This window comes from Solea senegalensis, linkage group LG19 (assembly GCF_019176455.1).
Source record: "Solea senegalensis isolate Sse05_10M linkage group LG19, IFAPA_SoseM_1, whole genome shotgun sequence".
In the NCBI taxonomy this organism is placed as follows: domain Eukaryota; kingdom Metazoa; phylum Chordata; class Actinopteri; order Pleuronectiformes; family Soleidae; genus Solea; species Solea senegalensis.
In genome coordinates, this window is record NC_058038.1 from 7200712 (window position 1) to 7271401 (window position 70690).

The following is a 70690-nucleotide window of genomic DNA, read 5'->3' on the forward strand; positions in this document are numbered from 1 at the left end:
TGCTAACACACTGATGTCCCATAAACCCACTTCTTAATCCCAAAGCCTTATTTTATTTTGTGGTCAGTGTGCCATTCACTACAACAAATCCTCCACTGCCTCACTTTCGTCCTGCCTCCACACACCCACCCCTGTGTGTAATACTCATGTTGTGGGGACCTAAATCTGTTTACACACAGTACATTATGGGGACTTGTATGCCTTCCCATGATTAAATTTTTAAGAAGAGGACATGTTAGGGTAGGGTTAGGGTCACTTTAAGGTCAATGTAATGTCCTCTGAAGTCATGGGAATCAGCTGGTGTGTGTGTGTGTTTGTGTGTGTGTGTGTGTAGACTCAGCTTGCTTCTCCTCTGGGCATAAATGAGAGTGCACTGGCATGAAGTGAGTACCTGGACAAGGTCAAACAGGGAAGCAGTCAGAGCTGCACCGCCTGCTGGTCTGTCGCCACCATTGTGACCTGCAGTTCTGCAGCTGATACAAGATATTGAAGGACTTTCATCCTATTTCTGGGACAAGTTCAGATCTGTGTTCTTGGAGGAAAAAAGACAAACTGGTTAACAATCCCATCTTATTGCAGCTGCAACCTTGGCCAGTTGGCAAAGTGGACCACAGGAGGATATAGGACATACCGGAGGAGAGGACAAGAAGAGGAATATCCTAAATATTTTTGGGGCACTGTTTTTGACCAAAATAACTGTTTTGGTTTTTTTTTATTTATCCTGTAGTTGTCTACAACCAAACACCATCTACAGTGGACGTGAAAGTTTTTTTTTCCCCTCATCTGCATCTAAAAAATCCCAGACTCCTGCAGATTGAAGCAACGCAACAAAAATCCTGATCTCAGCTAAAAGAACCTGCAGCCGCCACAACACGCTGCATGATAAGCCACAGCATCGCATGACAGACATGTAATTAAACTCTACATGAAAGAATAATCATAATTATATAGAGAGGAATTGCGCGTTCTCGGGGCGCAGCATCAGCACCAGCAGCATCCGATGCGCGTCCCCGCCCCGGTAGAGGCTGCCCGCCATCCCGGGAAGAGGAGTTAAAGTTGGGCTTGAAGGAGGGTGTGAGGAGAGGATGCTGCAGAACCATCTACCGTCTCATTAACATAGCCTATGCGGAGAAACGCGTCCTGAGAGAAGGATGACTTGCAAAATATTGAGCCTATGCCTCTTGTTTTTGGGTTTCCAACACTGCTCATCACGTAAGTCCTCGCCAAACAGCATTTAATAATTTGTTATATCTGCGAGACTGTGGTTAAAATTCTGCCAATGTGTTTTGAACATTCAGATTGTTAGAGAAAAGGAGAAAAGTTGGTTATAAGTGGTTGTGGTGGTGGGGGGATGTATCCCATAAACCATAGGTTGGGATATTTGAAGGGCAAGCATGTTTAATCAGACATAATCTTTATTTGTCACTGTTTCTTTAAATGTCTTAAATGTCACTGTTTGTAGTTTTTAATAATGCACTGTTGTGAGGGAACACGCCAAAAAAAAGTGCAGCATCAAACTGCGTCGGTCCCGCAGAAGGTGCGCACGATGCTCCACATTGCCCTGCACTGTCTGCATTGCAGTGCTTTCTCTGTCTCAGCCTGGATACAAGTTTCTGCAGCGCGCGCTCTCTGCAAAGCACGAGCCGCCGCTGTCGTGTTCTCTCCTCTATGTCATCATCTCAGTGTCCCTGTGATTTGTGCATGTTGTTAATGTCGCTGACAAAAAGAAAAGAGACATTTTGCAAAGTGACCACAGAGGCGAACATGCAGCAGAGCTCAGCAGAGCTCAGCGTCCTGACCGGGACCAGCCCACACTGCAGTACCTTTTTTTTTTTGGGAAGCCTGCTGTGTGATCGCATCACCTGTGTCCAAAATGCCCTGCGTCATGCCCACGACAGGCGTGGATTAAGCTGAACAATCATTACGCACTCCATCATCATGAGGCAGTGATGATGCGGTGGATTTAGTTCAGGACACACAGAGGTGGGGCTTTTTTTTCTGAAGTGCAAAGATGCCGTTTAGCCATGAAAATGTATTACTATGCATTCATGCATATTCATAAGCTTCATATAGATGATGTCAGTGTTGGGTTGACCTCAGGAGATCTTCACTGTTGATTAAACCCCTGACATAGCATTTCATGACTCATGGGTTTTTGACCGTCATCATGTGACAAAAACATCTTTTAAAGACAAAAATATCATCCGATAAGATCTGTAAACCTTAAATATGACTTAGATGTTTCAAAAACTGGCTCAAAAAGGGATGTCCGGCACCACTGTTGTGTTTTTGGAATGGTTGGTTATAGCTTACTTAGTATCAGCACTGATGTAAGTTTTTTAAGAGTTTAACGACTATATTTGACCGATATTGATGTTGGTAGATACTCGGTATCATGACTGGTTTGTGTAAGATCTTTGCCACATAGACATGCTGATAAGTGATCTGTATTCTGCTGTAATAGAAGTGGCTGCTCTCAAGTAGAAGTTTGATATTGGATCCCACCACTGAGTTCAAGCTTGTGGGTTTTTGTTCTGCTGTATTCCCGACACTTTTATTGCAGGCCCTGGCCAATTATACACTATATACAGTATCTGCTGTATGGATGTGCATGATGGAGCCGTGCCAAACTAAAATGGAGCCTCCCATCTCTGTCACCCAGTCTGGGGTGGGGCTGCGATTCCCTTGTGTGTGTGTGTGAGTTATGAAATAGCAGGGTGTGATGCATGGGCATATACAGTAAATCTCAAGTTTTCGGCTTTGTGAATTCTGTCATGGTCGAGCAGCGGGGGAGACAGTCTGAAATGATTTTCTTTTTCCCACAAGGAGAGGTGTTGTGTTGCTCTGTGCATCCGCTACAGGAGGCTGCTGTTGTTTGAGATCCAAATTTAAACCTGAATGAGATTCTGCTGTGCCGTATGGTTTAGATTTTCATCCCCTGACATGTATCCAAACAACACCTACAACGTCTGCCTGCTCGGGTATTAATAATTCAGTAAAATTCCTTTAATAGAGAATGTTGCCTCGTCCTAGCCATATGTCCTGCTGCAGTATTTTGTATATATACATATATATATATATATATATATGTATATGTTGATAGTGATAGTGATGTGCACATATGCTGAGTGTCAGAGTCAGGATGAAGTGACAGCCTGAGGAGGACCCACTCTGCGTCACCTGCAGTAATAGAGTGTCAGCCCAGACAGGCCAGCCGCATCAGACTGATGATTCAGCAGAAATCATGCAAGTGCCCCACACACAGCCACACACAGTTCCCCCACAGCTCTTTAAATGATACATGGAGAGGAAAATGTCTGTGTGTGCTGCAGAGAGGGGAGGGCTTACAGTATATGCTGGATCCAGAAGTAGAGAGAGGTTTTACAAAGGAGGCTGTGCATGCACTTTGGGCACACTTTAGCTACTGCAGCATGATAATGCCCTCTCTTGGAGAGCGAGGAAGACGGATGATGATGATGATGATGAGAGAGTATATGAGGTAACGGGAAGAGTTGGCTTCACTGAGTCGGGATGGAGATAAAAAGGGAGAGGCGTCAGAGTGAGGGAATAGGAGGTTGAAGACGCTGAGTAATTGTGGGTGCAGAGTGCGTGACATTTTTTTACCATGAGGAGGAGCTGCGGAGCTGAAAAGCCTGGGTTAATCTGCTGCATTCTAATCTAATCCTCGCATTTATGGTTAAAGTCTTCTGCCTGTAATGAAGGAATGAAAACAAATCGATTTGTTTTAAGCCATGAGCGGGGAGGGGGGAGAAAAGAGCTTTGGGCATTAAACTGCAGCACCGAGCCTGCACATGTTTTTGTGTGTATGCAGTGGACTAACATGTGAACCGGCTCCACTGTGCACTCCTGGAATGACACAGCAGAGATCTGTCGTTATTGATCATCTGGCTGCAACACATTTCTCTGTAGAAATTGGGAGACCGAGGTACAACGCCAAGGTCAAATTTCCTTTGCTCAGCACGTTTCTTCCACCTGAGTGTGCAGTGTGTCCTTGCGTCAAAGCTGACAGAACTCATGGTCATATGAATCATGGTGTATTTGTGGTGTATAATGCCTGGCAGAGAGTGTGTTTCACAGGGCATTTAAGGTACAGTGAGGGGATGGATGATAGATTTCTACTTCCTTAGTCATATTTCTTCACTGTAGGGCCCAGTCCTCTTTTCTATTATTTCTCATTTTGCTCCATCGGGACCTGGGAAGAAAAGGTGATCCAAACCTCCATGAGCGCCTGACACTGTCATTTAGTTTGAGGAAGGGTAGAAGATGAGTCTGACTGGAGGCGACAGGCAGATCAGATGGGAAGAGGCGATGTAGAGGAAAGGTATCCAGTGTCGGGACAGGATCCAACAAAGTGGAGACAAATGTTGGCAGACCTGGCTGTTTCCATTTGAGTTTGGCTGCAAGGGTATGCTCACATCTCTTGGAGGAGAAAAGCAAGGACGGAAGGAGAGGAAAGATGCTAATGCAGGGGTTTGGAAATATAGAGGAAAGAGCCTCTTGTTGGTTTTGGATCAGATAAGAGTTGTGCTATAGATGCTGTCATCGCTGCCGAATCACCAACTGGACCATATTGTGATTCAGGGTCTAATTGTCTCAGGAAAATAGGGCACCTGACATCTCACAGACAAAAGTAAAAGTCATCCTGTGGCCTGTGACCAATTTCTGCAACTGTCTTTTGCATTTTCATCTTTCTGTGATTTTAAGAACAAACTGAAACACCAGAACACCTGTTAAGGTCAGACTTACAGCTCTATTCAATGATTTTTGAAACCTTTTCCTTCAAATAAAACCCAATTTATCCATATTTTTAGCCTGTTTATGTTTGAAACTCTGGTGTTATTAAGCGCTTACTAAAAAGGAGACAGCGTTTATCGCGCAGCTCAACGTAAGGGCATCACACGTTTACCCTCTGCGTTGACACAAGCAAGATTAGGCCAAAAAATATCGTCAGATTTAATAGCCCGGGAGCTGAAGAACGACACCCAGCAGATGGGCGATGGTCCTATCAGTTTAATAACCCCAATTCAGAATAACAACTCACACTAGAGTGACACCACAGCCATGGTGTGACTTTGACAGAAACACAGAAATATGAAGCAATGAAGGGCAGATACATGCGTGCAGGTATGAAGGCACACAAAAATATGATTGTGACACATTTTACGAGATGGTCCTCTACTTATAGTACCTTTAGTGAACTGCTGTTCCCATCCAATCAGTGAAGAAATGAGACTTGTAAAGAGGCTATGCTGTAATCACAATGTGGAATATGGAACATCTATTTGTTTTAACTGGTAAAAAACACAAAAGATAATTCTACTGTGATTTGAATTAATTGGATTCTTCTAAGTGAAACTGTATTTTTTTCTTTTTGTCTCATTGATGGTGAAACCTCTAATGAAACTCAGGTTACAATGCCAAGAACTGCCTCATTTGCAGGATCATTTGTGAATGCTGCATCAATTAATAACTCCTGTTTTTTTTCCCCCCTCTCTCGCTCTTTTTCTTTTGTTTTTAACTGCAGAAGAATGTGTGGATCCCCTGTTGTCGGGGCTTTATGCCTCCTCTTTCCTCGCTTCCTCCAGATATAACTTTCTGTACTCGGCCAATTTTGCCAAATTGTACGGTAAGTACGTACTTGTCGTACCGAGTTCATCCATAATTTTATGCTCTTCACCTTGGACGCCTTCCTTTTTGGGGATATGTGAAGTTGCTTTACAATAATAAGCACCCCAAAAGCAGCACACCAGGGCTAAAACACCCAAACTGCCACAATATGAAGTGGCAGTTGAGGTGCATTGTAGGTAATACGGGTACCAGAGACAATAGTCGATATTTTATTCTATTCGACACTACAGTGGTGTTGTGTGGTCTACAGCTTTAAGTACAATGTGAATATTCAGTCTCACCATTGGATGTCACTAGTTCTTACATGCTGGACCATTCGACTTCATTTCAAAATGGCTGCCATATATACTGTTAATAATCACGTTTAGTCCTGATCTCATTGCCATCAAAATGAATCTTTCATCCTCAAATCAAACCCCCCCATTTCTCCACTTTAGGCAGCAGCGGCTGGTCACCAACCCCTACGGACAAGCAGCCGTGGCTGCAGATTGACCTGCGCAGGAAGTACCGCCTGCGGGCCATTGCCACTCAGGGCACCTTTAACTCATATGACTGGGTCACGAAGTACGCGCTGCTGTACGGAGACAGACCGGATTCCTGGACCCCGTACATCATGAGAGGAGGAAACTCTGTAGGTTGAGAGGTTGGGGGGGAGGGGGGGTGATGAGTCGAGGATTCACAAGTCAAACATACTCTTTACAGTGGATTCTGCATTCACTGGGTGTCCTGTTGCATTGATTGTCACTTAAAACAAAGAGTGCAGCTCGTTATCTTCAACATGGACAGAGCTAATCTGATCATCAGTTCATTTTGAGTGTATTAATTAAGTGTTAACATCATTGCAGCGTCTCAGTAGTTCTCTCTCTTTGTCCAATCCATTCACAGACTATGCCTGGCAACTGGAATTATTATCAGGTGAAGAGGAATGTCTTCCATTACGAATTTACCGCTAAACACATCCGTCTGCTCCCTCTGGCATGGAACACAGAGAACGGAGGGAAGATTGGTGTGAGGCTGGAGCTGTTTGGCTGCCCATATGGTAAAAAAAAAAAAAATGGTGATGTATTGGCTCTGATTTAGATCTGGAGGACATTCTACAATTCCACTGCTTAATTGTAATATGACACTACATCTGTGTGCCAATTATACTTCAGACTAAACAAGATCAGTATCGCCTGATTCATCGCTCCACAGCTAAAAGGCAACACATGTGAGATACTCCACATGCCTGTGAGATGCTCCATAAGGCATTTCCTAAACCTTAAATTCATTATTATTATTATTGTTACTATCAAATCAAAAATCAGACTCAGACAGATAAAGACGAAACAGTCTCCTGTGGAAAATGAATCCCCAAAATAGGAAATAATTAATGACGACTGAAAAATACAAAGCAGGTGACAGATTTTTTCTCCATGTTTCAGATTCCCACGTGCTCCAGTACAACGGGGACGATTCGGTGTTCTACTTGTATCCAGAAAAGAGGTCCCGCACTTTGCACGACCACATCACCATCAACTTCAAGACTCTGGAGCAGGACGGGCTGCTGTTGCACAGCGAGGGGATTCAGGGAGACATTTTCACCCTGGAGCTGAAGAGAGGCCGTCTCCACCTGCATATCAGTCTTGGTACGGGATGAGTAGCTCTCCGATAAATTGAAAAACGCTTTGTAGTTTTTGGCTAGTCTTCTGTTACACAGGTAGTGGACGACTGGCAGGAAATGAAAGAGACAAATGGCAGCACCTAATGTGCTAAGCCACACAGGGATATGATAGAATTTATGGAAAGGGTTTTGTTGTGGAGTTGCGGATAAAGAATATTATTGACCTTTTTGACAGTCACATTCATCTCAGAAAGAAGCAGGCTTCTCATAATCCTGAAATCATTACCACTGTTTGTTTGACTTCAACAATTCGTCTTTTTTCATTTTTTTTTTTTTTTAGGAAGCAGTGTTTTGCACAAAGTAAATGGTCGGACTACTCTCATAGCCGGCAGCCTCCTTGATAATCTACACTGGCACTATGTCACCATCAAGCGCTATGGGAGACAGGTGAACTTCACGGTGGACAGTCAGAGAGTAACAGCCATCTGTAACGGAGAGTTTACGCACATGGATTTAAACACGAAGGTAAGTCAGCACTAGGATTAAAGGTCCAGTGTAAGACATTTTATTTTTATTGTGTTTCAAAGGGAAGAGTGAGCGGATGAGTCCTTTCTTTGCTGCATTCTGCAGTCTCACCATTAAATTATTACACACTGGACCTTTAATTACCCTTTATGATTGAATTTGGGTTGTAACTGCTATTACTTCTTAGCTGTATGTGGGAGGAGTAATAGAGGAAAACCTCCCGCACCTCCCTACCACACCAAATTTCCGCGGTTGCCTGGAGAACGTCTTCTTCAACGGCATCAACATCATCGACAAGGCCAAGAGAGAAGACACTGATGTCCACATACCAGGAAAGGTAGGACTTGATTACAAACCCCCGTCACAACATAATCCCAATCACTGGAAATGTTTTCCTTATTTTTCTTTTTTTACGTGCAGAAAAAGATGCACTTTGCCTGCCGTGACATTCTCCTGCGCCCCATGACCTTCGCTGGGCCCAACAACTTCTTGCAAGTGCCAGGCTTCTTCAGAAGGTCTCGTTTGGCTGTCAAGTTCAAATTCCGTTCGTGGGACTACACGGGGCTGCTTATGTTCACACGCTTCGCCGATGACCTCGGCGCCCTTGAGCTGGGTCTGAGTGAGGGACAGATCAACGTGACAATATTCCAGCCGGGAAAGAAGAAAATCCAGTTTGCTGCAGGTAGTCATATACACGTTCTGGGCCTCGTAATATGCAGTGTTCCAATTACTCCGTGACGTATGCAAACATGGAACTGTGTGGCAGTGCGATCATGGCAGTACTAGGAAAGAAATGTGTGTGTGTGTCTCTCACACACCATCACATCATTAAAGTGCAAGCAGACACCTCTGTGTCCATCAGTGCAGCCTACACACAAGAAGTTCAAGAGGGAACGTAACATTAGAATGGAGGTGATTTGAGTGCAGCGCCACCACACATGGGTGGCAACAGCAGGAACTGCGTTAGGTTTAGTATTTACAAATGTTCAGAAATTGGTACATAATGAGTGAATAAGCACATGTTGATATATTTCACTATATTTTTTTAAAAATGTGTCCCCCTCAATGTCTCAAACTAGGTTTTCTGGGAAGCTTATGTCCTATTCAGGGGGAGCCAAACTCACCCTTTAACCCCATAATTCGGTAATCAGACATTTATACTGAATAATCGGTTTGCGATTTTTGCAAAATACTAGAATAGCTCAAAAAAGGCCTCTGAGACAAAAACACAGGTTAGGGTCAAAACAGAAGTTGGTTAAAAACCACCAGAGGTGAGCACATGGAAAAGCAGCTCAAATTCCAAAACCCAAAACAACAAAATGAAGTCATACACCAGAAACCGAACAAGAGCTAAAACAGTTGAAACCCTCCCTGAAAACAGACAAGACACTCTGGAAGCTTAAATACACATGGATTAACGAGACACAGGTGTGGCTAATTAGGGCGGGGCAGGCAATCACACACAGGGTGGAATCACAGCAGAATGACAGGCACAAAATGCACAGACAAACATGAACTCAAGCATGAGCTGTAACAGCAAACATTGTCCTTGGTTTCACTATAAGTCTCACTATTTAATGAATTCCTACTTATGAGACTGTCTGAAACTCTTTGGCCACTCAGTCTTGCTTCTACCTCCATTTAAGATGTGCACAAACCGAAGCTCAATAGATGTTCTCTGCTTACTTTAAGCTTCAGTGTGTAAGTGGCAGATATTAAATATGCTACCCAGAATATTAGTATTAAAAGTGTATCACTGGTTTGTACAGCAGTGGAAACTTGCCAAACAAAGAATTGCTCTGCCACATAAACCAACACATTTGGAGAGTAGAAGAGTGGAACTAGCTGTGAGAGAGTCTTTTCATCCTATATTATGGTATGTAAAGGCCAATTTACTTCCCTGAAACATTTAGGAAAGGAAGGGGGTGAGCGAAAGGAGTCCTCTATGTGCTGCAATCTGAGTCCCACCATTAGATGTCACTATTTCTTACACACTGGACCTGGACATTCAACCAGTGATTTAGCCAATGTCCATCTTTGATATAGTCATTAATGTCATTTCTCTGTTCTCTAGGATACCGGCTAAATAATGGGTATTGGCATACAGTGGATCTGGCAGCCAGAGACAACCTTCTGACCCTCACAATTGACGAAGAGGAGGGCTCTCCACTGAAGATCACCAACCCCTTCACAGTTAGAACAGGGGACCGCTACTTTTTTGGAGGTATAGTGATGACATTTGCACATTTGCAAAAAAAACACCCTCCATAATTCATTCTCTTAATGTCATACATATTTGCTTACCTTCAATCAGGTTGTCCGAAAACAAATAACACAATAAGGAAGTGCGAGACTAAGCTGAATCGCTTTCACGGTTGCATACAGCACATCTTCATAGACGACGAGCAGCTTGACATTGATATAATTCTGGAACGAAAGTGGGGGCGCTATGCTGAGCTGCTCTTTGGAACCTGTGGCATCACCGACAGGTAAGAAACATCACTTTATCTGTCACTTGTCCTGGAGACATCCACGTACACAGAATTCAAAGACTCACATTCAGCGTGTGTTTTCTTCGCAGGTGTACTCCAAATCCATGTGAACACGAAGGCCGGTGCATCCAATCGTGGGATGATTTTATTTGCCTCTGTGAGAACACGGGATATAAAGGAGAAGTGTGTCACATGTGTACGTGCTGGCTGATGATCCGATTGAAATACATGTTTCTTTCCCGGTTAATTACCCCTGATTCATGCAGCGTGTTTTTCTCGACAACGATAATAAACGAGGAATCTCTCTTTCTCTCTCTCTCGTTAAACAGCGGTTTACAAAGAGTCGTGCGAAGCCTACAGACTCAGCGGCAAGTATTGGTCTGGAAACTACACCATTGATCCTGATCTCAGTGGACCCCTGAAGCCATTTGAGGTGTACTGCAAAATGAAGTGTAAGCAAGCACAGTCACTAATAAAATACAGCTGCAGTGTTTGTGCAATCCTCTGTAGGGTTGTTAATTAAACTTGGGACCGCAAGATGTCGGGTTATCACGCTCCTGTAATGAGAAATGTGGACTGAAGTTTCCTGGGAAATCAAAAGGATTAGATCATAAATTGCTTTTGATTCTTTTTTATTTCTCTTTTTACTTCTCTCGTTCGTCCCCCCCACCTCTGGACAGCTTATAAAGCTTGGACGGTGATTATGCACGACCGAGTGGATGGCACCAAGGTGACAGGGAGTTCAATAGACCGGCCGTATATCGGCGATGTCAAATACTGGAATGCCTCCTGGGATGAAGTCACCGCTCTGGCTAACACTTCCATGTACTGCGAGCAGTGGATTGACTACTCCTGCTACAAGTCCCGTCTTCTCAACACCCCGAGTGAGTTCGTAGTTTGTGACTTTTAAAGTGGTTGAACTTAGACATGAATATTTATCTGCTGCCTCAACAATGTAAGTTGCTGTCTCAAAATGTGCAATTAGTCAAGACAATGGATAATCGTCAGTATAACTGGGGTTTATTGTCCAGAACTTAACTTAACCTAACTTAAGTTGGGTGTCCTATTATCCACTAAAACACCATTTCTTGTTTCAAAATAGATGGAAGGCCGTTTGGTTACTGGATCGGTCGCAACAACGAGACTCACTATTACTGGGGTGGGACATTCAGAGAGGTCCACAAGTGTGGATGTTCTGTCAACCAAACCTGCGTCGACCCCAAGTTTCAGTGCAACTGTGATGCTGACTATAGACAATGGTGAGAGAAAAAGAGAGAGAGAGAGGGAGAGAGAGAGAGAGAGAAAGAGAGAGAGAGAGATACTTGATGGAGGTTTAGCTATGAATCTGCAACATTGATGTTTTAAGCTCATCCCTCTGTGAACTTTCAGGTACTCAGATAAAGGTTACCTGGACTTTCGAGACCATCTGCCTGTGAGGAGAGTGGTGGTCGGGGACACCAACAGGACCGGCTCTGAAGCACAGTTTACTGTTGGGCCCCTCCGCTGCCATGGAGACAGTGAGTTTTATTGCAATGGGGTTCTGTTCACACACAGTGATTTGTATCAATGAAGGGCCAGAAGTTGTTCTTCTTTACGTATATTTCAAACTTATCCCACAGGAAACATCTGGAATACAATAGCCTTCACCAAACCCGCCTACATCGCCTTCCCCACTTTCAGGCCGGGGTCCAGCGCCGACATCTCCTTCCACTTCAAAACATACCGTGGTAACTGTGTCTTCTTGGAGAATTCGGACGAACACCTACGAAACTTTATACGGATAGAGCTCAACAGTGAGTTGGAATGGGACCTTATACTGTTGAGAGATTTGTTAAAAGATCATTATGTTTTTCTAACCAGATCCTCCTTCCTTCTCCAGGTACCCATGAACTTGTATTTGTATTTATGGTCGGTGATGGCATCCTTAATGTGACCCTACACTCTCCTGTGGGGCTCAATGACAATGAGTGGCACTTTGTCCAGGTTGAGATTAACGTGAAGTTGGCCAGGATTAAGGTCGATTATCAGCCTTGGGCTGTGAAACGTTTCCCTGGTCAGACCTTTATCACCATGAACTTTACTCATCCTCTCCTAGTAGGTAGGTTGTCCTCAAGTGACTTTGGTAGCGTAAAACTGGCAAGATTTATGAAGTCCTTATAACTTTGATTTAGCCACTAACAAACGTATTCTTTATATTAGGTTCAGCGAATCGCACGCTGAGACCGTTCTTGGGGTGTATGCGAGGGTTACGGATGAATGGTGTTCCTCTGGATCTAGAGGGTAGAGTAAACGAAGAACAGGGTATACGGAGGAATTGTACAGGAGAGTGCCTCAATGCTACCATACCTTGTCGAAACAGTGGGCAGTGTATTGAGGGTTATGCGTCCTACACGTGTGACTGTAACAACACAGCCTTTGATGGTTTCTACTGCCATAAAGGTGAGTTCCTGGCAGGACGTGAATCCATACTTTGAAACAAACTTAGGTTACCCAAAGAACAATAACCTTTTTTTTTCTCAGACATTGGGGCCTACTTTGAAATCGGTTCCTGGTTGAGGTACAACATACGGAAGAAGCCTACATCGGATGAAGCGGTGTGGGCCAACTGGATTGACCCACACTACGACAATTTCAGCCTCGGTTACAACGACACAGCGGATGACATAGAGTTCAGTTTCAGCACTGTCCACACGCCGGCTGTGTTGCTCTACATCAGCTCCTTCGTCCAGGACTACATCGCCGTCATCCTGAAGAAGGACGGTAGGAGAAGCTCAGAGAACATTACATTTGTGGGGCTGTGGACTTCTGAGTCTCAAAAACTACCTCCAACGATTGACGCAATGCTTTGTTGCATGTACCTCCTTTACAGGAAGTGTTGACCTGAGGTACAAGCTGGGACTTAGGACACAGACGTACCAGTTGACTCACCGAAACCTGGCAGATGGATACCCGCACTATGTCAACATAACCAGACACAACAGAACCATCAAAACACAGGTTTATGCTCTCACTGCTGCTACTGTGCAAACCATCCAAGACTAGGGGTGTTGTATTTTCAGGTTGTCCATCCCTTTCTTGTTAACATGATCTGTGAAGAACGTCACAAGGTCATTTTGTACAAATGTGGATGCGGTTTAACTGAAGAGATTAGAATTTGGTGTTTAAAGGTCACTTCAGAAGATGATTAAATATGACGTTATGGAAGAGGAGGCCACAAGGTAACCAGTATTTCAGATGCAAACTTCTGTGAAACACCAATGAATAAGATGTAAGACAGTTTCATTGCATTTACTTGATTTTAAGGATGACCTGATTAGGACAGATTAGGCCCCTGTGACCTCAAATACCCCCCCCTGCCTTGTGAATGCATTATCGATTATAAGATGGTCTCAAGAGAATCCTTTCAAATTTGGCTCAGATGTTCCACAAGACTCACGGATTTCGTATTTCGATAAGGATGGCCAGAATCAACAAGCCTATTTTTGGTGATACTAGACAAAAACAGCATTGGTCAGCGGAGGCCTACATCTGCTGGGTTGGAATTCTATTTTGTGATGTGAAAGATGAAGTGTATGAATTATTATTCTGCCTACAGGTGGATTATATGGAACCCATAGTGGATAAAATAACCTTAGTGGAGGATGCTAGGTTTGACTCTCCAAAGACCATGTTCCTCGGCAGAGTTATGGGTAAATCTTGACACTTGACTTATTTGTGTATTCATCTTGCTGCCAGTGTTACTGAAAGAGCTTATGCTCAATGTTTGCGCCTGTCCCTTCAGAGGTTGGTGACATTGACTACGAGATTCAGAGGCTTAATGCTCCAGGCTTCATTGGCTGCATATCCGGGGTGAGGTACAACGTCTATGCCCCTTTAAAGGCCTTCTTCCGTCCAAATGAAACAGATCCTCCGGTAACGACACAAGGCTACGTCTCTGAGTCCAACTGTGGCGCCTTCCCTCCCGTCTTGGGTTATGTACCTTGGGAGGTAGACCCTTGGTTTACGGGCATAGGTGAGTTTTCTTAAATTCATGGCCCAGAATTAAAAAAATCATTTTTTTTTTTTCCCATTTATCCACTTTACTTTGTATCTCTGTCTTTCAGAATATATTTATATCCATGATGATCTTGGCCTGTTTTGGATAACAGGTAAGATTTCAGCACTTATCTACTTTGTTCATGAATTTGCTGCATGAAAAGTAAAAGCGGTTTTAATTTTTTTGACACTTCTCACTCTCCTCATTGCTGTTTCACTCACTCTCCCCCATTCCCAGGCAAAATAAATCAGAAACTCTCTGTCATTTTTCTCCTCCCATAAAATCCCATAATCCTAAATCCAAGCAGGATTGTCTAGTTCCACTGTGAGCTTTTAGGTGTTTACTGAAGCATTTCACTGCAGACTCAAATGTATTACATATGGCACAAAACAGAACAGAAGAAAACTAAAATAATTTTCTTATTTACGAGTGTATTTGCTTTCTTAATCTAGTATTGAATAGTACTACTAGTATGGTAGTGTAATGGTGATAATAATAATAATAAGTAATAGTGTTTTGTTTTTTGTCACACTTAAATGTCTCAGGTTATCAAACAAATTTAAATGCTAGACAAAGATAACCCAAGTAAACACAAAATGCAGTTTTAAGTGATGATGTAAAAACAACAAAAAAGAAGAAAAGAAAAAAGTAATTGCTCCCTAAACCTAATAACTGGTTGTGCCACCGTTAGCAGCAACAACTGCAATTAAGCATTTGTGGTAACTGGCAAGGAGTCTTTCACATGGCTGTGGAGGGATTTTACTAGGTAGGCAATTACTATTTCACATAGAAGGTTTGGATATTTTTTTTTTTGCTGCTTAAAAACTGCATATTCCATTTACTTGGGTTATCATTGTCTAATATTTAAATTTGTTTGATAATCAACTCTAACCTGTATGTTTGTGGACGGAAAGCCACACAAGAGCTTTGATAGTGGAGTCACGCTACAGTTAGGAACAAACAACCACTCCACAAATCAAATCTAGGACATTTGGAAAACATGAGGGCTCGTCGTCCTGTACCAGACTCCTTGGTGAATGACAAAGTCTTACTGACCAGGCTCCACATGTCGTGTTTATCAGATTTTCAAAGCCAGCAGACCTTTTAGGTCACACCGCACCAATTCCTTTCATTTCCTGAAAGCCGACTCTATATCTGAGATTACATTCACGGACTAAAAACACGGACCCAAGTGTGACAAACACTTATATTCGGTGTCATTAAGTCTGTATAGGCGATGATATGGCACTCTAATGTCATAAATCTCCTCGGTATGATACAACTGTCATTAAAAACAGGAATGTGTTTTATTATTTCTGCACTATATATCAGTTCTGGAAAACATCATTAATTACTACACAACATTTCCTCAAGCTTTTAATTCCCATGATAACGTCACACCTTATTACACGAGGGTATGTTGAGTCCTGAGATGTTATGAGCACACAGTGATGCAAATAGATGACGGAGAATCTTAAAAAAAATGAGAGCAGGAGTCTCAGGATTAAAGAGCAGCACAGACTCTGTCCCTGTCTGAGACCTTTACCGGATCAGACTATATTTAGTCTGCATGGGCTCAGGCTTTAGTCTTCATCATTGATGCCTCAGCTTAATAGATTTTTCAGCTTTGGGGATATTATGCTAATGCAGTGTGTCATCAAAGATTAGTTCACCATTCGGGCATCGCAACAATGTTCCCCCCGCTGGTTATTATAAATTATATGGACCTTTTTTCCTCTCTGATTGCCAGTTTTGCCTTCATTTGGGTCAAAACAATAACACCTGCAGCTGTGAAAACTCTGTTAGCAGCAGAACAAAGCTTTTCTGGGAAAAGAAAAATAACACACTGGATGTTATGTCTTGCCAGCAGCAGCATCAGCAGCAGCAGCAGCATTGACCCAATCTCTCTGTCCGTTTATTGAGTGTATGAACCTGAGGGGCAGAGGCCTTTCGCCAGCATGTATTGGCACATCGGCGCGGAAACACTGGGGATATTTTGCCGGTCTGTTACACACTGACAATCAAACATTGACACACCTGTAGGCAATACAGCTATAACCTGTATGTTTGTGGACTGTGTCCAAAATGTCCACATTTTGGACATTTGGAAAACATGACAAGGGAGTTGTTTACCAGGTGAAAAACACACGCAGCTCAAACATCAGGGCTTGTCGTCCTGTACCAGACTCCTTGGTGAGTGAAAAAGTCTTACTGACCAGGCTCCACATGTCGTGTTTATCAGATAATCATTTCCATTTACAAAGCCAGCAGACCTTTTAGGTCACACCGCACCAATTCCTTTCATTTCCTGAAAGCCGACTCCATATCTGAGATTATATTTACGGACTAACAACATGGGCCCAGAAGCCGCTGATGATAATCTCTTTTACCCTAATTTGAAACTGGGATTTTCCAGGCGTGAGTATAAATATAAATACAAATGACATAGACTGGGCTTCACAACACAACAATAAAGAACAGTTTTAACTTAAAAGTAGGTAGGTAACATGGTCATTGGTACCATGTCACACCAACATGACCTGACTGTGATTAACACCAAAGAAAAAGACCAGTGCTGCTTCAACTATTCAATATGCAGACTTGCTTAATATGAATCCTGACTTTGATATTGCAGAATAAAAAATATATACCAAGTGATTCATTATTCCTGAACCTACATACATTAAAATGTTATAACTTAGTGGACCTGTGCACTTTAAGATTTATGCATAAAATAAGAACTGAGCTCCTGCCAAATACAAGACAGAATCCTTTCACAACCAGAGAGAGTCCACACATGTGTAAGTCTCAGTGTGAAGAAAAAAAATACACCTTTGACTGGTTACAAACAAAAACAGGTTTCCAAAGAGCACAAGGCAACAAAATATACAACATTACAAAAGGATACTAGTAACTAATCTTTAGATAAAGGCAAGGACACTTACTGGTCAGCAGACACAGGAAACACGCAGGTTAAATACACAGGTGGAGAGATAACGATACACAGGTGAACCACATCAGGGCGGGGCAGGTAATCACAGAGGAGGGAAACTGAGTCTGAAACGAGAGGCAATGCTAATTATTACCAAATAAAACAGAACACAGAAGACTACAATGTGTCAACACAAATGTACCTGCATTTATTTGTGAATGACCTGTGACCGAAATAAACTTAACTAAATAAAAATAAAATAATAGACATTATGGTTAACCCATACAGAACACAAAGCATTTTGGCTGCTTTTTTCCCCCATTATTATGTTTAAACATACAGTATATACAGAGGGTTTAAGAATGTTCTTTCATTTTCACCAACTTTATCAAAAAGTACTCAACATAAGTCACAGTTCAACTATCACTTGGCTTTGAAAAACAGTCTGTTTTGTGATTTCTGCATAATTATTGCCAGTTTACATCACTTCTAAAAAGGCGATATAAAATGAATCATAACATAACACATTTTTTTAAAGCCTGAATATGTGACCTATAAACACCCCGCCCCTCCAGGATGTCCATATAAGGAGTTGTGGCATATTACCATGGGTGCGCTTGCAACATAGATCCGTGCCGCATGAGCACTAAGGGTTAATGAAGCCACTCTTGTCAGTTTGGCTGCTATAGCAACAACATAGAAATAAAAGAACATCAGTAGTTTCCACAATGACTCTGCTATGACTTTCCTCTTTCAGTCATTGCGATCCTGGCGCTGCTGCTGCTCTTCGCGGGCCTGTACAGCATCTATGTGTACGCGTATCAGCAGAAAGGCAGCTACCGCACCAACGAACCCAAGAACCTGGAGTCTCCGAGCAGCGCCCGCCCTCTGACCGAATCCCTGAGAAGAGAAAAAAAGAACCTCCCACAAATCGACGAGGACTTCAGGAGTGACTAGCATCACAGGACCTGTGGGACAGCGTGGGTGGGGTTTGACCAGGGGTCGGGCAAGAGGGAAATAGCATTTACAACAACCACAGATACCTGTATTAATTTTCTAATCCCTTTTTATTTTTGACATTTCAGTTTGTTTTCCTTGCCCCATGTTGAGTGGGATCTGATGCCTGGTGCTCTATTGTATATGTATATTTGGTAAGTTCAAGTTTTGTTGGGTTCGGAGTTCAAATCAAGCCCCGTGCTGCGTGACACGTCTCACACTGTGTTGCAGGTTGAAATAATGAAGTGCCTCATCTGAGCAAGCTGGATCTGAAGCGGCCACAAGCGCTTGTTCAGATCAGGGTCGTGGATCAAAAGGATATTGAGGTGGTGTCAGAGTACAACATCGGTTCGGAGTATTCACGCATTTTATCGGTCGTTTTTTTTTTTTTCTGAGCTGTTTTTGAGAGCAACTAATGCCACCAATACATATATCACTGCATAGATTTACCTTTTGATGACAATCTCTCATTCTTCTGTAGCTCTGAGCACACCTGAGAGCTGCTTTACCAAACCAGCTCTTTAAAAACAAACGGAAATTAACCGGTGTTCCTAAGTAAAAACAACAACCAACCGACGAGACAGCAAGCTGACAAGCATGGAGCTTTTGAGATGATACATATTAAGATCGTAAAAAAGGTTATATGCTTATATTTGTTGTATTCCAGCCTATAGCGGTGCATTATCTATACACAATGGCACTCGTTGAAATTGCTCAGAATTGCCATGTAATGTAGTGTCAGTAGATAGCAGCTTTGCCAATTGCAATGCGCTCACATTCTCAGATGCTTCGGGAAATGAGAGTGTGATGAGTTGTTGGATACTGTACCTCTGGGTGTGAAAGTTAGCAGACTGCTGGTGTACTGCAGAGTCAGAACAGACAAGAAATGAAGACAGGAGGTGTCATAAGAGGTCGCCAGGGACCGAGTGACCCACATATGACCCACATATCCAAGGTCTCGTTTCCCTTCTCTCGTCTTACTTATATCAAGAATCAAGCTGCCAATAGCTTGGTGCTACAGAGTGTTTGACTCAGCAGATGTTTTGCTGAGAAGAATCAAAAATCCTTTTTGCGTGACCCGATAATTAAGGAAAAAGAAAAATCCGACAGGAAACAGCTGCTCCCTGTTGCCATGTGGAGACACACGCACACACACAATAACATTATGTACAGAGGACCACACATGTGTAAATGCTAGTCTTCTACTTCAAACTCACAGTGCTTGAATGTTTTAATATATCGCTGTAGGGACAGTCGCTGACCATGCTGTCTTTGCTGCTGCTGCTGCTGCTTGTTTAGCTGCTACCAGTGGAAAAGTCTAGATATCGTTTTATTTTGTTGGCAAGACGACATTTAATTTGACGTGTGCGGTGCAACCAAAAGCGTACTGTAGGCCCATCATCGCTCACCACCACTAATACACTGTTTGTGAAAAATACAAAAATAAAATCCTACATTTGCAGCATACGTAGAGCATGAACGCACTTTGCAGAAACACACAATAATATGAATACTTTTTTTCAGCATTTTAATTGCACATGCAAAATAGCACATAGGATGTGACGCGTGTATATGTGAACATTGTGCAAAGCAAATTTTCTTTCATTTCTACAGTTTATACAGAAAAAAGGGGAAAGAGTTCAACTATGAGAAGAAGGTGGAGGTGATTGAATGTAAACTCTTTGACTCTGCATTGTATGAACAGTTTTGCTGTTTTCACTGACGAGCTCCTTTTTGGCGCAAACTACTCATGTTAGCTTTTAAGAGAACGCTCAGGATACAGAAAGTGCAGTACTTTGTCCTTGGTAGCACGAATATACCTCCATAATCCAACATGGTGGTTGGGTGTTGCAAACAGGGACAGGATTGTTCAAAATGTACAGTAGATGTAAAAAAACAAAACAAAAACCAACCTGCAATGACTGTAAAGGCACGACTTGCTGATAATGTATGTAAATGTACACATTTAGCCTCCGCTGGCAATTAACAGACTATATTTTTAAGAATGTGCTGTGAGGAGATGAATGGAAGTGAAAAAACTGAGCATATGCAGTGAAACTGTTGTTGGCAACACTTTACATTACAGTACAGTAACAACATTGTGAGAATAATATTGTAATATGGAAATATTCAATGTCTTATTGCAATTTCCACCTTGTTATGGCCAGATAATAGCTAACTAATAGCTAGCTAATAACTAGCTAATTACTGTAGGTTTCCGTCAGAGTAATGTTAATAAAAAAGGTAATTACTATATTTTTTAGTTGTAATTCATTCTCCTATATGACCCACACACATTTTTCGTCGTTATTACTAAATTAATCCAAATTTATTTCTATTGCACATTTAAAAACAACAATTGCTAAAGCTGTACATAGCATAAATACATAAAACGTTACAGAATGTAAACAATGTAAATGACGATATAAAAACAATAGAACCAAATAAACCAGAAACAAGGTCAATAAATAAATATATACAATATATATATATATATATATATATATATATATATATATATATATATATATATATATATATAAAAAACTCTTATACATGGTCACTAAGCTATGACTACAACTATAGTTATGTTATCATAATATCCCTTCCCTTTACCAAATTATTACTATACTATTATGCCATAGTGTCATTATAGTATATTGTAATGTAAACTGTTGCCCTGTTTGGGTTCTGGTGGATACAAAGTGTCGCGTGTGTTTTATGTTAACCGGACAATCATCAACCAAATGTCACACTGGGAGAAACCAACAACGTTGGGGTCAAATTTGCTTCGTTGCCTATTAGGAAGAGTTCCTTGCATAGGATACACAATAAATGTATGCATCTATTCAATATGGATTATAAACATTCAGCCTAGCAGTGTTTGTCATATGTGGTCCCTGACGCGCGCGTGCGTGTGTATGTGTATGTGTGAGTGACTGGCTGTTTTAACTGTTTTGTGTTCTGTGCTCACCAAATCACATCATATTTATTTATTTTATTTTTAAGTGCACCGATACCAACTTTCTAGTTCACGAACTGTCGTGCACCAATAGTACCAGAGGAGGACAGAGACAAGGCCTGGTAATAAAGCTCAGTGTGCTCCAGTGTGTCCAACCTGCTTCCTTCCTTACAATAGAGGCATGGATGGACGTGGGCAAAAATGGATTAGGATACAATTGGCCAGTAGAGGGAGCACACCAGCAGGATTTAAAATAAACAATAATTAAATGAGATTTAAGTGTTTTCAAAGTGGCACAAACTTGAATTTTGGCCCTAAAAAAAGGTCACAACTTGCATGTAATCCTGTTCTACTCTGTACTAACACCACACAGTTCCAGTACTTAGTAAAATCCTTTAGAGTTTTGTGAAATAAATCAGCTGTTCACAGTGATATCATGTGTGGAATGAAAATGATAAAAACACCAGAGGGATGAAGTCGGCAGGTTAGACTTCAAACTGCACCATCTAAACTCAATCCTTCTACTATCAACAGTTGTTCGTAACCACACTCGAGTATTTTTCTTTCTGTTTTGTATTAACTTTCACTGTAAATGACCATTACTGTGTAAATTAAGGTAAAGCCAAACTGTCACATCAATAAAAGAAGCTTGAAGGAAAAACATGGTGAACGTGTTTTATGTCAGGTAGGTTGTGGTTCGTAGTTTACACACACATGAAGACAAAGGGCGGCGTGTTTTAATGTACAAAGTTAAAGTTTTATTTTATAGGCATATGCTGTACACATCAGTAAACTCCATTATGTTCATCGCTATTGAGAAGGATCTCATTTCAACATGGGACAGAATCTTTTATGAATGAAAAACAGTGGATAACAAATTTTGACACAGATAAAAAATAATAATAATGATAAATGATAATTTACATTCACACACGGGGGACTTTAATATTTGGTCAAATGCTGACAATTTTGCTTTTTTTACCCCATTGTTATAACAACCTTTACATGAAAACTGTGTCAGCCTGTATCTGTGTGGAAATATTTGGCACTTTTAAAGATTTATCTCGAAGGAAGACAATTTATACTGTGACTCATTCCTTTTGTTCATCGCATAAACACGGTGTTTAATGTTCAACGTTAATGTAAAGAACTGTACGTTGCTCATAGGACCCAACGGGGAACGGTTTGACGAGTAAAAAAAATAAAAAATAAACGAGGGATGAGATCTCTTCACCATCTTCTACAGGTTACATTCAGTCAGTCGGTTTCTCGTCTGGTTGCCTATTTCCTTTTTTTGTTTTGCAGAACAATGATATAGTAAATGCACAGTAACCTACTTTTTTACCATAGAGATGTGACGGTGACGCCAGAGCCGCTGACAGAGTTCACAGAGGAACGCGTTCCTACTGAAGAACAAACAGAGGGTTAACATCACACTACAATACTGAGTGACTGCGCGGAGCAGCAGCTGACTGAAGCTAACGCTGTGGCTAACATGTTTTAATTTTTTATTTTAACGGTTACTTATTAAAGAGAGACGGCACATGCATTCCACTGATCATCATTAGGTACGAAGTAAAAGCTTGCATTATATACGTATTGAGACGCCAAAAACGAAAGCCGGTAACAAAAAAAAAAGGTGGAGTAACACGCTGTACTGTATGGGGGGGGAAGGGGGGGTAATTGGAGCCTTTGATGAGATGGAACAGAAAGAAAATGTGCGATGAGCGGCGTGGAGTAATAGCGTTTCCACTTTAAATAGTTTCGTTTCATAAGCTCGGCGTATGCAGTCTTGTAGAGATGAGGAGGGGGGAACGAGGGAGGACCGAGGGGAATTTCTATTTGTGGAGGGATCATATGAGCTGGATGTGACACTGCAGAGAGGGAGAGAAGCGTTAGTGAGCGGCCGAGGTGCTATGGACGGGTTGCGGAGGTAGGCAGCAGGATGCGGCTAAGTCGCGTCCACCTCCCTCTCTATCCCCACGTATTTCAGGGCATCGGCTTGGCTGTATCTGTGGAGGGAATGTGAAGTAAAGACTCTTACTGAACGGCAGTGACAGGAAAGGTCATAGGCAGGTCATAGTGTACAACTTCCTTGCATTTTTTCAAATTTACTTTGAAGCTGCCGGAGAGTCACAAAAAGGCCTGTGACTCTACCTGTAGTCAAAGAAAAGTTCCTCTCCTTGCAGGATCGCCCGTTTGGCAAAGATTCCGATGCGATGGTCTCCGTTTACCATTACCACTGCAACGGCGGAGAAAGCATCAGTATACATGCAAAAAGCAGCTTTCATCACACATTTAAACACATATTTGTTATTATTATTATTATTGTTCTGCCTCTTGTGAACAAAGAGATCATTTGTCCTTCATCCGTTTGTGTGTACACACCTGTAGAGCAAGAGCAGGAGGGTCAAGTAGCATTTGCAGGTGCTTCTCTGTGTTTTCAGTCATACTTGCAATGTTGCTGTTGCATCCACTCGTCTTTAACCCTTGTGTTAACATCGGCGACAGGATTTGGCATGCTTAATTCTCGTTACCGTAACTCCTAGACCATTTGTGATATCGAGAAAATTCAAAACCGATGTCAGCTGAGATTGGCACAGCACCCCCACGCGACCCTCATGTGGAGGATAAAGCGGTAGAAGATGGATACTGGAAAGCAGAGCGCTTTGCATCCATATACTTGTAATTACGGTAGCCCTGTGGACTTCTGCGGAACAACCGTGCAATCACAGACAAGATTCGCCAGCGCGACACACGTTTGTGGAAGTTATCTTGGAAAAATGGGCAGAAGCACTCACTCATTGAACATTTTAGACAATTCTACAGCCATAACATCAACATAAATCCCGGCCTGATTATCATGATGGTCATAAGACAGGAGATCTACTGTAAACTCTGCTATAGTGAGAAATACAGACAGACTGATAGGCGTAATCGTTATCGTGTGAGCTCACAATAGTTTGAATGAGATTTGTTTATATTTAAAAGAAAATTCCGCACTACACTTAAGATGAGATTTCAAAGCTGAATAACCGAGTCTTACCTTTTGCGTAGCAGTTGGGATTAACTGAATGATTTGCAAAGCGGATTTTGTTCCCCTTCCGCGTGGCATCCACAACAAAGTCTACTGAGAAACACACACACACACACACAATTGATCAACGATGACTTAACATACCGTACCAGTGCGGTTACCACACTCTTCTATAATATTAGAGTGACAGTGGGGGATACATGCCATTGTTCAAGTTGAAAAGGAAGCTGGACATGTACTTGTCGTAGATCCTGCCACGTCGGTCTGCCTCGTCCTGAGAGATCAGCTGCTTACGCACACACACACACACACACACACACACGAATAACAAACATTTTAAATACTTCACTCTTCACTTTTTTTTTAATCTGACTAAACTGCATGGACTTGCCTCTCCGCAGTATTCTGAGATGAATTCATTCTTCTGAACAGGCTCTTTGATGAACGTGCCCCACCCGGCAACATCTGATGGAGCCAATAGCAAGTGCTAAAGAGGGAGGGGCCAATGTGAGTGATCTCGTTCCCATTAAAGTACAGTTTACTTGTCAATGTTGTCCATATCAATTCACTTCATTAGTCTTTTTTAATGGAAAACTGAAGTTTATAATGTTATAATGTAAACCACATCCTCCCCGTACCAGAGTCTATACACAAAATCCGTGATTTTGCATCATGACAAGTCCACTGCAGCCTCCATTAGGAAATTCAAATGTATTATTTTGTCATTTTGGTGTTTGAAAACCTGAATTCGAATTGACCTACATGACAAAGACTTACCAAACAAGGCAGCAGTAGACAAGCAGCTCCCCTGTTCTAGCAAGCTACAAAAATACTAATTTTCTCTATGGACTTTTGTGCGAGAGAGTGTGCAGCTTCAAAATGCCAGTTTCCAGATCGAAAGGTTGTCTAATGCAGAGATGAAACACCAGACACATTCTTGGGATATTACAGGAGTTAATTAAATTAGGTGAACCTTTTTGTTAAAATGTTTTTTTCTTATGTCCCCTCTGGCAGTGAATCATAAAAACACACCTGAAAAACCCCCAACATCAATTTCTTTATAATGCATCCAGAATAGTGAATGTTTTGTGCTTTTAAAGTACCTTTTTCAGGCCTCTCTGGATGCTGCAGTTTTTGCAGGAGACCACTTTGCTGTCCCAGTGATCCGCGGCTCCGCAGGTCATGCACAGATCTGGGTCGCACTCCCTCACGGCCAGGTAACAGGGACACTGTTTGGTGTTGCACTGAGTCTTACACCTGCAGCCCGGGAAGCGGTTTTGGCCTGGAAAACATTCACAGACACAAACTTAGCTCAGGAAGGGATAATCGGAAACATCATGTGACTTGGCAGGACACAATATGACTCCGGGAAAAGAGATTATTCTATGCTCAAAACTGCAGTTGCCGCACAGATGCTGAATGGCTGAGTGGCTCATCGGAGACATCTGCTGGTACATATGCTGAAATACAATTCTGCAGGGTGTAATGTTACACTCTGGGCAGATGACAAGAAAAGATCGGGCCAGAATAAAAAAAAATCGTTTCAGCAGCATCTGTGCTACCAGACACTATTTGTCTCCACTGCTGTACCCTTTAAACCTCACATTCCCAGCCTGTATGGGTTTTATGTGTCTGTGTCACCAAGTGTTGTTTATATGGAAGATGCCTGACTCATGCTGGTGTCGGAGGTGATGTTGCACATCAGGCACAGAGCCCGTCACGACCCTTTGATTCCTCTCCAAGTCTCTAGAGCTCACACATGTGTGTAACCAACGGCTGCTTCCTGTTTGGCCCGAGCTCTCCTCTGCTCCGGGAAAAGGCGAGGTAATATTTGGGTTAAGGAGGAGGAGGAGGAGGAGGAAAAAGGGCGAGGGGGGGAGGAGGTTGGAGAAGGTGACTGTAACGCAAGTGATGAACAAAACGAGGCATCGTTTCTTAAAAGCAAAAGGAAAATCTTTACTTCTTTCTGTCCTCTCGCTCAGCTGTAAAACGCAAAAATACAGAGAGCATTCCTCCACCATGTGGTCATTTTGGAAAGCACAGCACTGGGTCATTTACTGCTGCAGCAGCAGCAGCAGCAGCAACTGCCTCATTGTGAATGCGGCTCTGTGTCAAACAGACACCCACCTTTCCCTGCCAGAGGACAGCTTCTCCTCTGCCTGCTGCAGAATCGTTTTACATTCTGCTGCCCTGCTCTCTCGTGGCCTGGCAGACGGGGGATTTAAAGCTACCGAGAGCTTCCTTCGGAAAATGCAGCGACAAAACAGTTTTTTTTCTTTTAGAGCCGCAAGAAGCAGAGCAGGCTACGTGTGTGTTTCTAGAGGGTTTTTGTTTTTTTTTCCGCCTCTGACGAGAAAGAGTAGAGAGAGAAGCAGGAAGGTCACACTCACACTCTTGCTCGCACTGACAGAACTTCTCACAGAAATTCTGGGTCATCACACACGGGCAGGAGCTGTCGCACGGATGGTCGGGGTGGTCACATGGTTGGTAGTTGTACACCTGATTGGATGAATTATCTGGAGCAAACAGAGGACAAAGCTCTCAGATTGGCACACTGAGCTGTATTGTATTTCAGAGCGCACGGTAATAGCAAATGCTGTGATCTTGTTTTATTCTGGGACCAACGATACCTTTCTTCAGCTGAATCTTTGCCCATAACCTGTCACATCAAACACACACAAGAGAACAGGGATTTACTAAAAAACACTCGTCCGACAACTATTTAACTTTAAGCAGCTGATTGAAGCTGTATCAGAAGAAAATTATATTTTTCATCTGGTTCTTTTTTGGGATCCAGGGGCGACGGATCATTCAAGGGTTGAATGATCCGTCCATCTCTGAAATGCTGCACCAATATTGACATGTATTTTATTGTGTTCATTATTTGGCTCTCTGTTTATTTTTTTGAGCAATTTTAATGAACTGTCCACTGAAGGGACATGCACGAGCACTTTGGTTACCACTTTAATCGATTATGAATCATTGAAGTCAAAAATATGTAAGAAAGATTTAAGTGAAAGAATCTGAAATTTGACAACCAACAGTGCAGAATACATCAGTTCAGATTAACTGAAGCTCCCTTTTGCATGAGATCATGTGCATTCAATAAAAAGAGTGACGAGTGATGTCCTGCCTGTGTTTCCGTTTCTTCTTTTGGGGTGAAATGCCTCCATCGTCCAAAGGAACACGATGGATCAGGACTTCTTTCACTGCAAACTCGTACACCTGGATACAAAAAAAACAACAATATATGAAACGCTACATAACCACTGTGCGGAAATTCTGTTTTCTTCACCCTAAACTATGTTGTTTAAAGCAGCGCTGCTCCGGCCCGAAAGGCACGTCGCCTCGATTACGCCACAGAATGTCATGACACCCCCAATTTACCAACCACCGTCTATTACAAAACTCCTCAGCGGAGCCAAAACACACACAAACATCTGGATTTGGACACAGAAATGCATAATGATGTAGCTGCTTTAAGTATTTCCACTTGATTAACCCTGAGGGTGATGGAAGTTTCAACGTCCATTCTCAAATACATCAGAATGTGTTCTACCTGTAAGTTATTGGCTGAACATTTTGAATTCTGAACCATGTTACATCTGGTAAGCATCCATGTTTATGGTGCCACATGCCATTCTCTCTGTAGTCAGCTCAATTATCCACACCATAAAACCACAGGCACAGGATACATGTGTTATTACACTCACGCTGACGCAAATGCAAGCAGAAATCAGCGACGCCATTGTAACACAACGCGTCATTTTCGGGAAGTTTGCGATGTACTTCCATTCTTTTTATATTTAGAGCTGCACCTGAGCGAACACAGCCAGTAACCGGCGGTTGGAACTTTTCACCTCCAAAATCAAGACCTCATCTCTAATAAAAACCATTTCTCTGTCTATTATCTGGACTTTAGTGGTTTATTTTTAAATCCATTTCCAGCTTTTTTTACTTTATTTGAGCATCTGGTGTTTCAAAGGGGAACTCACTGCTGGTTTTACACATCAAAGATTGTCTTTTGTTTTGGGGAGTTTGACTGCTTATATGGAAAAAAAACGCAGAAAGATTCAAGTGACACCAGTTGAGTTGCATTGTGGGTACATATATATGTACACATATATATACACATACATACATATATATGTATGTATATATACACACATATATGTATGTATCATTTTTTTATTGTATTGTGAACATAGACCATATATATATATATATATATATATATATATATATATATATATATATATATATATATATATATATATACATATATATACATATACATAAAAAACACCCATTTTGAAATCTTGAGATTTGCAATTTGACCAGCTCCATAAAACCAGATGTTCACAGACATCACCTGCAACCTGGCTCCTATTGGACTGTACCGGCTGTCAATTACACGGGTGTCCACTCATATGTAACATGCTTTATCATCTATTTTGTCTAAATGAGTTACAAAACCCAAAAAAGAAGACGTGAAATTATAAATTAAGACCAATAACTCCTCAGGAAAATGTTGAATGCGGCTCGTTTTCCAACATACTTCCTGGTTCGACTCACACTGCAAACCGGAAGACTTTGTCAGTTTTTATAAACGGTCTGTGCTTTTAAAATGCTACGTTGTCCTGGGACTTAAAGTCATCGTAGAGAAGGAACGGCTCTTCATCACTGACTCTACATGTCAGTGGTAATGATGACAAAGTGATTGGCAAAACAACTGAAATCTGAGCCATACAATCATTTACGATGAGCTATGAATCATTAATAGTCCACGCTCATTTTTAAATAATGAACGAATACAGCAAAGTAAACGTTTAAAGTGTCAGAGCAAACATGCCGAGAAAGGAGACGTGTGGAGACTTCACCTCCTTGCAGTTCTTGGTACCGATGAGGCGAGAGATGGAGCAGAAGTTGTTGAAATACGTGCCGTACAGGACCCTGAATAGTGACTCCTCCGCCCCGCTCCACTGGACCACACAGCACGCCGGCTGCTCCCCGTCTTCATCTGCTGGACGCAGTTTGGTGGGAGTCTGGCACCGCGAGTTCCCCTCTGTTTCCCACAAACGCAGGAACACACTTCAGTATTCCTGACAAACCACACTTGGCAGAAATGTTGTTACATATTTCTATGAATTTGCACACATGCAGCGACACATGCAAATGCTTTTCGATTAGTCGGGTCTTGGCAAAAAGGTCTGGCCAGCGCGTGCACACGCACGCTCAGAAACACATTGTTATTTCTGGCTGCCATTTTGTTTTATCTTGATGTGCACACATCAACACACACACACTACACAAGAGCTTTGATTTTTTTTTTTTGGATATTCAAGACTGATGTTGCCTGGCAACAAGCTGAAAACTGCATTGCTGTGGCCACAAGCTCCAGCACTGAGTATCTTTATTAATCTACTCAACAATCTGCTTTTTTCCACATTATCTCCACACGTGTAAAGAGAGTCTGCTGAGTCACCGGCTGAGCATGAGCCGCTTCCAAAACTAACACAGACTTTGAATGAGGCATTGATGGCATGGGACAACAACCTAAGTGCTCCGAGGGGGGGAGAGAAGATACAGATCCAGGGGAGACTGGCTCTTATTTCCCTTCCTCTGCTCTCAACATGAAAATGTCAACAGAAATTAAAGAAAAGACGGAAAATAAGCCACAGTAGAAGTTGGGGGAGGGAACAAAGTGTTTATGTTGGGGATGAAGCATGCAAAACTAATGGTTGGTTTATTTTCCTTGGCAGGAGCGAGCTGATATTGAGAGGGGATGGAAGTGGGAGACACAGGAGGGAGCAGGATATGACTTGAAAGCTATAATCCCAGGCCAAATTTCACTTTTCTGACGAGCCACAGTCAGAGCGGAGAGAGATACGGTGAGGGGGAGGTTGAGAGGACTGATGGTAAATGATGCATCCATTCACACAGTCATACAATGACTCAGAGCCTCAGCAAGAAAGTAGAAAACACTACGCAGAGGCGTTTCAAAAGAATTAGACTTAGGGGGGCTTGACGTGCCAATACCAAACCAAAACTAACTACCCAATTAAATCTGCCACTGGTGCATTAACTGTTTACACAGGAGCTACTACTGAGACCAGAAAACCAGCCACACAAAAAGACACATCTATCTTCCATTAACATTGAATGGATAATCAATCCTTTTTTTATCCTACTACAAAATAAACACTAACTATTTAATGTAACACAATTACAATTATTAAAAATGAGTGTGTTTCCAAACATAACGTCTTTGTAGTCTTCTCTACACAGTCAATCAGAGAATTACTGTAGACTAAATTAATTAGCTGCTCTCTTCTCAGCTCAGGGCCTCAGGAGAATACCTGTGTTTATCAATCATATTACAAGGCCACTGTAGGTCAGCCTGAAACCAAATAGCCTCAATCGTATGAGAGTTATATCATTTCTACAACAACCAGATGCTTTCAAAAGCAGCTCCAAACCGTGTCCCGAGTCCCATACCTGAGGAGGAGGTGGTCTCATGGTCACTGTCTCCTTCTTTCCCTTCTTCAGCTGACCCAGATGGCCCGGGACAGCTGGAGCTGGTGGGACGCTGCTGCCTCCGCCGCCTCCGAGACCTCTGTGACCGTAACATATTCTGATCCACAAACTCCTTCGCCCCTTTCTTCAGATGATTATAGGGAAGGAAAAAAGAAAGAAAAAGACACAGCAAAAAGTTAACAACAAGACACGGCCAGTAACTGCACTGTGCTGAAAACATAGTGCACTCAGGATACCTGTAACAGAAAGCAGTCTGCACCACACGGTTCAGTCTCCATCCGGATCTCCTTGCTCTTCCTCTTGTAAACATTAGGTGTAGCATGGAAAGCTAAGGGAAAAGACAAGAAACTTAAATCTCCATTGTTTAACAGGTAGTAAGTAGATAGCAAACTACATGCAGATGGCTTTAAACCTCACAAGAAGAATGACAAGTCATAGTCGGATGAAACTCTCAGTTAACAACACTAAAACAAAACTACACTGAAATTGCAAGAGAAACGATAGAAACACAAATGGAGCCATTACGGTGCAGGAAACAGTCGTATTTGAAGCAACGTCTGCAGAATAGTGTGTGGAAGGAGTGCAAAGACTGCTCGCGCTGCACAGACTTAGCAAAGGGTCCGTCCAGGTTGGGGGTGCAAAGTGGGGGCAGCTTCACCGGGCTGGGGGGCTCAAGGAGGTCCTTATACCTGATGAGATGACAGGGCAAAGTTTTAGCAGTGATACGTCTTCGGCTGGTGCTGGCTGAAGCTGCACATGTTTCTCTTTCAAAATAAAACTCTTTCAGATGCTTGTTGCAAACGCTCCTTTCAGTCAGGGAGCCTAAGTGGGAGCCACCATTATTACTTTACTCCCTGACAGCTTGCGTCTCCATGGTGACTACTAAGCAACGGCCTGTGCAGCATTGTGCACATAGATCCGCGATGTTCTTACTTTTCTTTCAGCTCCTCCGTGGTGCCTTTGTAGGGGAACATGGAGGCGATGGCCGTAAATATCTTATCATTGGGAAGCTTCTTGCTGCCGCACAAGTCCCTCACTTTGGACACAGAAAGAGACAGTGAGCGGCGTTTGTCCACAGATCAGGCTGTGGTACAGTTTGACAAACACAACTTATGCAATCGCTTCTTTTCCCAAGGCCACTTAGCAATAACATGGCCTGGAAACTATTTTACTGTGTCAAAATGTTATCCATGCACGCGTGTGAGTGACTGTGTATTCAGGTGGGCTTCAGTTTGACAATTACCAAGTGTAAGATTGTGCAGAAAGCCAAAAGTACAAGAACTCATTCAGTTATGTAATTACAAATGGGAAATGTCTAAAGGGGCAATGTGAATGACGTCAAGGGGGAAAATGATCTGAACCTCACTGCAGACATTTTGGATGTCAGTGCCTCATAAATAAGGTTCTGCCTAAGGCCAGTGTTTCTGCCAGAAAAGGTCCTAAAGAGGCAAAAAGTACAAGTACCTCCACACACACACACACACACAAACACACTGGGTTAGTGTAAACAATGGCAGTTGAAGTGCTGTTGTGGCAGGGCGACTTTGTGGCAGCTGTGCAGTGTCACGAGAGGAACAGTACCAGCCTTGTTCAATGCTGCAGCTCCTCCTTGTACTCGGAGCACACATACAGCACACACAGCTAAAAAAGCCTGCTCACCCTCCGTTGTACTCCTTCTCTTCCTCCTGATAAACGCCAGAGTTCCAGCTTTGGCCTCTTCCGGGGCCTCCACTGAACTCCTCCTCATCACTCGTTCCTCCTCCTTCTTCCCCACCTCCTCCTCCTCCTCCTCTTGGTCTGAGTACTGGCTCAAGGCCTCCACTAGCTCTTTAAAGATCTCGTCGCTGATGAACCCACCCTCTGTTGGCAAGAGCAGCACACCAGAAATATTGACTATTCTTAGGCTTTCAGAGGAAAAACAAAACATAGCATCATTACCACTTTATTAGGTACACCTGTTAAATTCCTTCTTTGTGCAAAAGTCTTATCGGCCAATCATAATGAAGGAGATTTAAGGTTATTGAAGTGACTTTGAATGTGTCTTGGTTGTTTGGTGCCAGACAGATTTCAGAAACTGCTGATCTGCTGGGATTTTCACGCAAAAGCATCTCAAGGCTTCGGTCAGAAAAAGTGCTCATTACCACTCATTACAACCAAAGTATGCAGAAGAACCTTGACGCAGTTGAGCTAGAGCAGCAGACGACCACTCCTGACAAAAAGTGGGAGTGGATCTCTGGGTACGTGATGACATACACACCTCTGTCACCGTGAACGCCGTCGTAGTTGTCAATGAGCTCCTCCAGGAAGGCCTCGTCCTGCTCCAGCACCTCGTCGCCCATGTAAGGGATGTTGTGAAGGAATGTCTCATCCTCCACCTAGGATTCAAGACAGGTATGTGACTGCACTCTAGTCAGCAGTTCAGAAAATGTTCACATGGTCCTGACTGTGGCAGTTTAACAGTCCTACAAAACATGTACAAATGAAATGGAATCAGGTGAGTGACAGAAATATTACACAGCAGCACATGGTGATGTCTTCCCTACCATGAAGTTGTGCTGCAGAGGCGACCAGGAGTACATGAAGGGGATTCCAGTCACGGTCGAGAGTGGCCTCATGGCGATGGCCTGGGCTTTGAATCCTGGGAAACCAAACTCCACTGTGCACATCTATAACGGAGGAATCAATAATTAGATTGGTGCTGAGCAGACACTAGAACAATCCTCAGCATCATCAGACAATTTCATTACGCCGTAATTGAATAAATGCACCGCTCCATGCACACCTAGAGAGAAAAATAATAAACTCAGTAAACACAATATAGCTGACGTGAGGCTGACAGCACATGGAGAGTGAGAGATGCGGTCGTACAGTGAGGCTGCGTTCTTATTTTAAGCTCCTAAATGTCCTTTGTTAGGCTGCAATATGATCCTTTTCTGACACACTGGTTTCGGCTGAGTTATTTTTGGAGCACCTGAGAGCCAGGTGGCGAACGGAGGATTCAACATGATGGACAGGGGAGCACAAAAACAGACAGGACAATGGGTTGAGATGGAGTTTGACAGGGCAGAAGCACGAGGGCAAAAGGAAAACGAGGAGCATGTGAAATATTATGATGCAAAGGACATTATTTTTAAGAGAACACTGACTATGCTGAGTGTGCCACCGTGTACACTGACCCATCTCTGAGCTGAACATTTGCCCTCACAACGAACACGTCTGTCATCAGGGACAGAAGGAAAACCAGGTTTAGCCACTTAACAAATGGCTCACCTAATACAACGTATGCCTGATTAAGTATCTGAAATGAAGATTGTGTTCTACTGCTGCCGTCTTTGGCAAGTTTGTGTCAATTAGGTAAATCCAGACAAAGGATTTCAAACACCCTCAGAACTCACTGATGGAGGCAGGAGTGGATTAACAGCTCCTGTGTGACGTGATGTAAAAAATCACTGGTTTTCGCGATGAAAGGAGCAGTTTTAGCAACAAGGCTGGCAAACATATTCTTTATTTTATGAAATAAGCCTTTTGTTAGGTAGCTATGTGTTTTTCTTTCTGTCCTCGCTGACAGATATGTGTTCAGTCAGAGCCAGGACGGATCCAGCTCCCACACAGGAAATATTCCTGAAATAAGACTATCCTTATTGGAGATTGGATGTCACCTGAACAACCAGTTAAATCTAATTTTTAGGTCCACGGGAAAATGGTGGCATGCGTGGATTCACACACACACCTTCTTATTGGCCATCGCTCCAGCAGAAGTTGACAAAGGCGTGGACTGAATCCTGAGCTTGGCCCACTCTGCGTTCAGAAGATTTGTCTGCTGCTCGATCTTCTGTCGGTTGGACATGAACAGAGTCTGGAAACAAACAGAACACAGTGAATTGTCACATGTGCGTCAGCCACGGGTGCCTCATATTTATCAGCACACCAGACTCCACGCACCTTGACCTCCTCGGCTTTTTTAAGGCGTTTCAGTTGGCGAAGGCGCATGTATTCAGACTTGACCCTCCGTCTCCACTCCAGCAGGCTGCGCGAGGCAACGAACAAAGGTGGCTGAGGTCTGGGAGTTGGTGTGGCAGCACCAGTACCAGGGGCTGGATCTGCAGCAGCTGTTTCCTCCATGACTCTTTAAAAAAACAGACAGAGTGGAAACCAGTGTGACATCACTGAGACACAGACTGCACTGAACTAGATTTCACTTTCTTGTGATTATAAAGTGTATGAGGAAAAGTATTAGTCCTTTTTAATAACGTTCGATCTTCCAGCAAAGCTTTGTAACTTGTGTCGTGACGCAAAACATCAAAGTCTAAAAAGGACAAGAAGCTTTTTTTTATTTTGCAGCACAGCAAAGGAACCAAGTGCATGGATGTGCATTCCATTTACGCTTTAAACTTTCTGTTTACAAGTGCATTACTGTTTAACTTACAAGAAAAAACAGTATTGTATTATTTTACATATTTCAATCTATTATATGTATATTAGATCTTAAGTTATTTTTATTTGACTTCCTTTAACTAACAATTAACAATTTTTTATTTTTTATCTTCTTTATAAGTAATGTCCCCTAATCTCTGGAATCATGTAGTCATATCAGAAACCATGTAAAATCTCAATAATTAAGAGCCAGTTTTTCTTATTTAATGTACTATTGCAGTATTTCTATATATATTTTAAGGATGAGCTATAAATATAACTATGAGTGCAACAGTGCCAACTATATGTAAATTAAGATAATTTAATTAAAATGCATGTGGAATAGGAATTAAAGAATGGTATTGAATATATATATATATATATATATATATTTTTAAATTGCTCTGGAATTGAATAAACTTTGACCTTCTTTACCACGACACTTATAATAAAAAAATGAGGTACGTGGTCTTTTCCCACAGGATCCGCCATCACTTCTCTCTCCCTGACACTGCTGTAAAACTTCCCCTTTCACTCCAGTGGAAGTCTATTTGAAAGAGCGCCCCCTTCTGTTGTCAAAACAAAATAACCCCCTCCTCCTCCTCCTCCACACAGGTGCTTATATACGCAAACTGTTAGGTTTAATTTGGCTCCTTCTCCATCTACGCGTTAGGACCCACGACCCACGGTGTTAACGCATGAACACACGTGACGATAATGAATGAATACGTGAGTAAATAAAGTGCGTGCACATTGCAGTGGAGTGGGCGTGCCTCTCCAGAAAAAAGAAAAGAAAAAAACAACCAACATGAAACGGAGCATAAAAAGTGCGCAGTAACAGTTTTCCGTGTGTTTCACAATCGCCTCGGTGAACAGTAACTTCCCACTGTGAGCTCGAACACGAGCAGAAACGCTGGTGTCCGAAAAAACAGCCCACTTCACAACTGCAGCTCAACGTGTGTGTGTGTGTGTTTCGTCGTGGGCTGAGATTCGGACACACGTTAAAAAAAAAAGTGAACACAAGCGACAGTGTATCCATTTAAATATGCGGGGACTTCACAAGCGTGCACAGCGAGCAGCAGCACAGTGACAGCACATTATTACAGCGGGCGTTTTGCCTCATATCCCCCGCCCCCATACAACCCCTCCAGTGTCGCAGTTATTAAATACCTTCAAATCCACCACGTCCTGCGTCCTCCCGTGCCCTGTGTCTGTCGCGTTAACGCACCGCGGCGGACAAGCAGTCCCTCTGTTTCCTCCTTTTTCTCTCTCTGCGCGTGTATCCAGGGCAATTAGAGGCGGTTGTTTCTTAAGGATCCCACGCAGATGTCGTGTCTCTCTGCACCCGGAGAAACCAGCACGTTATCCGGGGACATGGTTACCCGTGCTTGTTGTTGTTGTAGCTTACAAATAGCTGCGCACTTGGCCAACCCGAGCAGGAGGGTGACGTCTTTATTATGATCACAGCCTTTTTTTTTCCTCCCTCGCAGGAGCAGCAACAGCAACAGAGGAGCAGCAGAGGAGCAGAGGAGGATTTATTACTATTCTACGTCCTGGGAATTAAAAAAAATAAAAAAAAAAGAAGAAGAAAAAAAGTAGCTCAGAGGAGCAGCCATTTACACGCACGCACGCACAGGAACTGATGCAACTGTCCACAGTGGTGGAGAGTCGCCATCTAAATGCGATGACACACACACGCACACACACGTTTAAATGCTTGCCTGGTATGAGTCAGTTCTGTGTGTGTGTGTGTGTGTGTGAGAGAGAGAGAAACACACAGTTTTGATAATTAACACGACTCACAAAAAAACAACACAACGTATCTATATATCTTAAATATAGTCGTATATGTCCCTAACAGACAACACACAGGGACTGATTTGAATACATCCTTAAATATGAAATAAACTGGTGAATCCATGAGTTGAAAAACGACTAAAAACAGTTCAGTTGTCACACATACGTTTGACTGAAAACAGTTGTTGTTCAACTCCCATCCTCTAGGGGGCGATCTTCACACTGTGTAATTCATTCACAGTGGGCAGGGGCAGGGGCTGGCTGGCTGAGTGAAGGTGTTCAGAGTCAGACCAGCAACAAAATGACCTATAAACTTTGAAGAGATGTAGATAATAACATTACAGTCACAACATGTATGTCTTTGCTTATTTAAGATTAGATCACATAAATCACATAAGATATTCAAATTATTATTGCTCCCACTGTAGAAAACGTAAACAAATATGCATTAAAACACAAGGAAGTATAAAAGTTTTGAACACAAAATAGAATATCACACAACATAAACAGTCTTTAACCTAGAATACATACAACAAGGTCATATTATATACATGTGAGGGATTGTACATGTAAGATAATGCACTGATATACATGTTTAATTCACGGTTATATGGGTTTAAAGCGTTGTAGTGTATTTATGTTCCACTGAGAGCAGTGGTACTGTGCAGTTTAATGGCAGCAAGTAGAAGATTGTTAAAATATGGAAGGACACACACGTTAACATTCTGTTATAACTGTATGTAATAATAATAATTCATTACTATCTTTACACACGGTTGCATGGCTCACCAAGGTTTAGACCACAGCTTATATACACATATCTATACATACATCTAAGTCCATATAGGAGAAAACACATATCTAGACTATTTATGACCATTTATTTACATTATAGAACATATGAATCAATTTTAACATGCTCAAATATACTCATTTATATAAGGGCTTAAAAATAAAGTGTTCATTTTGTGCTGTTTTATTGACTTTACAGGGCCTCGTATGACTGTTTTGATGATTCTAAACCAGTTTTATCCATTTTATAGAAGTTATTTGGGATATTATTTAGGGAAACCAATGATATTTAGTTTTATATTCATTTTAAATGTTTGTTTTGGGGGCACATAATGTAGGTACTACTGTAAACTGTAACCCTACATAAATCTCTTATCTTATAAGATGTAATTATGCATTTTGTCAGATTAAACCTCTGCTGCTCCTCTGGCACACAAGATGGCAGTGTTCAATCACTTTTTATCCTATGATACAGTAAATGTTTATCTACGTACACTCACACTATGTCTAATGTGTGTATAGAAATCAGATAGCATGGCGTACAATGCTATCTGTTGTTGCTTCTTAATTCCTGCTTAGTTATTAGTTATGCTGTCATCATGCAAAAGCATCACCGATGGTAACGCATGTGTGGTGTATCCATGGTGTCATTTGAAGTCGTCTGATTCAGATATAAACAGAGAGACAGACACAGGAGAAGATAAGCCCGGGGAGTGAGACGATTATCAGCCAGAGGTTTTTAATTCTGTGTGTTTAGTTCTTGGCAGCTGTTGTTTGGGTTTCATATCTTCTTCAATGTGTTGTGTCAATTTTTATGATCATGGTATGAAAGTACAGATAAAAAGATTCACTACTGATGAAACAGATTTAAAATAGTAACTGATTGCACATTTATGATGGAGTTAAAAAAGTAAACTTTTATTTATTTTGGAAAGCTAAGACAGGTAGGTAGGTGGGTGCAGATGTTTGCTGCCCACTGCTCCTACACATGGTTTGTTTGTTCACTAAGGAACCTAATCCATCCCTCCATCCATTTTCTACCACTTTATCTTCCACACGAGGGTCGCAGGGGGGCGCTGGTGCTGACATAGGACAGGTCGCCAGTCCATAGGGACACATAGAGACAAATCCGTTCTTCCTCTCACAGTCCAATTTGCCTAATCTCAAAATCTGGGAGGAAAACCAGAAGAGAATCCGGAGAAAACCCACACAAACCGGGAGAACATGCAATCTCCATGCAGACCCAGTTGTTTGAACCTAGTTCTTCTTCAAAGGCAGGAGTGCTTACCACTACGCCAACCATGTGGCCCTATGAGGTAATCCGGAAATAAATACTCTCACCTCTGGAGGAACAACCATTCAACTATTTATTTTAGCTTCTACTAAAAGAGCAGAGCGGTGTCCTTTATGAGAACTGAGGAGGCCGTCGTAGCCTTACGCCTGGCTGGCACTCTCTCAGCCGCAGCAGCTGAGACAGAGCACTCACCAATCAGTGACGTGGACAAGTGCATCGGCTCGGCTGGAGATTCCTGCAGCGACTCATCACAACAGAAGCTCAGTGTTCTGTCAGATGCAGATGTGCTGTGGGAAGAGGGTGAACGTCATCACCGCTGATGGTGTAACACGGCGTGCACGTCCTTACTCAACATTACTCAACATTAGTCATACACGATAAATCTTGCCACACAGCGAGTTTTACAAAAACAACAACTATAATCTGGAACATTTAATTGCCATTGAGGGCAAATAAACAGTTTTACACATCATTCTGGGGGAATACTACTACACGTGTGAATAAAGTTGTGCTAATGATAAGGGGCATAGGTCATATAGGTGGTCGCCTATAGGGCGCCATCTACTGGAGGGGCACCAGATGACCACAAAGAAAAATGCATATGAATAAACTTCATCCATTGGTACCTTACTTCATTTAGCAATGAAAATACTTAATAATATATTAATAGTTAAGACAAAGTCAAATTAAATTAAATAACACTGTTTTGTTTATTTTACCATTTACTATTATTAACTATATATATACCTATATATATATTATAACTATATACGGTATTTCTTTTTCAATACTTCCATACTTCTTTTCTAAACTTATGTAGTATGTAGTTATTTTTAAGTAATTAATGTTGTTTGACGTTGTTTTCTTTATACTCATCAGTATTTATTGGAATGTTGTGTACTGTAATTTGGTTGCTAGTTTTGTTTGGCATATTTAAGTTTTCTGTTATTTAGTATTTGTTTTTGGTGTGGATATAGCGTGTACATGTAGGTTTTGAATGTAACTAAGTACAAATACTTTATTACTGTACTTAAATTCAAATTCACACATCTGTGGTTTACTTTGTTATTTGCATTTCTAGCAACTTTTACTCCACTAACTGTCTTTGTTACTTGTTACGACCAAATAAAATCAGAAGAAGAGATTTTTATTTAAGTAATATTATAAATACCATAGTCATTTTCTGGTTTTACTCAAGTATCCCTTACTTTATACATGACTGTTACTATAAATACTATTACTAGTACTCCCACCTCCCACTATTACTACCACCGCTACCACTATGACAACTTTCACTACTACTACTACTATACATTGTGATTATTGATCTCAGATCTCACATGTGATCAACATAAAATACACACTTAAAAGTTAGTTGTCAGATATTAAACACGGATGATTTCAGTCCAAAATGGCTCTCACACTGTCTGACATCAGTTAACCCATTACTGTTTTAAACAGATAAAATCAAGTGTAAGAGAGAGAGAGAGTGGGAGCAAGAGAGAGAAAGTGTGTGTGTGTGTGTGTGTGAGAGAGAGAGAGGGGGATTCTCCCCAACTTCTCACATTGTGATTGAAAACAGAGGGAGGGATGAGCTAAGAACACTGATAAATAGCGAAAGAGAGTGATGATGGTGCATCACATGGACCACAGTGCAGTGCAGAGCTTATCAGTGGCTCATGTGCTCTGTTGTTTATGTGAATCCTCCCATCCTTCCTAGGAAACCAGGGCTTCCTGTTGCTTTAGAGTGGCTTCCGGCAGAAAGGTTGAGAAATGTAATCCCTGTCCACCAGGGAAGACACAGCAGACACGAGCATTGCCATAGTCAACACTCTCTCAGTAATGTCTACTTGGTGTTTTGTGGCTTTTCTCATCTGGGGTAAGTTACACAGTCCAGTTGTTTTCTCTGTGATATAGGCTAACTTCTATACGTGTCCTCTACCTCACCTCTAAAGGGAAATGTTAAGGGGTTTTAATTGGTTTTTCATGACTGAATGTTTAACTGTCACACAGTTTGATGCAGCTGTCACAGTGTTGTGTTCATGTGTTGAGAAAGTTATCATCACAGTAATTCAATTTGTTTTTGTGACTCATTCTTTTGTTCTGTATTCTTTATTTTTTATTGATTGCTCTCTTTTCTTTTTTACTTCTTTTTTTTATGATTCAGTCCTCTTGGGGTCCATACTCATAATGTTATTATCGCTCATATTTACAAAACCACACTTGTATTTATTATTAAATATGATGTTTTATTCCAGTAGGAAAGAGATTGACTGCAATTGTTAGTATGTTTAAGTTGAGATGTCCATAAATCAGCCGCACACAAAGGGAGGATGTGAAACAGTGACCTGCTTCTCTCACACATTGGATCTTTATTTCCGTTCCCTCCTTTACTGTCACAAGTTTGGAAAATTGTACAGAGCGGATTTTTACGGAAAACATTACAACAGCATTTCTTAGTAAACCGCTCTGCTTTCTAATATTCATTTCTCCCATTGTGTTTTTTATTTTTCCCTCGGCAGGTTGCACGGCAGTGGACGGTCTGGTAAATGAACACTCAGCTGTGCAACTCGCCACAACAAAAGGTACGTGAAAGGAAAACAAAGTATTAGTTTACACCACAGTGCAGTAACAACATGGACGTAGTGTTATGATAATATCATTTATTTATGATGCAATTTTCAGCTTGCTAATAACAATAGTTTGCTAATTAGGACTAACTATTATCCAATATCCAAGTAATAGCTTGGTAATAAGAATTACTGATAATAATGTTGAAATGTTGAAATTCATGCTTTCTTATGTCCCACACACATTTTTCACTGGTATTGCCTTATTATAATAATATAATAATAATAATAATAATACTTCCTTTTTGCCACTACTACCATATTTGTTTTTACTTTATATCATGTACTATTCACCCTTAACACGACATTGATTAACCCAACATCTTCTCTCTGCAGGGTATTACCCAACAGAGATGATGACTGCGAGTAAGTTTCCGACCTTTTTTGATGACTTATCACGTAATTCTTTCTGTACATACTCTATTCAATATGGTGGTTATATATTCTGGTCCACTGGGAGACTGTTTTGGGTCAGTTCCTTTTGTTTGATTGGCCTGGAGCTGACACACACACACACATGCACACGCACACACACGCACGCACGCACACACACATAGAAAGCAGAGCTCAGATAAGCCGTTCAGTGCCAAGATCTCCTCGTGTGTATTTTCCTGAGAATCCAAGACAAACTCGCGGGGAGGTCTCTACCAGTGTGGGGTCAACAGCAGTAGATAAAAGGTCCATAATGTTTTGGGGTGAAAGGTTAACTCAAACCTCATTATGAGCAGCCCCCCACCTGGCTCGACTTCCTGAATATTGTTCGTCATTCACCCCACGCAACGTCTGTGATCAACGCATGAACTCAGCGTTGTGAAACAACTGGATCTTTGGAGCAGCGCCCCTTTCACTGTTCCTCATCCTGTGCCTTTTTTTTTCTCTCTTTCCCCCTGACTGTCCCCCTCCTTCCCCTGCCAACCCCCCCAACCCCGAGCTCCTCCTCTGCTGAAAAGACACATTTCCTGATGTCATTACTAAATCAAAATGCTGCTCGGCAAACAGATGTTGTGAGAGGCCCAACATGTGGATCCAGTGAAATAAATGAACAAGCTGGTCATGAGAAAACATGAGCCATGAATTTCTTTCCCTTTTTTTTCCCCTTCTTTTTCATTCAATCAGTGAAACCATCCCTCTCACACACTGCTCTTTAAAGTGGTCAGTGATGACAGTGAGAAACTACCTTGTAGATGAAGCACGCCCACAGGCTCCTCGTGACATTAAAGAACAAAACATTTTCCCACACATTTGGTGGAGACATCAGCGTTTAAACAGCTGCGACTTACAGCTTGTGCCAGCTTTAGTCAAATTAACCTAGATATGAAATCATGACTGTCTGCACAGCACACCCTGCACAGTCACGATTACATCCACCCCAGAATGCTAAAGCCCTAAATGTTTACTTATGTTTCCTATTTGGCAGAGGTAGCCCAAAAGGCAAATAAATCACATGCTGTGAGCTGGCCAGGCCTTCGACTGTGAGAAACTGAGACTAAAAAGCAGAACAAGAGTTAAAGAGTAAGGGTTTTCAGATGTGAGTCCAGCCCAGCTTGGGTGTGCTCCCTTTTATTTGGGAGAATAGAGAGGACAATCTCTCTTGCCTCCACCCCTTTAAAAAAAGGAAGAAAAGCCTAAAGAAATGTGTGTTGGAGAGAGGAAGAGCTGCTGCCAAGGCACTGGGCTGTCAGACAGATCTCTGAAGAACATCTGGTAACCGCGGGTAACACTGTTTGGACATCTGGTAACCGAAGGTTACACTGCGTCTCTTCCATCCTGTTGGGTTTCCTGTTATGCCTCGCCGTACACAGTCTGGGACGTTTAGGTTTATTATACATGCTCATCAGTCGGGGAAAGCGCACCTTTATTCATTTTTTTCTGACATGAATGGAGCACTTGGTTTCATTGGGGTATTCCTCTCCTTCCTCTGCGGTGAGTGTGTGGTCTTCCCTTCCACAGCTGCAAATGCCTGCCTCAGCAGACAGACATGTGAAGGATCTCACGAGCTACAACTGTAAAATGTTTTTTTCTTTGTATTGAAACTTGGCCAGGATGCTTAACTGAATTAGAGTGGATTTGCATTATGTCTTATTATATAGTGTATGTGTTTAATGTGTAAAAGAAATAATCAGATTTTCCTCCCTCTCAGATACCACGTATGGAGAATCTGCCTTACCATTTGGTAGGTGACATGACCTTATAACCTATGGTAATAGTTTTGTGATTGTGGTCTTAGTTGTACTGCTTTTTTCCACCTTGGTATTAACAATATTAATAGTGCTGTTATTTCCATAGCGACATACAGGTGATAGCATGTCAGAATCAAATCAAAACAACGCCATCTTGGCAGGAAGCCTCACTCTTCAAATCCATAGACGTGTATTGGCAACTCATTTACCGGGCAATAATGTCTCTTCACCGGCTGCGTTCATAAAAAAGTGAAGATGATGGATAAGCTTTTGTCCCCCGGGGATATCAAAGCAACTGAGAACAAGCAAATACCAGATCGCTAAAGATCCAGAGAGATGGTAGATTTGGATCCCTGCCATAAAACGCAGTTGAAGTGATCACAAACAAACGGACTGATGCATGCATGGACGCAGTGATCATATCAGGAACACAATCCAGTGTTTACCAGCGTGGATTTCTTGTTTGTTTTCAAGTTCTCTGGAGCAGCCGGAGGAATAGTTTATCAGAAAGTTGCAAATAAGAAATAAGAGCATTGTAATGTTGTTAGAGTACAGTATGTTTGAGTGTAATCAGCTTCATGTGTTTCTTTGTTATGCAGCTTGTGGGAACAACTCTGCCACGTGCATGGACATTTGTAGAATCTGTCATGATCTGTACCAAGGTCCAACAATGACTTGCCTCTCAATGCTGTTCAACCAGGCATGTCTCAACAATTTTGAGAGTGAAATGGTGTCACTGAATAGCACGGACTGGTGCATTTGGAGTAAGGTGAGAGGGTAAGTGATGTGACAGATGTTTTGCAGTTAAATAAAATAAAATAAAATAAAATAAAAATTTAGCAAAGATTGATGTTGTGGTGGTTCTCTCTGTCTCCGCACTGCAGCTTGTACAGTAACCTAAGCCACTGCACGGAGAAGAATTCAGACTGTCTCTTGATCCCGTGGCCCAACCAGCTGGTGAAGGAGACCTTTGTGGACATTCATTACAGGTTCTTCAAGGACTGTCCCTCAGAGGAGCTAAGCGACCCGCCGCCAGTCATCGTCTTTGCCCTGGTGATCACGCCCATCTGCCTGATCCCAGCCATGGTCGTCCTCGTGGTGCTCAAGACTAAGAACGGGGACGGCAGCTCTTGATATTCCTGAAATCTAAACTCAAAGTCACAAGGGAAAACAACCTTTTTTTTGGACCGATGCGCTCCCTTTTCCTCCCAACCTGCTGCTCTCATCACCAGGGAAGTTGTAGAGCAGCGACTTCAGCAAGTTCACTTGAGCAGACAAAAGCAACAGAAAAAAAACTAATCACTAATCAGACAAACAGACAGCTCTCATTTTGAGTTAATGTCATACTCTGTGGCTTCACAGTAATTGTTCAATGACAAACTCCCGGGTGTTATTGATGTACTGTACTGTGTCTCATTAACACTTTTTAAAAGAAGACTTTTTGACAATAGCTTTGTTTTCAACTGCCCGACTGGGAATCCGAACACTGATGGTGTTGGTTACATCCAAACTGGATGCACATGTTCGGAAAACAACTTCATTTAAAATGGAGAACTTAATATTCAGGTTTGAGTTGACAAGGGCTACAGAGCTTGCAAAAGGAAGAGTAAAATTGTGTGTTGCCACTCCTTCATTATGTTGGACACCATGTCATTTCGTTGTTAAAGGTCCAGTGTGTAAGCTTGTGACAAATGGAGGACTTTGCTGTTTCCCAAGCGCATTTGAGAACTACGGTGGCCTTCACATGTACCAGAAGGGATGCCGTTCTTCTCCGTTTGCGTTGTAAGCATCCGTGTCAAAATGTGAAAAACTGGTTTTTGTCTGTACAGGCTGCTGTAATGCAATTTTTTTAAATATTCTTTTTAAGCAATTATACACTTAAACAAACATACTTATGTGTCGTATAATGAATTTTTTTGTCAACAAGTCCTCCTAAATATTACACACCGGACCTTTAAAAGACCTTGTGAACTTTACTGTTTCGACAATGTGCTGTACAATCTATTCAGTTCAGTCTGAAGTGGATTCAGGTATGTGTTTGGCGGGTCAATAGTGGCCTTATGCGTGGATGTGGATGTGGATATTACAGTATGTGAGTCATAGCATATGGAAGGTTAGGGGGTTCAGAGGTCACAGATGGGACAAAATGAATGGGTATACGCCCAGACACAGAGGGGGGTGCTGAATCTTTTTTTTCTGCTATTGTCTATTTTCTAACAGCCCTTTCCTATGTTCAAACAACGACTCATTATCATATAATGATGAGCTAAATAATATAAAGTTCACCCAACATAATACTTGTTCATGTCAGACAAATGACATTATATACATCTGTGTATCAAAGTGAGGAACACTGTGCGATGACAGAAAAGATAAACACACGTTATCTTTTGACCATGATCTTGATACTGTGGATGTGTATTGTTATGACGATATAGCCATTGAAAAGCCATAGAAAATGTGTATTTATATACTGTGTTAGTTTCAGGACTCACTGTACTGGCTGAGAGAGTGTTCTCACACCATGTACGATATGTATTTTCTTATGTTTTATACAATTAAATAAATGACAGACACAATCTTTAAATGCCTTTTGCTTTGATTAATCTTGAATTTAGATTGGACAAACTTCTTCGTTTCAGCTCAACAGAGGTGGGGCAGGAACCATTCTCACAAAAATGCCCTTTCACCTTTGTCAGTGTTTGATTAAACGCTCCTTTTCCCCCGCCGAGTGAAGTGCACATGGCATTGCTCTGTGCTTCAGGTAGTGTTACACTGTATCCTCGGCCACAAACAACCCCGCCGTGCAGTTGCTATGCAAGTGCATAGCATAGTGGACTGCACAGTCTCCACAGACGTACAGTGATGGAAGCAGTGACAGCAGACGTGTATCACACCCTCATCTGGCACACACAGCTCTGTTGGGTGGGCCCGTGTTTGCGTGTATATCTTCTTCCCTGGATGTCTGGCCATTTCCTCCCCTTCCTGATCTCATCCAACTCGTTACTGCTCACAGCCTTGGGCCAGAAACATTCTCTGATGGCTATGTGAAATAAGTGATTGTGAAAACTATATCAATCACATTCTAGTCGGTTACACGGCATCACTTGTTACACAAAACCATATGTGTGCACATTGAGTGTAAGTCAAACATGCATGGTGCAGCAAAGGTTTCAGACAATACAGTATAGTACTTTAAGTCAAGGGACCCTGCCCTCTAGTGGCTGAGTGTAAAACAGTAGGAGTCAGCTTTATGAATCAACAGTAAAACCGCACCATTAACAAATTTCATTTCATTTCATCAAGGCTTGTGTGTGTGTATAATGACAACATTTGACACATATTTTAATCTCCTGTGGAACTTTAAATGTTTGCTACAACATGCTTAACATATTCATTCTTATACATACAGGTTCCAGTTTGAGATAGCCATCCATTTTATTTACTTTATCCTCTTTTATCCACTTGAGGGTTGAGGGGGGAGCTGGAATCAACCAGGGGTTTTGACAACTTCTAAAATTGCAAATGTGTATATTTGTGTAAATATTTGCAATTTAATTAAAGACATCTGTAATGACAAACATTTGTCCTTGGTATAGAACGTGTTTGGGAGAGAGAATACACTGCTTGGACCCAAACTCACGAGACAGGAGGCACGATGAAAGATTCAAGTCTTCATTGTCCTCTTGATCAGACAAACAAAATCAAAAACAAGACAAAACTTGGCAAAAGGCGACACAGACTTGGACTCTGACATGTTCTCTGCAAGAATAAACGACGCACTGGCAGAGAGACAGAGGGACTGGGGACACTATATAGGGAAGAGGGAATCAAGGGCAGGTGCGAGTGATTACTTAACGATCACCAGGTGAAGTGCATGAGGCAAATGGGGAGATGTGTCAAGACGACTGAAGAGACCACGCGACAGGAAGACATGAACGTTTACCAAAATAAAAGGGGAAGTGAAAATCAAACCCACACCAAAAGTGACATGAACTTAACGTGACTTTAAACCTAAACTAACACAACTGAACTAAGCAAGACAAAAACACTAAGAGATTTGACGCTTCGTGACAGAACGTCTTTGTGAATATCCCTAATGTTTGTTTTTGACCAGGCAGAATGAAGTTACAGAATAGCTAAGGAATGTTAAAGAGGACATAGTGCCAATTAACGCTGTGTTTTTGTGTGTATCTGTGTCATTAACTCGTTTATGAAGCCCTAAAAGTCCATAACAATCAGTTCAGACACTGCTGAGAGCGTATGGTTTGATTGTTTTCCTGAGCTCTACGAAGCGGAACGGCACTTCCATTGACTAGTTACGTCACTGGCGAATTTCACCACTCCTCTAAACAACAGCGCTTCCTAGTTTAGTCCGGGCACATCCGGTGACGTACTTTCAACCTGAGCTCCGTACAACCGATCCGCTCAGCAGCTACAACGAGAGCAGTTCTTCTTCTTCTTCTACGGTTGAAAGTAACAATATAAAGCAGGACACAGCACCAAACTTCAGGTAAAGGAAGGAGCAGTGCCAACAATACGTATATTACAATTTTTACAAACCGTAAAACTGTCTTTGTGTGCTTGTTTTTTCGTTTAGCATTAGCGATAGCCGGCTACAGGCTAAGCTACAGGCTAAGCTACACGCTATGCTCGTGTACATTTGCATGTGTGTTTATCATCTCTGTAACCGCAACATTATCCAAGCTTAAGGGATGCGTAAGGGATTACAGCATTACTCCTCATTACTCATTACTTTCCAGAGGGGGAGCTGCAGGTCTGAGAGCTGACGTGCCAATTACGTCACTTCCAGGTAACTGGCCAATCACAAGACAGTGGGAAAGCTCTTGTTGGCTGGCCAATCACAAGACAGTCCGTGTTCTGTGGATGTGGTTTTGGTCTGTAACAGCGCGGCTGACGAGCGCGTCAGTGATGAGACATTTACGTTGGCTCGTTTGTAGCGACTAGGATGTTTTTGACAATAAAAACAACTTCATGTTTGTAAGTACACCTCCATACCTCACATATAAGTGAGAGAGGACCATGCTATGGCCGCTTTAAAACTTCTTCTTCTTCTATGGGGTTTCATGGCATCCATGATGTTGCGTTAGTCAGAACCTCCTACTCTACTCAGACTGTCATTTCTTTATTCCTTCTTTAATGACAGTTCACATGCATTTAATGTTTTCTTATACAGCTAACATTAAGGGTTAGCTCGAAGTTCCCAATCACATTTTGAAGTCTGAAATTACAGTTGGGAATTCCTCAACACAGATCAAGGTTGCCCTTCATTCCCATACTTATTAAACATCTGTATTTAATGTTACATTAAATGAAAATTCCACAGGTGCGCATCACTACACAACATGAAAGAGAAGAGTTCTGGAGAGACTCTTTGATCTTCCGCCGACATCATCTCTTTGCCTCCACGGAGCAAGAAAGAAAGAACTGTGAAAGGCCGAATTACACCTCTTTGTGTACAGCCTGCCATAAATTACTAAGACTGAGATAAGAATAAAAATGACTAAGAGTGGAACAGATTGTCTCGCTTTAAACAATCCCAGGATGTTTGAGGACTCCTTCCAAAGCGGATCTCTGTCGATCCTGTACAGCGTCGGGAACAAACCCCTGCAGGGCTGGGACACGAAAGTGAAAATTGGTCACATTAAGAGAATCACAGACGAAGACATTGACTCGTCAGTGTTGGAGCTTGCAGGTACCAACATCAACACCACCTTCATCACATGTCCGGCGGATCCCCACATGACACTGGGCATCAGACTTCCATTCATGGTGATGATCATCAAAAACCTCAAGAAGCATTTCTCTTTTGAGGTCCTGGCGGCGGACGACAAGAACGTTTGCAGACGTTTTCGGGCGAGCACTTATGTGAGCACGACAAAACTGAACCCGTACAACTGCACCATGCCCCTGCGCCTGACCGACGGCTGGAACTACATTCAGTTCAACCTGGCGGACTTCATCGAGAAACTCTATGGCACGCAATACGTTGAGACGCAGCGCGTGCAGATCAACGGCAACTGTCGGATCAGGAGGGTTTATTTTTCGGACAAGTTTGACGCCGAGGAAGACTTTCCGGAAGACTTTGAGAATGACCTACCCATTCATAATCAGCAGGTCAAGCAGCAACTGGCACCATTGCCTCAGAAGGAAGAAGAATGTGGAGGAGCTATGGTTGTCACGCCACACGAGAAAGGTTCTTAGAAGTGTCTCGAATGTGCTGGCTGAGTGGTGCACAACTTTTGATGTGGTCTGTTGGAATGAATGAATTGAGAGCAGTTGGCATGTCCAACTGGGAGGAGACCTGGGACAGACCTGGTGGGACCAGGTGGAGAGATATCTCCTGGCTGGCCTGGGAGCACCTGGGGATCCTTCAGTCAGAGCTGAATGATGTGGCCAGGGAAAGGGAAATGTGGGGCTCTCTGATATAGCTGCTACCCCTGCGACCCAATCTCGGATAAGCGGTTGGCGATGGATGGATGGACGGATGGATGGATGGAACTATACTGTTACAAAATACTAAAGAATACAGACAGTAGACAGAAGACAGTTGTCCATATTGTTAAACTACTATATTGGTGGCTTTGGAGTGGGTTGAGTAAGCCAAGTCAAGAGGAGTTCATTTGAAACGATTCAGCATCTGTTCTCTCTGCGGAGGCCGGAACATTTAGTAATAGGACAAATCTGCTCTTTGAACAAGAAAGAAAGAAAAACATTCACAAGTAATTAGAAAAACTGTCCAAATCAGAGGGAGGAAAAGAAGAGTGTGGAATGGAAATTATGGATGAGAGGCAGTGACTTTGAGGGGATGAGGAGACAAGAGGAAGACATTTCTACATGTAGCCCAAACGACGCATAAAGAAAAATGAAAAGAAAGATTTTAAAGGACTGGCTAGAGTAGAGTAGAGTTTTCTAACTCCAGACGATTATAGCAATACAACATTGTGGATGCAAGCTCCCAGAATCCCAGAAGAAGAAGAACACAAAGAAAAAAGTGTCTTGGCATAATTCCGACCAAAGAGGAAGGACATTTTTCGTGAATATTAGTAGTTCCTGCTTTGATCTTCAATCTCAGCAGTGACTAATGATTATGGATTGCGTTGGATGCCGTTAAACAGCACTTTCAACAGACCAACACTTGTTAATTTAATTGTTGATTTTCTGTATGATAACACATCTGCTCTAATGATTTAAATATATATTTACTGTACGTGAATCTGTGATTTTAAATTATGAAATCAATATAAGCATGAACATTTATATATTTTTTACAGACATTTATCGCTATTTGTTTTGCAGTGTAACTTTTCAAGTCACGCTTCCGTAGATTTAAAACATAATTAACTGTATGTGACAACGATTCATTGTTCAGCCCTATACTTCCAACATGTAGGACATACCTTTTCAAATGGCATAGATACTGTAAATCAAAAAAAAAAATATATTTAATAAATTATATCATAAAGAACTTTTGAACATTCTGCTTCTTGGTGCACGTTAACATGTCATCAGTTGTAGGACTTGAAACTGCTTTCTTTTTTATGTCCAAGTTGACTTCTGCACACACTGGTGCTCTTAGTCTGAGTCATCTACCAAGTTTGATCCATTTCCACAGATATGCAATTAATAGTCGGACAGATATCTCGTACATTAACAAGGCAGTCAGAGAAGGCAGACTTCACTCCAGTCATGCAACAAGCCTCTGTCGGCCTCTGTTGGTCATATTGGCAAGTGCGGAAACACAGACAGACAGAGTCACTATAAAACAATACTTCACTCCCACTAACAAAGTCAAAGTCAACACATCACACACTGACAAAACATTCTGATCTTCTGTCTTCATTCAATTCTCAAAGTGGCTCGTTTAGTGATGTATCTTTTTTATTTTTATGGATATCTTTTGCATTTCTCATCCAAACATTGGCAAAGTCAGAAACCGACTCACACTGGTGCCTTTGGCAAGTTCTTTCTTTAATTCTTTATTTCTTTATTTCTCTGGACAGTTTGCAGCTTTTACAATGTGTTAATTATGTTTGGAACCGTTTTGGAACTAGATTTTGAACACTAAAGATATTTTATGGATTGAAAAGACTAAAAGTTTGCATAACAAGTTCAAGAACATCTTAAAAACAAGCCTCAGTTTTGTGTGTACGATAACAAGGTCAAGTTCAAGCCACTGATGTATATAGTGACTCACATCAAGCTGTCTCTGCAAATTCATCCATATAGCATGAAGTACACAGACGTCTTCATGATGTCTGACGCTGTGGGGTGTTGGGTTTTGATAACCACATGTTGTGGCCTTTAGGTCTTCTCAGTGTGGGAGCTGATTGATGTTTGGTCTCAGAGCTGATGGATGGCAGGCGAGGGCAATTGTACCGCAACAGTTCCTTTGGCAGCAGCTGCTGTTGGAGACTCTGGGAATTCAGGTGGCTCACGGTTTCATCGTCACCGCTTCATATGAAGGAGCATTGGGCAGCATTGGTGACTCCACATCAAACTCCACAGCTGCCCAGACAAAGTCTGCTTTCTGGAACAGCCAACTTATTATGGACTTGATTTATGGATGTTTTCATTCATAAAAAAAAAGAAAAAAGGGTTTGGTCACGTCTTACTCACCAACTAACTACTGGAGCGAGTGCACAGTGGAGTTTTGCCAAATTTGATGAGAATGAAGTGATTGCGCCCTCTGAAGCAAGTCATTCAGTGTGACATGAGTGATTACGTTGTTGTGTGAGATCCCAGCAGCTGGCCCCAGCTGCGTCACATCTGACCCTTGAGCTGCATGACTTCACATTTTAAGTGAGTTTGATGTGAAAATTGCTTCTCAATCATTGGGGTGAATTAATAAAAATAACAGGGCATGAGACACTCCTCATAATTATTAACTGAACAATGTTACAGTGGCAAATATTGTACTTAATGGCATCTATTTCAAAACCCATACACTCATGGAGATGTTTAAAATGCCTCCTCAGCAAGTTTCCTCAAAGTTGTCGTCTCTAATGGAACTTCAATTTAACTTTTGGCCAATTATACACACTTTTAATTTACAATTAATTCTATGGGCCACATAAAAATGAATGAATAGGTGAAATGAGGGAGAATCTGCCAGCAATAATGGACAAGGAGCAGTGCCTGCACCAACCTATGCATGATTATGACCCTGCAGCAGGAAAAACTTGAAAGGGAAAATAAGAATCTACCTCAGAAATGAAACAAATCAGCGGTAGATGGGATCATCAGATTGCAGAAATGGAACAAATGGAAGCGGAGGAAGCAACAGAATGAACAGTGAACGGTGCAGTACAGTGCTAAGCACTTGGACACTCACTGTGAGAGTGCGAATGATGACGGATGCATGGATTATCTGCACATTATATAGACATAATAAACATTAGATATACTGTAGAGGTTCACATCACATCACCACCAAGGCTAATCTTGACACAAAGCATTCTGACAATACAATGATGAGGCTGTGTGGAGACCAATAAGCCAATCCTCGTGACTCTTTTCTCAAACCTGAAACAGCAAAATGCTCTGCCACTTGGGGGCAGCGGTAACAAGATAACACCAACACTGACATGTTCTCACCTTCCGCTAATATGGTGAACCTGTTAATAAAGACCTGGAAGACGCAGAGTTGTGTTTTGTCACCGTGGTAAAGAAAAGGTGCTATATTCTCTTTAATATCTTTTGTTGCCTGCCACTTATTCCTCCAGGGGAAATACATGTATTTGCTAAATAGTAATTGCTCTACGGTGTTTGCTGTAGCCACTGGATTTTTCCTAAGGTGTTTGGTGCTGTTTCATATCTCTCTCCTTTCTTACTTTCTTTCTTTTTTTATTGCTAAAACAAAAAACTGAAACAAGTTAGGTTGATGTGAAAGATGGAGGCCATAAAACCCAAAAACAATGAGCTGAGAGTTGCTGGAGCAGCAGATTCAGGTGATAATTCTTCATGGGTTCATTTGTGATCCATTTTGCCTGTGATTCGTGTAAATGTATTCAAAGTATTTTAATCATATTAGAGCACTGTACATTTCAGGTTTACTCACTGACGGTATATACACACACATATATATATAAACATATATATGTATATACACAACTGTATCACTCCACATGCTATAACACGATGAGACAATTCCTAAAGCCTGCCAGGAGTAAAACGACCTTCGGACCTCACATCTCATCCGAAACATGATCTACAGAAAATGAGAACAGCTCAGCAAACAGTCAGAAACTGCGGCTCCAGTTTAGCTTGAAAATGTTTGATTGAATTGTTTTTACCCTCAAGGACTCACCGCTGTGGGAGTCTGACTGAGACTGAGACTGAGTGAGGCCTGAAACTGAGCGTAGATGACGGTGCTGCAGGCGCCTACTGTCAGCCGGACACACATCATGTCCATCAGTGAACTTTCCAGGCCCAGCTGGACGTCGAGTCATGTTAGGTGGCAGGAATAACACAGGAGGAGACAGGACCAGCCTCATTAATACCAATGTTTTTTTAGTATTTTTCCCCCTGAAAACGTAAATCTATGCAGTGCATCATCAACTTTTCAATTTATATTTGTATTTCTGCACCTGTGAATATCAAATTTTTTTTAAGGCTCATGTTGTTTTCAGAGCAGTTAAACAGTTTTATGTGAGCGGTATTAGAAGTGGCCTGTAGATGGCAGTCTTTGAGAGCATATTCCCACTCAAAAAAACAGTCCACCTCAAAAACATTCGACTTATCTGAGAAAGACAAAAAAAACCCTATTATTTTCCTATTTGTACCTCTGGTCGGACGCATGCAGTGTTTTTGAGTTGTTCAAAATGCTCGCAGTTTAAATTCAAACCTCAGGTCAATGACATTTATTTTAGGCCTCTGTTTGGTAACTCCCAGTTTGAGTCAACACACAAAACAGTTTCTCCCTCTTCACCGGGATTAATTCCAAAGCAAACACATTGATAGACGTTCAAACAGCCTCGGACAATGCACTTTTAAATAACATCACATGATTCCACTCTCTTTAAGTAAAACACTTGTGTCACAAGTGGCCGAGTGTAAACACAACATTTTCACCACTCCGGAGACGCTGCCACTGTTGCTTTGATAACAGGTGGAGAGAAGGAGGATGCATGTTCTTTTGTTGAATGTATTATTATCATTATTATTATTATTATTTGAAGCATGAAAAGTGGAGTTGCAGGTCCAACAAACATCCTTTTTGGTGTTTCAATGCACAAAATTGCAATTGCAAGAAGCTATAAAACGTGAAGAGCTGCTGAGCAACAATGTTGTTTTTAGGTTTAGTTATAAGTCCGAACAATAATTCTCTCCCACTCACTTTCACTCATCTCTGTGCAGTGAGCTTAACTGGAGCATGAGTGTTGTTTTAGCCTGATCACCTGGTTTAATGAGACAGTCAAACTCTATAAAGGCACACCTGCACGTTTCCACGTCGCCTCAGGATTTTTGACAGAAGCAGCTTTTAGCACAAGGAAACAGCCACAGTAGATTCCCTCTGCTTAATGGTGAATAGCATCACTTTCCGTCCACAAATGCTGAGCTTCTTAATGTTTATCTACACAGGAAAATACTTTTTTTTTCTCTCATTCGTCGCCTGTTTGAGAAGTCTAATCCCACACTGTTGTTGAAATACAAATCATATCACGCACAAAGGCTTTTCCTCGATAGGAAAATATCCATATCTGCAAACGCACGTGCAGTTTTCCCTTAGACCCTGAGAGATGCTCATCACAAAAGCCTGCAAACACACACACGTACTGTACATACCTGTGCAGAGACAAACGCATGCAGTCAACGGTATAGTGCAGGGTATAAAAGAAGACTTATGTGCAGGTATAGTAAATAAAGAAAAGAGACTCATCCAACAAACAAGTTCCTGCTCAGTGTCTCCATCTGTTTATAGGGACATTGTGATGATTTCTCCAATACACTGCTCGACAGAGATGGAGCTTTAACAGGCCCCCGTTTATTCCTCTCCATTATTATTATTATTATTATTATTATATACAGGTTTTATGCAAATGCAGCGGTGACAGTGAGCAAAAAAACCTTTGATCCACGCGTCTTTGTGGCAGGAACAGTTAATGCTGCTAAAGCGTCGTGAATCTAATGGGAAAACAGGATCAGGACTGCAGCGCAAATAGGAATCCCCGAAACTTGGCTACTTCGCCCGTGATGTAAATTTAAGAGCGGGTATTCTGTCTACCTGCCTCAGAGCCCCATCTTTTACAAAGGTTAATGATTGTTTCCACTCAGGATTGGCTGTGTCATTACCACAAAATAAGTTCTTTGATGGTGATGTGACACGCCGAGATTGTCATTTCGGCCCAATTAAAGTATAATACAGTTTTTAGAGTGTACAGTAATAGGGTCCTCACCTAAATCCATTCCTGTCTCAGTCGCCGCTGCCTCGTCGTCTCTGCCAAGCTCATAAACCCCCTCACACACACACACACACACAAGTGCATCTGATCATTTTCTCCTTGACTTTACTGGTTCATAAAAATGAACCAGTGAGTGTGTTGTGAACAATAAGTGAGGGTTTTTTACTGTTCCCTCTGGTTCTGTCAGAATAGCAACGTGGGCAATTAAAACCCTCTTGTCTGGGTACAAACGCTGCTGTGCAGAGTCTGTTCAAAGAGATTTAAATGACACAGTGTCATATAAAATTTAAGTGTTTGTCGGGACATTATTTAGGCTTATTTAGTGACTGGAGCAGAAATGGTGTGACTGCAAATATATGTTGTTTTCCTACACGAGCAATTTGTATTGGACTTGGATTTTACGTGATAAAATAAAGTGTACTCTTACATTCTCATGATTCATCTATGTAAGGAGACTGGTGTAATAGTGTTTTCCGTGGTGAGGGATGTACTGACAGGGTGTGTCCCAGTCAGCGGCTCTCATGCAACCCGCTGTCCAAACCCCAATACCGCCCATTACATTACATTACACAAAATGATCATAATTGTGCATTCATTAAATCATTCATTTATTCTCCTAAACTCAGACACTCAGACACAAGTAGATTCAGTTCAAATATTTATTTCATTCCTCTTTCAGTGTAAATACACACGTACTCTTCAGCATGTTTTGTTAAGCCGCCCTCATCTTCCAGTGAGTCACGCTTTGATTCGCATTTCAAAGATGCCATTTTAAAAAATGGGACGCCACTGAGACAGATGGAGGCATCATACAAAGGGGTGTATTGCATCCTGGATTTATAAACAAATTAAACTCTGATCTTAAGCAGATTTACTGAAAGCTAATACCCAGGTGTACAGACACATGTCAGCAACAATGCATCTGTTAAATCACTGACTATAAAAACAGTCGGCACAGTAAGAGCCTATATGGTGGATTGAGGAATTCTGCGATATGACAGGGAAGCACGTGTCTAGTGGCGAAAAACCTTATCCCACACCTCCACCTTCATAATGGCATTACCGAGAGGAGACATGGTGGCCCTGATGTCTAGGTATTTGCCCTCGTAATTGATGCCTGACCCCTTGGCTTCCTCCCTGACAAACGGATCCTGGGTCTTGTTGTAGTACATTTCTTTGTACAACTTCTCGTCACAGGCGCGGCCCTTGTCGTAGATGCCCACCGCCAACCAGTTCTTGTACAGGTGGTAGTCCCACGGCACCGAGAACATGACTGCCACGGTCTCGATGTAGTCGTTGCGCGACCTCTCTAGGAGGTCGTAGGTCAGGACGCCGACGCTGCCGGTCGCCTTGCCGCCGGACTTGGAGAAAGTGCAAACCTCGGTCTTCAGGGGGCGCACGGTGGGCTGTGGCGGGTTGTACGTCTCCCCATTTTCAAGGAACGCCCTAGAGAGTGCAAAGATGTGTGAGGGTCATTCTGGTCACGGCATCTTCTGGAGTCTTTCAAGATGTTTCTATAGTCTTACTCAAGGGGCGTCTTCACTTCTGACTGATTTGCATAAAACAGGTATTCTGCCTGTTTTATTACTAACTATATGTAACCAGACTAGAGGCTAAACATCTTTTTGTTTCCACCAGCCAGAACTGAAGAAGCCTCTTGAAAGAGAGGTAACGCGAGACACATGCACTTCATCAAACTCTTGCTCTAGAATGTGGAAAGTCGGACACATTCACGTCTTACCTGGGGTTGATGAGGCAGTAGTTGTTGGTCATGTTTGTGATTTCAATGACCACGCTTCTCTTGCTGGCCACATCGGCTGCGATGGCTTCAGCTGACTCCGACATGTTTGCAGTGGCTGTGAGATCTGGAAAGAATGAGTGGTCGTCAGTTTACCAGAGTGAATTCCACAGCTCTGACTGTCCCGATACTCCCTAGCCCGCCTCGACGGACTGAGAATCAGTCTTTGCACAAAACAGAACACCCTGCTGACCTCTGACAGCCTGGACTGGCATGACATAGGCTGCTGACCTTCAGAAGCCCACAGAGACCGCGGGCATGACTGATACATTTTGGAGTCTAATGAGATTCTGTGATGTTGTCGAAGTATCAGATGGCTGCGGTCTCTCTTTTCCTCATTAGAGAGTGTACCTTCAGTTACAGCACTAAGCACCGTGCAATAATGAAGTCAAAGGGAAGACTATCGCCTGGAGAAAACAATCGCCTCTTTTTTTATTTAGATACAAGAAAGAAAAAAAAGGATCAAACAAAGGCCTGACTGTTAATGCCCCGACTCGGTTTGTTGCATGAGTCATGAGCTAAATTTACTCTGCGTTGTCATACACTAAAACTTCCTTTAAAATCAAAATGTTGTTTGGGTCTTACCTGCTGAGAACCTCAGTTAGTGCTCCCGAGTCCTAAAATGGGAAGATGTTACCTGAAAGGGAGGGGAGGGCAGTCTTTTCTTCTTCTTCTTCTTTTTTAAAACAAGGATATACGGCATCACTGACTGAGGAAAACCCTCCCCTCTGAAACCCAACGCCACTGAGTTACTGCACACACCCTTCTTCAGCACACACACACAAACAAGAGTGCAAACATTCCCATATTTTCCCCTCTTGGAAAAAAACAACCACACCCAAATGTGTGGTAAGTTTGAAACACTTCCATCTGTTTCCTCCTGGATCCAAACCTGTTTGGTCGGATGGGAAAATTATATCTCCGCCTGGAGGGAACGTGGGTACTTGTGTGTCTGACTGTATTTTACACCAAAGGTGATTTCATCGTTTCACATACTATACGTTGTATTGTGTAACAGGTAGAAACCCAGAACAAGTTAAGACACACGTCTCATTTGAAACGCTTGCATTCCACACAGTCACACAGCAGCAAAAATGTCTGGCAGCAGGAGGAGGGAGAACATTCTTGTTATTTCTTTAATTATTTTTTGACAATGAAAAACATCTATGCAGATATTCCCATCTAGATACAAGATACTAAATCAATGTACAGTGAAAACCAGGTTCAGAGTTACTTTGGTAGTCTCCGTGTACACCCAGTCGTGCAGTAACACTTTTTAATTTCATTTCACATGTTTTTAGTTGGTATTTTCATGCCTTGGCTTATGTTTCATGACTTTGTCTTGATGCTGTCTTTCATGCTGTGTGTCTGTGATGCTTTTATTTTGTAAAGCACTTTGGTCACCTGTGGCTTGCCTTGGATGGGCTATAGAAATGAAGTACATTACTTTACATTACATTACAGAGAGAGATTCAGCGAAGACAAACCTTAACTTAATTAAGTTCATTCGCTGTTTTCATATGCAAACTTTGTCATTTATTGGTATTTTCTTATTTTCAGTGTACTTTTCATCAGTGATAATGAGAGAACACACACACACACACAGTAACATAAGGATGTGGTTTGAATGTTTTATTACCTCAATCAAAGATAAGGGCGTGTATTATAATTGACTTAAATGCAAGGAATGAGCTGACTCTCACGTATTATTTATTATCTTTCAGAGGACAAAATAATACAGACTTTCCATTCATTATATATTTTTCCAGAGTACAACATGCAAGAGTCGTCAGATCGAACCAAGTTTATTTATTCTTTTAAAACACAAAAGCATGGATGTACACACACAAAAAAAAAGCCCACTAGTGACCCATTTTATCGTACAGCTCCAATTTGATAATGGCTTTGCCAATTGAGGACATTGTTGCCCTCACATCGAGCTCTCTGGTTTGATAAACCAGGCCAGAACCACTGGCCTCGGCGCGGGTGAAGCCACTCTGGTTCTTCCCGTCGTACATTTGGTCGTACAGAGCTTTGTCACAGGCGCGGGACTGCTCGACCACGCCCACGGCCAGACGGTTCTTGTACAGGTTGTGGTCGAAGGGCACGGAGAACATGACGGCCATGCGCTCGGTGCATGACCGGCTCTTGTGGTAGAGGTCATAGGTCATCAGGCCGACAGCTCCCGTGGCGGTGTTGTCGTCCTTGGTGAACGAGCACACTTCGGTCATGTTGGTGCGGATGGTGGGCTGGGGTGGGTGGTGAGAGAAGCCGCTGCTCATGTAGACCCTGTGCACAAGAGATTAGAAATCAGCTCACAACTTTCTGTCACACTTTACAGACTTTTGATGTGGAAAAATCCCCCACGGTTTTTGGAAGTTTTGCGGAGATTGTCAGCATACTTTTTGAGTGTCGGGCTTTCCGGGGTGAAACACCTTATGTTGATGGATGGAGTGTGACCGTGCAAGTACTGCCGCGGACTCCTAAGCAACAGTGAGTGTTACCTGCACGTGGAGTGCAATGAGGCGGCGTGTGTCACTGCATGATGGATAGGTGGATGTTCTCAGCAAAGTGATGTTACACATGAAAACCACCCATCCAAGATGCGGTCTGTCCTGCCACAGCTAGATAAATGTAGATGCACGCAACAAACTCCAACAGACACGGGGGAATGTGTGGGTTTTTTTGTTTGTTTTTGTTATTATTTATTTTATTGTCATTTTTTTTTTTAATTAATTCAATCATTTTTCCCCTTTTTAACATGTGACAGAAACTGACAGATGCTGAGAAATGGGTGGACGTTCCATTTTCACTCTCTTTCCTTAACATGCGTGCATAGAGAGTGGACCATCATAACATCACAAGATTTATTTTGGAGATATTTTCTTGCTCTAAAGTCACAAAACAATTCAGAAGACTTACCTTAAAATGAATTTAACAAAGTCTTCTACACACTAACTGTCTCGATGTGAGGAGAATCTAAACACAGGTGCCTTTATCAACGTTACATTTACGCACTTACTTGGGGTTGATGAGTATGTGGTTAGCGGTGACATTGCTTATTTCTATGGTGCAGTTTCTGTTGGTGGTGAGGGTGGCTGACACGGCTTCTGCTGTTTCTGGCATCTTGGCTGAAAGAGGAACAGGAGTTAAAACGTAGAGAAGTATGTCTGTCACCGTTCAGCCGGCACTAGAGAGATACAGGGTTTCCTTAACGGTTTTCAAGAAGAAACAGATAATTAAAGTCATGTATGAGGAGAAAAGCACGCATCTGTAACTGTTTGGGAGGGAAAAAAAGCATAATTTCTTCTCTATTCTCACTATAGGACACACACTGTGAACATCATGTAGCCTTAACACATGAGAACCTCTTCGTTTGAGCACATTGAGAAAACATTTACGACATGTTAACAGACTATCAAGTTACTGTTTACTTGTGCTAAAAGTAAAAAAACAACAACAATTGTATTCACCTTTTGGAGTTGAACACCCGAGGTTGTGCTTCACAGCAGTGTTTCGTGCGTGTGTCTCAGATCCTGCACACACAGAGAGGTGGAGGGAGGGAGTCTCTCTTTCTCTTGTGTGATCACACCTTTCCACTGCTGGTTCCAACTCACAGGAAGGGCGTGTCCTGCTGTGGGATGAACACAAACACAGACGCTTAAGCTGGAAAAAGTTTGTCTCAGAGCGGAGCACTGAGTCCGCCCCAGTATCCAATATCACAGTGCACTGTGGCACAAACATCAATACTGCTGTTAAGAAGAATGATCATTAAAGAGTGAAGAAGTATCATAATGTATTTGAAGTTGTAACAACTTTACTCTGTGACGCTTTTTCTTTGCTGAAGTCCAAACTGTTGCAAACATTTATCAGACTTTCCATCTCGGGCGTTATATAATTTACTGTTCTTCATTTATTGAGGCATTTCCTCTCTTTTGCTGCAAAGGGAACCTTCAGATCTCAGAGTTTGGAGTTCTTTTAAAAGATCCTTACATGGATCGGTTCATGTTCTGACTCGCTCAGGAATGAGAAAACAAAAAAACACAAAAAAACAAACAGACATTGCTCAACACAAAGTTGGTTCTTGTGGTAAGGTGACAGATTTGTCTGAAAGCCTCGCCACATCAGTCACAACATTTCAACACACAAGACTCTCACATCACTGCAATCCCAGTGGAGCGAGGAGAAGGAGAAGGAGGAGGAGGAGGAAGAAGGCGCTCCCTTCTTTCCGGGAGCTTACAAAAAAAATAAATGTATTGTGTAACACAATACAGTACAATGCCGTGTTATATTTATATCTATGATTCTAGAGTTTGCAGGTCTTCCAGATTGATTCATTATTTCCAACTACTCTCTATCATACATTATGTGCCTGGAGCTGGATTTAAATCCTCCAGCTTCTGTGCTTGAAGTCACCAGATGGCACCAAACATGCATTAGCAAAAAAAAAAGAGAAAAAAAGAAAAAGAAAAAGAAAATACATTTGCACTACACAGAATTTGTCAGTAAATGTTTTCTATCTGATGGTTCGCCCAGTAGCCATGGCAGGGAATCTGACGTTACACAGACATTAAATATGCTCAAGCGGGCATGGCTGTGTGTGCAAATGGAGGTGCAAAACAATATATCGCTATAGCTGTATACGGTCTTTTAATGTACACGGCCACATAATAGTGTACCATAAAAAAAAAGTAGGGCTTTTGAAAGAAATTAAATCTTCAATTGTGCACGACACACCCTGTAACATGACCTCTCCTCTGCTGCCACCCTCAGGACAAACTTTGTATATCTCCAATTTGAAGGCGGCATGGTGGATCAGTGGTTTGGGCAGTCGCCTCACATCAAAACTTTACGTGTAATGTTTGGATTTCCTGTACAGGCCAAGCAGGAGTGCAGCTCAGGTTGATATTGCCACTAATTGGCAACATACTCTCCCCAGCCGCTTTATTAGGTACACCTATGCAACAGATATCTAATCAGCCAATCACGTGGCAGCAGTTATATATATTTCGGCGTGTAGATGTGGTCAAGATGACCCGCTGAAGTTCAAACCGAGTATCAGAGTGCAGAAGAAAAATGATGTCAGTGACTTTGAATGGTTACTGATGCCAGACGAGCTTTTTCAAAATCTTCAATCTCCACCGAGGTTTTCACACTTTAACCCATCTACTGTATATGGTTTACAGAAAAGAAAATATCCAGAGAGCGAAAGCAAAAGCTGTCTGAGTGAAAATGGGCTGAATGTCAGAAGCGGAGAATAGCCAGACGGGTTTGAAATGGTTGAAAGGCTGCAGTAAAATTCTGACAACCCAGAAGACCATCTCTGAACACTCCTGAGACTTTATTAGGTGTCCTCTGTACCTAATTAAGTGGGCAGTACGTGTCAGCTTACTAAATAAATGATTTATGTGATGTAAACTTGTTTTTTGTCCACGTAAGACAGACACATTAAATCCCCAACAAAAAGCTGTGTAAAGAGATTTTGGCCTCTTCAGAGGAACACACACACACACACACACACACACACGCCTACGCACGCCTTTGTTTAAGCGGCTCTGTTAAATTTGATCAAACTGAACTCTTATCTTCGCTTTAGTTTCCGAGAACAGTCGGTAAGAGGCAATTAGGAAGGTGACAAAAGGCAAGAGTATCAGCCATCTCTATTGTAAGGCTAAGGATAATGATGACATAGATAAATGCAAGCTGAAGACGAGGCCAAATTTAATTATAGTTCCTGCCGTATCGGTATCTCAGCATCGCGTCACTCATGTTGCTTTTTCCGTCTGTCGGACACATCGGTGTGTCCCCCCCCTCTCTCTCCTCGCTTCTGTTATGAGGAAAGTGAGCGTCAGGTTAATGCTTTGCTGGAACTGACAGTGTAGGTCCATTTTGGTCCGAATCACAGAATAGATGAGAGCCAGCCATCACCAGCCGGGAACATGTGTGTTCAGACTCCATTAAACTGTTCAGTGAAACTTTTACTATATTATATATAAAATACTGATTGACTTTAGCACTTTTACGTCTTTGTTTGGGTGTTCATTCTTCGAAGAGTCTCGGTTTAATCAGCAATTTTGTTGCCATAAAAGTGAGTACAATGTGAATAGTGACAGCTGAGATTGACGTGGCTGTGATTGATCAGATTCAGGGGTTTATTGACCCTCGAAGGGTAAAGACGACGGGGGGTAATATCCTCACTTGTACTCACTCTTGTAAAGCACATCCATATCCCTCTACCCCCACATCACACTGGGCGTTTCACCTTGAAGGACTTCAGTGTACATTTGTCAACAGAGGAAATACTTTCCATAAATGTATGGCGACACCTTTTGGATGGATGTGAAGCTGCTGCTGGAGCTCCTCCTCATCCTCGTGTGACTGAGGCGGCGTCAGCTCTGACACGTGGGCACTGAAAACCCAAGCTGACGATTCCGGCTGTCTGTCTGTGTAAATTAGTTTTGTTTTTTTTGTTTTAAGTTACGCGTGAAATATCATCACATATGTCGTTAATGCTTTATCGTGATGGATAATATTCATTTTCAGCTCATATCGTCCATCATCATCATCTCAGTGGCCCCCAGGTCATTTGAGTTTGAGACCCCTGCTCTACATTGACCGTGAGAGTGGATGGTTGTTTGTCTCTATGTGTCCCTGTGATGGACCTGTCCAGGGTGACCCCCACCTTTCGCCCTATGTCAGCTTGGTTTGGCCCCCACGGCCCTCATGTGGAGGATAAAGAGACAGAAGATGGATGGACGGACACATCTGTTGATTATATTCTTGATTTATATTGATCGTTATTTCCTAACTTCAATATGACGCCCTCAAATGTTTTTTATTTAAAACTATTAGAAGAACCTCCACTTTAAACTGTAAAAATAGTTAGCATTCGGATGATAAATCGATGAATTAGTTAATCACCCGTGCAGTGGATGACTGGAAATGATGACTTCTCTTTCCCATGTTGCATTTTGTTCCCTCTTTTTTCTGATTATTAACAGCAGCGATTATTGATTGCCTGTGTTTTCCATTGTTTCCTCCTACTTTCCAATGACTATGACGGATTCATCCCGGCTCTTATGTCCATTATCAGACACGCTGACAGCTGGTCATCCAATGCTTCATGTCTGCTTTTGTTCTGACCTTTTCCCAGAATCACTCTTTCGCTTCCAAATGTGATATCGACGTTATGGAGCGCTGGGATGTGGAATTGGCCACTTAGGACGTGTGAAAACAGCCATGATTGTAAATTGCTCCTCTGGTGGTCGCTGAAGCAGATGTGCCAGAGTGATTTTTAGATTGATATGACTTTTTAAAAATAAAACTCTTCTGGAGCTCATGTTGCAAGTGCTTTGTTTGTCTTCACAGCAGCCGTTTATTAGCACGTTTATAATTTAAATGCTCTTACAAACAACAGTTAAATGTGAACGTGTGCCTCAGTGTCTCCTCTTGATGGCCAGTCAACGCTGCTTTACACTATAGTTTTGCCATTCACCTACATGTATGCGTGTCTTTCCCAAGGACACTAAGAGGAGCCAGGAATCGAACTCTTCAAGTTGAAAGACGACTCGCTCTACCACTGAGCTACCGTTGCCCCAGTTAACACGTGTTCATCTTGGATCCCATAATAACCTTTATCAGCGCTGCATATCAAGTTCGCCACATTGCAGCTCTAATGATGTGATACCATCTTTGTACTCGCTGTTATACTGGATTATATTTTCTTTGTTAGGTTTTTAAAAGCAATTCCAGTTCACTAGTCTTTTATATATACACGGTGGCCTTGGATTACAAACTGTTATTACAAAATGTGAAACACTTATATAAAGCTTGGGACATATTAACATTTTTTAAACAAATTAAAAAGAAAGGGAATGTACCACACAAGTGAAAAAGTGTTTTTGGGATTAAATCCCAAAACAAATTTGCTTTGTAAAGGTGTTCCATGATGTTTTGTCATAACGGTTTGATTCTAAAACCATGAAGCAACAACAGTGGAACACGAGCAGACATCCATCGACCATCTCCATAACACCCAATACCATTTTGAATTTGGAGATATTTAAGATTGATTAAAGATTAAAAATGTCATTTTATCTTATTTAGCAACCCAAAAAAAAATCTCCCGTGACCCCGATCAAGTGTGACACCGGCCTCTTAAAACTAGACTTGTACAATAATTCAAGTTATTGATAAAACCTGTGTTTGTCCTGTTATTTCACGTCGGCAAATGTCTGCGGTGAAAAAGGTCTGTCACGCCAGGTTTGTTCAAGACACACAGACATGTAAGAGTATGAGTCATTCACAGTGTTTCAGTCACATCATTACAATCAAAATATCAACTGTCACTGAATTTGCACAGAGCTCTTTACTGCATACTGAGTCATGGATGTAATTTAGTCCAAACCGTTTAGTGTTTTTTCTACCTTTTGTCTGTGAGCAGCTTAACTCAGAAAGTAATTGTCAACTGTCCATAATTTACCTCTTGGAGACCAAATATACAGTCATTTTATCCCGTAGTACAGGGGTAAACATGACTTACAGCAGCTTATTTGAATGTTCTATTTATCTTTTAAATGTATGAGAGCTTATTCATGTCTCTTTTAACAAAACAGATGTTTTATTTGGGTTCTTGTTCTCCATTTAGGACCATACTCGCTGCTCGCCTTATTTTGAGCCACCGTGATCACTGTGCACCATGACGACATCAGTGGGTGTGTCAGGAAAAAGAATGTGCACTATGCGATTCGTTTACATTTTTATCCAAGAACTCGGCTCCTTCACTGACTTTACTGAGTCCTGAATGAATAAGTTCATTATTTCCGCAGGTTCTGTTGAGCGCCAACAGAAAACAACACCCATAGACAAAGGAGGAAAATTCCTAATCCTTCAAAGTGGATCCATTTTTATACCACTTCAGGTTGTCTGATTAAAAATAAAAAATCATAAAGAAACCAGGCTGCAGGCTGAGTTCAAGGCAGCATTGCTCATGGTTATTTGACACACGTTGAGTTATTCAGAAGCAGAGATGTAGAAATTCCAGACAGTCAGTTAAGCCATGAGATCCAATCACTGGAAGGAAATAAATAAATATCCCCTGTTACATACATTTCCACTGCATAAACTTGTGCAATTGTATCCGCCTTGTGAATGGGAGATTCTGATTAATCCCTTCAGTCATCCGTATGGTCTTCAAAGGTAAAGGTTCTCAAAGGTGTTGTAATGTGAGGGGAGAAGTGGAGGGCGGGGGAGGGAGGGAGATTATGCAAACTTCACAGTGATTAATTTTGGCCTGGGACGTATCTACCAGTGATGGTAGCCAGGAGAGGAGCATATTGATTGATTGCTGCAGGGGGTGCGAGGTTCTGCACATTTGCTTTTTGATGAATAGGCTGTCAGGGCCACGAACAACCAAATATGGCCCCGTAAATGAATGTTTAAGTGATTATGGTATAAGTGTAAATATTACACATCCATTAAGTGGGATTACACTTGGTGACACGTTAAAGGGGACGAGATGGCAGAAATATCCCACAATGGCGCGCGGGTTCATGGAGGAAAATGTGGTTTTAATCTGCATGTGTAATGTTTTTAGAATCCTAAACAGCGAAGACCTTGACATTAATCTGTGTGTGTGAGTGTGTGTGCGCGTGTGTGAGTGTGTGAGTGTGTGCTTTCACCAGGACTGAAGCTGTAAGTTGACAGAGCATGCCTGCGCATCCACCTGCTCAAATTACAGCGCGATGAAACACATCTGGGGCTAACGAACAGGAGGTTGAGGGTGGGAATAAACGCCGGCTTCAAAGATGATTTGTGCTCGGAGCACTTTTAATTCCCCCACGTAAGAAGAATCAATAGCAACCTGTACAACAGGAATACATTTGTGTCACATCGTGGGGACGAGGGAGCGACAACTCTTCTGCTCAGAAGATTTAAACAATAAGCATCAACAGGACTAAAACCCAGCCAACATATAAACTGGTTAGAGGGTTAATTCTAGAGAGTTGCCAGTAATTAAGGACTCCCTCACTCTCTCTCTCGCTATCGTCGTCTCTAGTTTTCTATAGCTCACAGCTTGACACGATTTCAATAATTAAAAAAAAAAAATAGCACTTGAGTCGTCTTTAACTTTTAAAGCTTCAGCACTTGATCGTTCAAAATATGCAAATGTATGCGCAGTGTTCATCATTCATTGTTCAAGTAAGCACTTTCCGTCTCCTCGCTGGCACGCAATCCCCAAACACTTCGACCCCCATATCAGCAATCTCTCTAAATGGCAGACAGGACTCTTGAGTCATAATTATGGCAGAAAAAATTATATAGTGTGTCTGAAGTCACACATGGATGGATGTAAACACCAATAGGTGTACGTACACACACACACACACTTAAACAAATATACATGTCATGAGTTACAGTGATTTCAAAACACAGAGAAACCTGATGGATGTCAAACAGAATGTTTTCCTTTAGTGTGTGTGTCTGCTTGTGAGTGTGAGACAGGTTGAAGGTGTGTGAGTCTAGGTGGATGCTGGGAGCTGATTGGTCCTGCAGAGGAGAGACCAGTACAAGAGGCCTGATGCTGGACGAGAAAGTCTGGCTCACAATCTCTGTTCCAGTTCATCCCAAAAGGTGCTCGATTGGCTTGAGGTCAAACCGTGTCTTTATAGTCCTTGCTTCGTGCACTGGGGCACGGTCTTGTTGGAATAGGAAAGGACCTTCCTCAAACTGTTGACACAAAGTTGGAAGCATAGAACGTTGAAGTGTTGTTTTTGTTCTGTTTTGTCTTTTTTCCATGTAGCGGGTTTGGGTTTCATGAAAGGTGCTTAGGTACTTTTCAAATGTCAAATTTAACATGCAAAAGCTGGTGTTCATGTATACAACTGCAGTGTTTTTCTTCATTTTAAAGTGTTAAATGGTTTAACATGCAGTAAATTGTAAAAAACTGCCAGATATTGAACATTATTCTGGAGAAACTGACACTTTTTATGGTTAAAATAAGCAAAAAATTGTCCAGGTGGACATTTTGAGGCTTAGGTGTTAAAGGGATAACGGGTGTGGCCAAATACCTTTGTCCATATAGTGCATCTGATCTCACATATCTCAGTTCCCAGTGCATGTATTTGGTTTGTAATCTCACAGTAATCTCCTCAGTTGGACTTTTAATGCATTTTAGCTTCATTCTCTGGAACACACACACACACACACATTAAAACATCATGACCTTTCCTTTCTGCTGCCACTTTCTCTTTAAGACAACATCTGCATTACTGCAACATGCTGTGTTGCAGAATCTCGCGCTCATTTCCATATCCCCAGACGGAGTCTCCTCAACCTCACATGGCCTAAATGATAAACACCGGGGGCCTCTGTTTGCTACTGATCTTTTGAAGAGGAGACAGACAGAAGATCAATACACTCGCCACCCTCTATCCCATCTGTAGGCATTGGCTTTTCTCGTGCTCAGTCCCTCCTCCCAACTGCACTCTTTCGGCCCCAAATTGTCACTCTGTCGTCGCTTCCTGTGCAGCCTCCGTGATGGCTCGATCGTCTGCCGCTCGCTCACGTGCCCACATCCCCGTGCCGTCCTTCCCGTTATACCCCACCTTCCCCTGCTCTATCCTTTATTGCTTTATAAGAAATATAATCCCATTGATCCGAAAACCCGATGGGAAGCGTTGATCTGTAAACAGACGAGTGTTCAATAAGAGCTGGGAGGAGATGGAGGGATGGTGGGTGTTTGTCAAGTGTTCTGGGTTCACCTGCTCCTGGAGAGGCTTGAGAGGTGTGCTGCTGTGAGAGGAGAGGAGGTGGTGGTGGGTGGTGGTGGGGCGCCAGCGTCTGTGCGCGTGTGTCTTGGCATCATTTATCAGTTTTATTGCTTTCTTGTCTTGTTGCAGGTTGCCGTCGCCCCTCACCTGGCCCTCCAGCTCCCGGTAAACTGCGCTCCCTTCGCTGCTGCAGCCTTCGATCAAACTATGTTCTGCTTGTGCAATTAAAAGTCCACAGCTCAGGGTGAACAGATGAAAGGTGTGACATTTTGCTTCTGACTGATGATGAATTCAAAGTGACGGGCTGGACAGATGCATCCAGCCAGACACGGATATGGATTTATTTTCCCCCCTCCTCATATTCATACACTCTTTCCACAACGCCTTACCCATGACTTCCTCCCACCTTCGCCGCTGTCTAATTTTGCATTTTTGCAGCTTCCTGGAGGTGATAGGTCATAGCTGCAAGGGAGTGTCCCCCACACCCCACTTTCATCCTAAATCATTACCTGACAGTTTAAAAGGGCAGAAAGCAACGGATGGCTTTTTTGTCTGTGTTTCCATGGTTATTTTCTTTCTTTCAACCCTTTTTTCCTTTAGCGCCTGTGATAAAGTGAGCGGGTCCATCTGTACTTATGCTGCTTCTGTGTCAAGGTTGTTTGTCACTTAGAAAGTGAGGCCAGATTTTTCTTTTCCTCTCTCTCTGGCTGATGTGTGAGAAGCAAAATAAATTAGGCTTGTTTCTGTCCGTTATATTTTAGCACAGAAAGTCAGTGGGTGTCATTTTACTCCCTCGAAACTGAACTTGGTTTAACCTGGAG

General features: G+C 42.1%; 6 protein-coding genes across 9 annotated transcripts; 3 read left to right on the plus strand and 3 right to left on the minus strand.

The window, feature by feature from the left end:
- The first annotated feature begins 349 nt into the window (after window positions 1–349).
- Window positions 350–20190, plus strand: cntnap1 (contactin associated protein 1). 2 transcript variants are annotated; one of them, XM_044051498.1, is made up of 24 exons: window positions 350–1212; window positions 5546–5647; window positions 6087–6280; window positions 6535–6688; window positions 7074–7277; window positions 7593–7777; window positions 7965–8114; window positions 8198–8459; window positions 9852–10001; window positions 10092–10266; window positions 10359–10465; window positions 10599–10721; window positions 10950–11153; window positions 11372–11528; window positions 11659–11786; window positions 11889–12062; window positions 12149–12367; window positions 12469–12708; window positions 12790–13029; window positions 13139–13266; window positions 13865–13958; window positions 14051–14281; window positions 14373–14417; window positions 17995–20190. In XM_044051498.1, the coding sequence occupies exons 1-24, from the start codon at window positions 1152–1154 to the stop codon at window positions 18192–18194; spliced, it is 3927 nt and encodes a 1308-aa protein (XP_043907433.1). In that variant the 5' UTR covers window positions 350–1151; the 3' UTR covers window positions 18195–20190. The 2 variants fall into 2 exon arrangements, with proteins under 2 accessions (XP_043907433.1, XP_043907432.1); XM_044051497.1 differs by lacking the exon at window positions 350–1212 and having other exon boundaries at window positions 3115–5647.
- A 1740-nt stretch (window positions 20191–21930) lies between these two features.
- On the minus strand, window positions 21931–36864 carry ezh1 (enhancer of zeste 1 polycomb repressive complex 2 subunit). Of its 2 annotated transcripts, none has more exons than XM_044050685.1 (20): window positions 36353–36864; window positions 34712–34895; window positions 34500–34625; window positions 33313–33435; window positions 33027–33144; window positions 32429–32629; window positions 31703–31805; window positions 31295–31458; window positions 31006–31097; window positions 30731–30893; window positions 29113–29297; window positions 27366–27457; window positions 26863–26891; window positions 26623–26748; window positions 25336–25514; window positions 24624–24719; window positions 24437–24518; window positions 24242–24322; window positions 23353–23437; window positions 21931–23207 (listed from the first exon to the last, which is right to left on the minus strand). In XM_044050685.1, exons 2-20 carry the CDS (start codon window positions 34889–34891, stop codon window positions 23147–23149), a joined length of 2286 nt encoding a protein of 761 aa, XP_043906620.1. In that variant the 5' UTR covers window positions 34892–34895; window positions 36353–36864; the 3' UTR covers window positions 21931–23146. The 2 variants fall into 2 exon arrangements, with proteins under 2 accessions (XP_043906620.1, XP_043906621.1); XM_044050686.1 differs by having other exon boundaries at window positions 23311–23437.
- A 3919-nt stretch (window positions 36865–40783) lies between these two features.
- Window positions 40784–46462, plus strand: ramp2 (receptor (G protein-coupled) activity modifying protein 2). Its single transcript, XM_044051930.1, has 6 exons — window positions 40784–40944; window positions 41588–41650; window positions 42032–42061; window positions 43836–43868; window positions 44475–44652; window positions 44760–46462. The coding sequence occupies exons 1-6, from the start codon at window positions 40908–40910 to the stop codon at window positions 45007–45009; spliced, it is 591 nt and encodes a 196-aa protein (XP_043907865.1). The 5' UTR covers window positions 40784–40907; the 3' UTR covers window positions 45010–46462.
- Window positions 46463–49440: 2978 nt separating this feature from the next.
- Window positions 49441–50100, plus strand: LOC122785259 (cilia- and flagella-associated protein 20-like). The gene has a single exon (XM_044050987.1). It carries the CDS (start codon window positions 49441–49443, stop codon window positions 50098–50100), a length of 660 nt encoding a protein of 219 aa, XP_043906922.1.
- A 6845-nt stretch (window positions 50101–56945) lies between these two features.
- apnl (actinoporin-like protein) lies at window positions 56946–58808 on the minus strand. The gene is made up of 3 exons (XM_044050187.1): window positions 58684–58808; window positions 58042–58165; window positions 56946–57746 (listed from the first exon to the last, which is right to left on the minus strand). Exons 2-3 carry the CDS (start codon window positions 58143–58145, stop codon window positions 57314–57316), a joined length of 537 nt encoding a protein of 178 aa, XP_043906122.1. The 5' UTR covers window positions 58146–58165; window positions 58684–58808; the 3' UTR covers window positions 56946–57313.
- Window positions 58809–59715: 907 nt separating this feature from the next.
- On the minus strand, window positions 59716–62120 carry LOC122784819 (bryoporin). 2 transcript variants are annotated; one of them, XM_044050178.1, is made up of 4 exons: window positions 62092–62120; window positions 61572–61732; window positions 61121–61229; window positions 59716–60387 (listed from the first exon to the last, which is right to left on the minus strand). In XM_044050178.1, exons 1-4 carry the CDS (start codon window positions 62103–62105, stop codon window positions 59961–59963), a joined length of 711 nt encoding a protein of 236 aa, XP_043906113.1. In that variant the 5' UTR covers window positions 62106–62120; the 3' UTR covers window positions 59716–59960. The 2 variants fall into 2 exon arrangements, with proteins under 2 accessions (XP_043906113.1, XP_043906112.1); XM_044050177.1 differs by lacking the exon at window positions 62092–62120 and adding an exon at window positions 61920–62026.
- Between the last annotated feature and the right edge of the window lie 8570 nt (window positions 62121–70690).

Coding starts and splice junctions, on each gene's coding strand:
- LOC122784819 (XM_044050177.1), bottom strand. CDS start 62,011: ATGAAGAACAGTAAATTATATAACGCCCGAGATGGAAAGTCTGATAAA. Junction 61,733..61,919: donor CAAAGAAAAAGCGTCACAGA/GTAAAGTTGTTA, acceptor TTCATCCCACAG/CAGGACACGCCCTTCCTGTG. Junction 61,230..61,571: donor CGGGTGTTCAACTCCAAAAG/GTGAATACAATT, acceptor TTCCTCTTTCAG/CCAAGATGCCAGAAACAGCA.
- ezh1 (XM_044050685.1), bottom strand. CDS start 34,891: ATGGAGGAAACAGCTGCTGCAGATCCAGCCCCTGGTACTGGTGCTGCC. Junction 31,806..32,428: donor GAGAAGGAGTACAACGGAGG/GTGAGCAGGCTT, acceptor CTGTGTCCAAAG/TGAGGGACTTGTGCGGCAGC. Junction 25,515..26,622: donor CTGTCAGTGCGAGCAAGAGT/GTGAGTGTGACC, acceptor AATGTTTTCCAG/GCCAAAACCGCTTCCCGGGC.
- apnl (XM_044050187.1), bottom strand. CDS start 58,145: ATGTCGGAGTCAGCTGAAGCCATCGCAGCCGATGTGGCCAGCAAGAGA. Junction 57,747..58,041: donor TACTGCCTCATCAACCCCAG/GTAAGACGTGAA, acceptor TGCACTCTCTAG/GGCGTTCCTTGAAAATGGGG.
- ramp2 (XM_044051930.1), top strand. CDS start 40,908: ATGTCTACTTGGTGTTTTGTGGCTTTTCTCATCTGGG. Junction 42,062..43,835: donor AACAGAGATGATGACTGCGA/GTAAGTTTCCGA, acceptor CCTCCCTCTCAG/ATACCACGTATGGAGAATCT. Junction 43,869..44,474: donor AGAATCTGCCTTACCATTTG/GTAGGTGACATG, acceptor TTTGTTATGCAG/CTTGTGGGAACAACTCTGCC.
- cntnap1 (XM_044051497.1), top strand. CDS start 5,473: ATGCTGCATCAATTAATAACTCCTGTTTTTTTTCCCCCCTCTCTCGCT. Junction 13,267..13,864: donor ACAGAACCATCAAAACACAG/GTTTATGCTCTC, acceptor TTCTGCCTACAG/GTGGATTATATGGAACCCAT. Junction 14,418..17,994: donor TGGCCTGTTTTGGATAACAG/GTAAGATTTCAG, acceptor TTCCTCTTTCAG/TCATTGCGATCCTGGCGCTG.
- LOC122785259 (XM_044050987.1), top strand. CDS start 49,441: ATGTTTGAGGACTCCTTCCAAAGCGGATCTCTGTCGATCCTGTACAGC.